Raw genomic sequence first — 72,089 nt, 5'->3', positions numbered from 1 at the left:
CATATCCCCCTTCTATAGCATATGTACCAACAATATGCACAGATCAAAGCAACAAGGTCTAGGTACACGAATCATATATGATATACCAATAGAAATACACAATCCAGGCATGGCATAAAAACCTAAGTATCAGATAATTTGGATACACATGCCAGAAACAAAAATTCAGAGCCTAATCCTAACCTCAGTAAAGCATGGTATGCCACTCTAGAAACTAAGATACTCATGGCAACAAATCACGAGATATAAGCACGGATACATCACAGGCGACAAACCTAACATGCTATGAATATTAGGCAGTGACATACCAAAGACAAACATGTTCATTGCTTGTAGTTATAAAATACTATGCATATCCAAATGACAATATCATAAAAGATAAGTCAAGAGGTACTCGCCTCCGATATAGAAGAATCGTATCCAGTCCAAATCCGACATCGAGATACTCGTCTCGCGTCAAAGTCCTCAATCTCAGCCAACAAGATTGTTAGTGGAAATAGGTCCTGCCGAACCAAGGTAAGCTACTGGAATCCACCACTCTGCTTTGATCAAAGCCGCTGTGCACCAACTGGAATCCCATAGTACACCGAACCTCACCTCACCACCATGCTTATCGATCCATAGCACTCAACCTCACTGGAATCAGATCAAGATGAGGTTACAGATCAACCAAGCCTTCCAAATTCAATCAATGACCTAATACCTGAAATCAACCTCACTTCAATCGGTTGTCTCCAGCAGAAGTCACCTAATCCAATCCATGAAGCAGAGTATCGAAGATACCACTAAATCCCAATCAGACAGCATTTGCCAAGATCTAGCATCGGCAACGGACCTAGGGCACGGTTTAGAGAGAATCGGTGAAGAATGATCAAGAATCGTTACACAAAACCCTCAACAATCAACCAACAAGATCCCTTACCTTCACATCACACCTAGGGCACAGTCTGTCGTCGTGTAGAAGGAAACAAAAGACATCGGTGATGTAATCGGAAGAGAGGAAAAGCTCAAGAAACCTTCCTCTGTCATCGACGCATGCTCCCGGCTTCCGAATCCCGACGATCTAGGGCACGGATCCGTAAGGTAAAGGGTGAAGGTTAGGGTTCGAATCTCCTATCAACTCCACCGAGAGAATGCCTCCACAAAGGCGATGACCCGGAAGGAACCGCGACCTCCAAGCTAGCACAATCGATGGAGAAATAGGGTGCTCAACCGCCGGCAATAACTTCCCCTGGTGGCGTCGTCGGCATCAGAGAAGAGAAAGGAAATGGGCAGAGGAAAGAGGCGCGTGAGCAGAAGGGATCGGGGAGAAAACAAATCGGAATCGGCGTTTGGGGAAAGGAATTATAAAAGGTATTTTATAAATAAATCTTTTTCTCACTTAAATGGGTAGCCTAAACAGGCTTTCCTGGGCCCCTTTTTATCCTCGTAAAGTCGCTCATACGAGCTCCGAAAAATTACCGAAAAATTTCTAAAAATTCCAGAAAATTCCCTTATCATTATTCGCCATTTTTCCGATATTTTACATTCTCCCCCACTAATAAAAATTTGGTCCCCAAATTTCGTTATCTACCATCAGCAAATACCAACAACAGGTAACGAGTATAAATGTTGAACGGTAAATAAAATCACATATCTCAAATGAAAAATGGGGTATCGAGCTCGGATAGTATCCTCGAGCTCCCAAATAACCTCCTCGTCCAAATGATACTGTCATCCGACTTTAACCAGTCGGATAGTCTTGTTCCGCAACTAATGCTCTTTCCGGTCAAAAATTCGTACCGGAACCTCCTCATATGCTCCCTAAACTAATATATCTGTCAGCACAATGCATTGGTCGGGTACGTATCTTCTCAGCATAGATACGTGGAATACATAGTACACGCCTACCAAAGACGGTGGCAGTGCTAGCCAGTAAGCTACCGCTCCAATCCTCTCCAAGATCTGGAAAGATCCAATGTATCGCGGAGCTGGCTTACCTCTGAGGTCAATCTCTTCACCCCTTTCGTGGGTGAAACTCGCAGAAATACATGGTCGCAAATGGAGAACTCTAAAAGTCTCCGACTCCGATCAGCATAACTCTTCTGGCAGTCCTGTGCCTCTGACACTCTCCGTCTAATAGTACGGACCAACTCTGTCTCAAGCTGAGCTCTATGAGGTCCCAATAACTAGGCCTCCCCAACCTCCTCCCAGAGGGTGGGTGTCCGACAAAGCCTACCATACAACGCTTCAAACGGTACCATCTGGATAGTCAAATGCAAACCGTTGTTATAGGCAAACACTCTACCAATGGCAAATGGTCCTCCCTGTTAGGATCTTGGATGGCTAGAGGGGGGTGAATAGCCTCTTCAAAAGCTAAAACTTAAAGATAAAACTCACACGAGTGGTTAGCGCAGCGGAAAACAAGTTAAGAACAGAATAAGAATAAGAGAAGAAACAAAGCAAACCACAGTGACTCAAGTGTTTACGAGGTTCGGGGATAACTTGCCCCTACTCCTCGGTGTCCGTAAGGTGGACAAGCCGATCTTCGGTAGATCAACCCCGGTGAACACCCGGCTATGAACTTTCTCCTTCTCGGTGGAGTGACCTCTCAACAAAATCTCAACAGGTATGTAGAATATAGCACAAGACTTACTGAGCTTGGTGACTTAGGAGAATGAAAATTAAGCTTACAGTCACGCGAAGGTCAGTGAAACAGAGAGCAAGTCGAGACAGCCGCTTCTCAGCCCCGAGCGTCAAAGCTTTTGCACTGATCGACAGAGAGTGTTTCTTTTTCTTCCCCAAAAGAACTTCTCCTTAACCCTCTCTTCAACCAGCCTTTTATGTCTCTGCCATCTCTGCCTTTCGCCCGCAACGGATCCCTGCCAAACTGCAGCAAATCTTTGCATCCAGCCATAGCATCGCCAATCACGCTTCTTTCTCATCTGATCATCTGAGCTCACACCAATGGAATTCTGGTCTTCACTGGTGTCTCTGAGCTCCACCCAATCACCATGAGTTGAGCTGATCGATGCCAGATCACCGCCAGATCGCAGCCACGACTTTGCTGCTTTAACAGGTTTACAGTGGAACATAGCAAAAGTCTCTCTGGTATCCTCTACTAATGAAGCTCAATTTGAAATCAACCAATTGCAAATTACCAGTAACCTGCACCTCAAAATCTTGCAGCAGATGGTTAGAAATATTTAGGCAAAAGCAACTTTGAATCAGAAAGAATCAGAGAAAGTGCATGCAAAACAGACTATAGTATGGATCGGTCTGCAGACCGATCCATACGTTCAAATCTCTTTTTCGATCGTTACTGATCGGTCTGCGGACCGATCAGGAACTAACCTGATCGGTCCTCAGACCGATCAGGTGTCGCGCGCACAAGCCTGATCGGTCTCCGGACCGATCAGTCATCAATCTGACCGGTCCCGAGACCGGTCAGTATCGATACAGTAGCATACTGAGTATTCGCAGTATGCTACTGAGTTCTCACTGATCGGTCGGCGGACCGATCAGTAACAACACAGTATGCTACTGAGTGTTTACTGATCGGTCCGTAGACCGATCAGGACACACTTAGTGTCATGGATCGGTCTGCCGACCGATCACCCGTGCCACTTGTGCCACTGGATCGGTCATCAGACCGATCCAAGGCTGTGATTTAAGAGGCAAGCTTCCAAGCTTGCTTCCCTTAATCCTGACAGTCCAGAGACCGAGCTACCGAGCTCTTCTCCGACTATACATGCCAAGTTTCCATACTTGGACTTCCCAATACCAGATGTCCGTGCACCCTTGATCCGTCTGGATTTTCCCTGTCGCTTCACTCACCAAGACTTTCCAATTGCTCGGCTTCACTCACGAGACTTTCAATTGCCCGGCTTCACTCACCGTGACTTTTCCTGCCCAGCTTCACTCACCGTGACTTCTCATCACCTAGCTCCAGGACTTCTCCGTGCCAAGCTCCTTGCTCGGACTTTTCCCAATCAGATTAATCAGGTCAACCAAGTCAACCCTGATTTGTCTGAGTTAATTCAATATCTGATTGAAACTTAAATCAGTGTCAACATCAAAACAACATCCAGGTCAGACTGTATCAACACTCCCAACTGTCTCCAAAGTCCAATACACAAGACTTCAGCAAGTCCTCTAGAGTCTGAATGGTCCGCTCTAACTGTCCATCGGTCTGCGGATGGAAAGTTGTATTGAAACAGAACTGAATGTCCAAGGCCTGCTGCAGACTCTGCTAGAATCGAGACGTAAACCGAGGGTCTCTATCCGAAATGATAGTCAAAGGGACACCATATAACATGATGATCTCCCGGTAATACAGATCTGCCAATCGATCCAGGGAATCCGACTTCCGAATCGCCAAGAAGTGCGCCGATTTGGTTAATCAATCAACGATTACCCCAAATCGTGTCATAGCCTCATCGTCTCCTCGGCAAACTCACCACAAAATCCATGGTAATATGTTCCATTCCCACTCAGGAACAAGAATCCGCTGAAACAATCCGTCAAGTGTTTAGTACTCAACCTTCACCTGCTAACAAACAAGACATCTAGTTACAAATTCCGTGATGTCTTCCTTCATACCGTTCCACCAACAGGAACGTCACAAATCTTGATACATACGGGTCCCGCCTGGATGGATCGTAAATCGAGAGCGATTAGCCTCCTGAAGTAGCTCCTGTAAGACCGGATGAGACTGAGGTACGCATAATCTGCCTCGGAAGTATACAACACCCTCCTCGTCTCGTGTGAACTCGGTCTGCTGCCCGGAAGCTGTCTGGCTACTAATGAACTGCAAGTGCTGATCACCAGCCTATACCTCTCGGATCCTCGTCCTGATCAACGACTGAACAACCATGGTAACAAGAATACCTTTCTCTGTCCATTCTTACTCCTCAAGGCCTAACCCGGAGAAACCTTGAATCAAGTCTGTGACCACAACTCGGTGGCAAGCTAAAGTCCCTCCGGACTTCCTGCTAAGTGCAACGGCAACAACATCAACTCTCCTCGGGTAATAGCTAATGGTACAACCATAATCCTTCAGGAACTCCATCCATCTCCTCTGTCGGAGAATAAGTTCCTGCTGAGTGAACAGACATTTGAGATTCTTATGGTCAGTGAGAATCTCAATTGTAACACCACACCGATAATGCTGCCAAATCTTCAAGTCAAACATACTGGCGTTCAGTCACAAGTCATGTACTGGGTAGTTCTCCTCATACTCCCTCAACTACCGAGAAGTAGGAGACTACCCTGCCGTGCTGCATCAAAACAGCGCTCAACCCTGTAGAGATGCGTCGGTATAGAGCACGAATCCGTTCTCTCCAGAAGGTAAAACCAAAAATCGAAGCCGACACTAGTCTCCGCTTCAGCTCCTGGAAGCTGGTCTTGAAATCCTCAGTCCAAGTAAACTTCACGCCCTTTCTGGTCAGACGTGTCAGTGGCATAGCAATCCGTGAGAAACCCTCAACGTATCTCCGGAAATATCGAGCCAAACAAAGAAAGTTACGAGCCTCTTATATCGACTCCGTCTACTCCCAACGGTAACAACCTCGACCTCCTGTGGAATCACGGTATACTCCTACTGATGACCATGTGTCCCAATCATCATCACATAAGACAACCAAAAATACACACTACTGATCTTCACATATAGACGTTTCCGACAAAACATCTCTAGAACTATGCAAAGATGGTGTACGTGACCCACCACGGATCAGAAATATATCACCACATCGTCAACAAAGACAATGGAAACCAATCCAAACATCCTAGGGATACCCAAATCATCGAGTCCATGATAATATCTAGGACACCGCAAGCACTAATGGTAAAACCAAGACACATAATGTCCGTATCACAGACATTTCTAACCATAAGATCCTCAACAATAAACAGATCTAATCACCAACGATATATAATCACCAAAGAATAGATCCTCTAGTGCGAGAGCAATGCTCCATCACACGAAACACCACATATGTGGGAGCAACGCTCTACCACAAGAAATCCTCCATATGTGGGATAATTCGAAATATGTATCTATAATAAACATGGGAGCAATGCTCCACTACAAGCAATCCGCAATATGTGGGAGCAACGCTCCACTACAAAACAATCCCTAAATATGTGGGAATTCAGAATATGTGGAAGCTACGCTCTACCACAAACGATCCATAACATGTGGGAGCTACGCTCTACCACAACAATACATAAGTGCCCAAAGCACCTAACTATCTAACTAGAGATTGCACGAGATCTCTCTACCACAGATCTATGCGAATAGCCTAGGGTATAACCACCCAGTAAGCAAATCAAATCCATAGTCAACTCTATCATCCTCCTAGTGGGTCGGCTACCCACTAATGGAAGAATTAGTTGACAGGGTAAAGCAACCAATATCATAATGTAGACATTTAACATTCTACATTTAACATAGGTAGAATCATCATGATGCTACCAACCATACATCTGACACACGTGCACACACAACATATGTATGATCGACATAATCCTCCAATTATTGTACACCAACATACACACAACTCAGGTATATTGAGTATGATACCTCCAATAATACACACTGAACACGTGTGCATAATCAACGTAGTATAATCAACAATACACCTCCAATAATACTCACCTAACACATACCAAATGAGTATAATCACTTTTATACTTCCAATAAAGTCTAATTGACACAAGTGTATCCACAAATCAAATATAATCAACAAGATACCTCGAATATTACATCGAACACATCTGCATCTACCATAACACCGGTTTAATCAACATGATACCTTCCATAATACAATCAGCATAATCTCAATGATGCAATCAGCCAGTCCACCACAGAACTCCTACAACACGTAATAATCATATCTACACACCACATAAATATGCATAATCAACATATTTTAAATCCAATCTACCACACAAACCCTACGCCACCTTCTAAGTTATCCTACAAGGTGCATACAGTCTAAATTTAAAGTACCCACGGAATAAGATAAATCAATCCTCTAAAGACTGACCAAACCAACAACGATATACTGCTAATTCAGTCTTTTCCCACGTCAGTAAAAGTCATGTACTCCAATGTGCTCATAATATCCAACTAGGCACAAATATCCCAAAAATCAACATCGCTACAAAAATATAGAGTATGACAGTCCTCTACTAATCGGACCAACAAAACTAAATCGGTCATTACTTACTAATCAAGAATACCTTAATCCTTCACAAGCAACTAAGGTATATCAATCAACGACTAACCAAATCAACAAGTGTAAATTAGACTTCTACTGACCAATCTAGCAAGAGTAAACTAATCTTTACTGATGAAATTAACTAAAATAACATGATATACTACTGGCTAGGTCAACATAAAGATATAGATACTATCCACTACCCAGCTAATAATAGTAGAGGCTGGTATGTGCCTCAATCTGCTAACCAACTAGTAATAACATAAGCTAAAAAAACTACTGGTGTATGATATGATAAATCACCAGAAACTGTAACCCTTAATCTCTATCAAGGTCAATCATCATTAGGATTTTACCTAATACATAAAATATCTACTATCTCAACTAGACAGGTACTAGTAAAGAGTGCTAATACATGTCATAATAATACATGTCATAAACTATAATAGTCAACGATGCATACACTAACTAAATAATAGGATAACAGTATACCAACATACCTCCAATACCTTGGAGATGTCCAGCTGCTGGCAAGTCCCAAAGCCCAAAAAGTCACATCGAGAAGACCAAAACAGAAAGTCTGAAACACCGGGAAAATAAGACTCGTAAGCCGATCTCTGATACCAAATAAATTGATATCAGATAAATCTCAAAAATCCAAAACACATAGCAAGTATCGTATACCTGCTCTGATACCACTAAATTGTCACGCCCCAGAGGAGTCCCTGTCCGAAAAAATTTCGGCAGCACCTCCCCTGTATGGGTGACAATCTGAAGCATTTCTACAGGCATAATATACATCAGCCACAGGCGGCTGGAATATACACACAACCACGCAGTTATATATATATTTAACAGCCTACACAGCTGTACTAAAACAAAAAACACAGCGGAAAAAGACAACACATACAACCCAAAACGAAAACTACTAGCCGGCTAGGCTTACACAATAAACAAAGCAACATTTCCAGAAATAAAACCGGAACACAGAACCAAAAACTCACATATCATATACCATGATAAAACAGCAAAAAGACAGCGACATGTCTTCTGATGTGACGCGGGAACCAGCAAACAGGATGTTCCAAGCGACACCATAAATAACCTGGTACCTGAAAAAGATAGTGTCCACGGGGGTGAGTTCAACAACTCAGCGAATACCAATAGACATGCCTAGTAAAATATATCTAACAGCAATAAACATGGAATACAACTTCCGAATAATATATAGGAAATATACAAAACTGAAAAGTAACCAAGGAAGCTGTACTCACCAGGAACTCCTATCCTGAACTAAAGGGTCATCAAACCGATACGCAGTATGTCTCCTGTATGCATGTCAAACAAATGCATCCACCAAAATGCAGCATATAAGTACAGCAAACACAAGCAAATAAATGCAATCAATGCATGTGATGATCGTGCACTCTAACATCACTGCTCCTGAACAGTGACCGAGTGGACGGAATGCTGTCGGAGTACTCCTGTCCTCTGACCCCAAATCATAAATGGGGGAGCTCAATGCTCTCATCTCCCGGTACACGATGACGGGAAGGAAATCTCTGACGGCTACCACGCTGAGTCACCTGACTAACGGAGCCAAACAGAGTCCACCATCTGCCGGCTACCACGCTGCTACACTAAATGCCAGCGGAGCCAAACAGAGCGGAACTGACTGCCGGCTACCACGCTGAGTCACCTGACCAACGGAGCCAAACAGCAGAACCGCCACACACCTGCCTGATAAACCACTAATCTATGAGTGGTGGTGTGTACAGTACATGTAACTGGCGATGGGCTCAACCATAGTGGAGCCGACAATCGCACAGCATGCAATCATGATGCATGACACTAAGCATAGCAAAACTGATCAACATAACCATATCCATATATATAAAATGAGTACTGTAAAATCGATGATCACATACCAAGATCTAGAGTACACAAGTCAGATAGAATGTCAAAAACCTATGTCCTGAACATAATAAGTATGGAATATCCTGATCAGCATAGAAAAAAAATCCATATATACATAATATGGGTACCACAGTATCAGTAGGTCAAATCCACGGATTTAGGGTATACAGGTCCTCTATGGTATAACAACCTAGATCCTAAACATATCCCCCTTCTATAGCATATGTACCAACAATATGCACAGATCAAAGCAACAAGGTCTAGGTACACGAATCATATATGATATACCAATAGAAATACACAATCCAGGCATAGCATAAAAACCTAAGTATCAGATAATTTGGATACACATGCCAGAAACAAAAATTCAGAGCCTAATCCTATCTCAGTAAAGCATGGTATGTCACTCTAGAAACTAAGATACTCATGGCAATAAGATACTCATGGCAACAAATCACGAGATATAAGCACGGATACATCACAGGCGACAAACCTAACATGCTATGGATATCAAACAGTGACATACCAAAGACAAACATGTTCATTGCTTGTAGTTATAAAATACTATGCATATCCAAATGACAATATCATAAAAGATAAGTCAAGAGGTACTCGCCTCCGATATAGAAGAATCGTATCCAGTCCAAATCCGACATCGAGATACTCGTCTCGCGTCAAAGTCCTCAATCTCAGCCAACAAGATTGTTAGTGGAAATAGGTCCTGCCGAACCAAGGTAAGCTACTGGAATCCACCACTCTGCTTTGATCAAAGCCGCTGTGCACCAACTGGAATCCCATAGTACACCGAACCTCACCTCACCACCATGCTTATCGATCCATAGCACTCAACCTCACTGGAATCAGATCAAGATGAGGTTACAGATCAACCAAGCCTTCCAAATTCAATCAATGACCTAATACCTGAAATCAACCCTTACCTTCAATCGGTTGTCTCCAGCAGAAGTCACCTAATCCAATCCATGAAGCAGAGTATCGAAGATACCACTAAATCCCAATCAGACAACATTTGCCAAGATCTAGCACCGGCAACGGACCTAGGGCACGGTTTAGAGAGAATCAGTGAAGAATGATCAAGAATCGTTACACAAAACCCTCAACAATCAACCAACAAGATCCCTTACCTTCACATCACACCTAGGGCACAGCCTGTCGTCGTGTGGAAGGAAGCAAAAGACATCGGTGATGTAATCGGAAGAGAGGAAAAGCTCAAGAAACCTTCCTCTGTCATCGACGCACGCTCCCGACTTCCGAATTCCGACGATCTAGGGCACGGATCCGTAAGGTAAAGGGTGAAGGTTAGGGTTCGAATCTCCTATCAACTCCACCGAGAGAATGCCTCCACAAAGGCGATGACCCGGAAGGAACCGCGACCTCCAAGCTAGCACAATCGATGGAGAAATAGGGTGCTCAACCGCCGGCAATAACTTCCCCTGGTGGCGTCGTCGGCATCAGAGAAGAGAAAGGAAATGGGCAGAGGAAAGAGGCGCGTGAGCAGAAGGGATCGGGGAGAAAACAAATCGGAATCGGTGTTTGGGGAAAGGAATTATAAAAGGTATTTATAAATAAATCTTTTTCTCACTTAAATGGGTAGCCTAAACAGGCTTTCCTGGGTCCCTTTTTATCCCCGTAAAGTCGCTCATACGAGCTCCGAAAAATTATCGAAAAATTTCTAAAAATTCCAGAAAATTCCCTTATCATTATTCGCCATTTTTCCGGTATTTTACATTCTCCCCCACTAATAAAAATTTGGTCCCCAAATTTCGTTATCTACCATCATCAAATACCAACAACAGGTAACGAGTATAAATGCTGAACGGTAAATAAAATCACATATCTCAAATGAAAAATGGGGTATCGAGCTCGGATAGTATCCTCGAGCTCCCAAATAACCTCCTCGTCCAAATGATACTGTCATCCGACTTTAACCAGTCGGATAGTCTTGTTCCGCAACTAATGCTCTTTCCGGTCAAAAATTCGTACCGAAACCTCCTCATAAGTGACGTCAGGCTGAACGGGAACTAATATATCTGTCAGCACAATGCATAGGTCGGGTACGTATCTTCTCAGCATAGATACGTGGAAGACATAGTACACGCCTACCAAAGACGGTGGCAGTGCTAGCCAGTAAGCTACCGCTCCAATCCTCTCCAAGATCTGGAAAGATCCAATGTATCGCGGAGCTGGCTTACCTCTGAGGTCAATCTCTTCACCCCTTTCGTGGGTGAAACTCGCAGAAATACATGGTCGCAAATGGAGAACTCTAAAAGTCTCCGACTCCGATCAGCATAACTCTTCTGGCAGTCCTGTGCCTCTGACACTCTCCGTCTAATAATAGGAACTAACTCTGTCTCAAGCTGAGCTCTATGAGATCCCAATAACTGCGCCTCCCCAACCTCCTCCCAGAGGGTGGGTGTCCGACAAAGCCTACCATACAACGCTTCAAACGGTGTCATCTGGATAGTCAAATGCAAACCGTTGTTATAGGCAAACACTCTACCAATGGCAAATGGTCCTCCCTGTTAGGATCTTGGATGGCTAGAGGGGGGTGAATAGCCTCTTCAAAAGCTAAAACTTAAAGATAAAACTCACACGAGTGGTTAGCGCAGCGGAAAACAAGTTAAGAACAGAATAAGAATAAGAGAAGAAACAAAGCAAACCACAGTGACTCAAGTGTTTACGAGGTTCGGGGATAACTTGCCCCTACTCCTCGGTGTCCGTAAGGTGGACAAGCCGATCTTCGGTAGATCAACCCCGGTGAACACCCGGCTATGAACTTTCTCCTTCTCGGTGGAGTGACCTCTCAACAAAATCTCAACAGGTATGTAGAATATAGCACAAGACTTACTGAGCTTGGTGACTTAGGAGAATGAAAATTAAGCTTACAGTCACGCGAAGGTCAGTGAAACAGAGAGCAAGTCGAGACAGCCGCTTCTCAGCCCCGAGCGTCAAAGCTTTTGCACTGATCGACAGAGAGTGTTTCTTTTTCTTCCCCAAAAGAACTTCTCCTTAACCCTCTCTTCAACCAGCCTTTTATGTCTCTGCCATCTCTGCCTTTCGCCCGCAACGGATCCCTGCCAAACTGCAGCAAATCTCTGCATCCAGCCATAGCATCGCCAATCACGCTTCTTTCTCATCTGATCATCTGAGCTCACACCAATGGAATTCTGGTCTTCACTGGTGTCTCTGAGCTCCACCCAATCACCATGAGTTGAGCTGATCGATGCCAGATCACCGCCAGATCGCAGCCACGACTTTGCTGCTTTAACAGGTTTACAGTGGAACATAGCAAAAGTCTCTCTGGTATCCTCTACTAATGAAGCTCAATTTGAAATCAACCAATTGCAAATTACCAGTAACCTGCACCTCAAAATCTTGCAGCAGATGGTTAGAAATATTTAGGCAAAAGCAACTTTGAATCAGAAAGAATCAGAGAAAGTGCATGCAAAACAGACTATAGTATGGATCGGTCCGCACCGATCCATACGCTCAAATCTCTTTTCGATCGTATCGATCGGTGCGGACCGATCAGAACTAACCCGATCGGTCCTCGACCGATCAGATGTCGCAAGATAAGCCCGATCGGTCTCCGGACCGATCGGGATCAATCGACCGTCCCAGACCGTCAAGATCTGATAGCATCGGTATTCGCAGATGCTATCGAGTTCTCACCGATCGGTCGGCGGACCGATCAGGATGCTATCTGATGTTCCGATCGGTCCGTAGACCGATCGGGCTTCTCTTCTCTGCTCGTTTGCCACCGATCACCTTCTACTGTAGGCATCGGATCGGCCATCGACCGATCCAAGGTGATTTAAGAGGCAAGCTTCCAAGCTTGCTTCCTTAATCCTGACGGAGACCGAGCTACCGAGCTCTTCTCCGACTATACATGCCAAGTTTCCATACTTGACTTTCCAGGTGTCCGATCACCTCGATCCATCTGGATTTTCCCTTGTCTGGCTTCACTCACCAAGACTTTCCAATTGCCTGGCTTCACTCACCAGGACTTTCCAATTGCCTGGCTTCACTCACCAGGACTTTTCCAATTGCCTGGCTTCACTCACCAGGACTTCTCCAATTGCCTGGCTTCACTCACCAGGACTTCTCCCGTGCCAAGCTCCTTGCTCGGACTTTTCCCAATCAGATTAATCAGGTCAACCAAGTCAACCCTGATTTGTCTGAGTTAATTCAATATCTGATTGAAACTTAAATCAGTGTCAACATCAAAACAACATCCAGGTCAGACTGTATCAACACTCCCAACTGTCTCCAAAGTCCAATACACAAGACTTCAGCAAGTCCTCTAGAGTCTGAATGGTCCGCTCTAACTGTCCGTTGGTCTGCGGATGGAAAGTTGTATTGAAACATAACTGAATGTCCAAGGCCTGCTGTAGACTCTGCTAGAATCGAGACGTAAACCGAGGGTCTCTATCCGAAATGATAGTCAAAGGGACACCATATAATATGATGATCTCCCGGTAATACAGATCTGCCAATCGATCCAGAGAATCCGACTTCCGAATCGCCAAGAAGTGCGCCGATTTGGTTAATCAATCAACTATTACCCCAAATCGTGTCATAGCCTCATCGTCTCCTCGGCAAACTCACCACAAAATCCATGGTAATATGTTCCATTCCCACTCAGGAACAAGAATCCGCTGAAACAATCCGGCAGGTATTTAGTGCTCAACCTTCACCTGCTAACAAACAAGACATCTAGCTACAAATTCTACGATGTCTTCCTTCATACCGTTCCACCAACAGGAACGTCGCAAATATTGATACATACGGGTCCCGCCTTGATGGATCGCAAATCGAGAGCGATTAGCCTCCTGAAGTAGCTCCTGTAAGACCGGATGAGACTGAGGTACGCATAATCCGCCTCGGAAGTATACAACACCCTCCTCGTCTCGTGTGAACTCGGTCTGCTGCCCGGAAGCTGTCTGGCTACTAATGAACTGCAAGTGCTGATCACCAGCCTATACCTCTCGGATCCTCGTCCTGATCGACGACTGAACAACCATGGTAACAAGAATACCTTTCTCTGTCCATTCTTACTCCTCAAGGCCTAACCCGGAGAAACCTTGAATCAAGTCTGTGACCACAACTCGGTGGCAAGCTAAAGTCCCTCCGGACTTCCTGCTAAGGGCAACGACAACAACATCATCTCTTCTCGGGTAATAGCTAATGGTACAACCATAATCCTTCAGGAACTCCATCCATCTCCTCTGTCGGAGATTAAGTTCCTGCTGAGTGAACAGACATTTGAGATTCTTAAGGTCAGTGAGAATCTCAATTGTAACACCGCACCGATAATGCTGCCAAATCTTCAAGTCAAACATACTGGCGTTCAGTCACAAGTCATGTACTGGGTAGTTCTCCTCATACTCCCTCAACTACCGAGAAGTAGGAGACTACCCTGCCGTGCTGCATCAAAACAGCACTCAACCCTGTAGAGATGCGTCGGTATAGAGCACGAATCCATACTCTCCAGAAGGTAAAACCAAAGCCGACACTAGTCTCCGCTTCAGCTCCTGGAAGCTGGTCTTGAAATCCTCAGTCCAAGTAAACTTCACGCCCTTTCTGGTCAGACGTGTCAGTGGCATAGCAATCCGTGAGAAACCCTCAACGTATCTCCGGAAATATCGAGCCAAACAAAGAAAGTTACGAGCCTCTTATATCGACTCCGTCTACTCCCAACGGTAACAACCTCGACCTCCTGTGGAATCACGGTATACTCCTACTGATGACCATGTGTCCCAATCATCATCACATAAGACAACCAAAAATACACACTACTGATCTTCACATATAGACGTTTCCGACAAAACATCTCTAGAACTATGCAAAGATGGTGTACGTGACCCACCACGGATCAGAAATATATCACCACATCGTCAACAAAGACAATGGAAACCAATCCAAACATCCTAGGGATACCCAAATCATCGAGTCCATGATAATATCTAGGGCACCGCAAGCACTAATGGTAAAACCAAGACACATAATGTCCGTATCACAGACATTTCTAACCATAAGATCCTCAACAATAAACAGATCTAATCACCAACGATATATAATCACCAAAGAATAGATCCTCTAGTGCGAGAGCAATGCTCCATCACACGAAACACCACATATGTGGGAGCAACGCTCTACCACAAGAAATCCTCCATATGTGGGATAATTCGAAATATGTATCTATAATAAACATGGGAGCAATGCTCCACTACAAGCAATCCGCAATATGTGGGAGCAACGCTCCACTACAAAACAATCCCTAAATATGTGGGAATTCAGAATATGTGGAAGCTACGCTCTACCACAAACGATCCATAACATGTGGGAGCTACGCTCTACCACAACAATACATAAGTGCCCAAAGCACCTAACTATCTAACTAGAGATTGCACGAGATCTCTCTACCACAGATCTATGCGAATAGCCTAGGGTATAACCACCCAGTAAGCAAATCAAATCCATAGTCAACTCTATCATCCTCCTAGTGGGTCGGCTACCCACTAATGGAAGAATTAGTTGACAGGGTAAAGCAACCAATATCATAATGTAGACATTTAACATTCTACATTTAACATAGGTAGAATCATCATGATGCTACCAACCATACATCTGACACACGTGCACACACAACATATGTATGATCGACATAATCCTCCAATTATTGTACACCAACATACACACAACTCAGGTATATTGAGTATGATACCTCCAATAATACACACTGAACACGTGTGCATAATCAACGTAGTATAATCAACAATACACCTCCAATAATACTCACCTAACACATACCAAATGAGTATAATCACTTTTATACTTCCAATAAAGTCTAATTGACACAAGTGTATCCACAAATCAAATATAATCAACAAGATACCTCGAATATTACATCGAACACATCTGCATCTACCATAACACCGGTTTAATCAACATGATACCTTCCATAATACAATCAGCATAATCTCAATGATGCAATCAGCCAGTCCACCACAGAACTCCTACAACACGTAATAATCATATCTACACACCACATAAATATGCATAATCAACATATTTTAAATCCAATCTACCACACAAACCCTACGCCACCTTCTAAGTTATCCTACAAGGTGCATACAGTCTAAATTTAAAGTACCCACGGAATAAGATAAATCAATCCTCTAAAGACTGACCAAACCAACAACGATATACTGCTAATTCAGTCTTTTCCCACGTCAGTAAAAGTCATGTACTCCAATGTGCTCATAATATCCAACTAGGCACAAATATCCCAAAAATCAACATCGCTACAAAAAAAATATAGAGTATGACAGTCCTCTACTAATCGGACCAACAAAACTAAATCGGTCATTACTTACTAATCAAGAATACCTTAATCCTTCACAAGCAACTAAGGTATATCAATCAACGACTAACCAAATCAACAAGTGTAAATTAGACTTCTACTGACCAATCTAGCAAGAGTAAACTAATCTTTACTGATGAAATTAACTAAAATAACATGATATACTACTGGCTAGGTCAACATAAAGATATAGATACTATCCACTACCCAGCTAATAATAGTAGAGGCTGGTATGTGCCTCAATCTGCTAACCAACTAGTAATAACATAAGCTAAAAAAACTACTGGTGTATGATATGATAAATCACCAGAAACTGTAACCCTTAATCTCTATCAAGGTCAATCATCATTAGGATTTTACCTAATACATAAAATATCTACTATCTCAACTAGACAGGTACTAGTAAAGAGTGCTAATACATGTCATAATAATACATGTCATAAACTATAATAGTCAACGATGCATACACTAACTAAATAATAGGATAACAGTATACCAACATACCTCCAATACCTTGGAGATGTCCAACTCTGGCAAGTCCCAAAGCCCGAAAAGTCACATCGAGAAGACCAAAACAGAAAATCCGAAACACCGGGAAAATAAGACTCGTAAGCCGATCTCTGATACCAAATAAATTGATATCAGATAAATCTCAAAAATCCAAAACACATGGCAAGTATCGTATACCTGCTCTGATACCACTAAATTGTTACGCCCCAGAGGAGTCCCTGTCCGAAGAAATTTCGGCAGCACCTCCCCTGTACGGGTAACAATTTGAAGCATTTCTACAGGCATAATATACATCAGCCACAAGCGGCTGGAATATACACACAGCCACGCAGTTATATATATATTTAACAGCCTACACGGCTGTACTAAAACCAAAAACACAGCGGAAAAAGACAACACATACAACCCAAAACAAAAACTGCTAGCCGGCTAGGCTTACACAATAAACAAAGCAACATTTCCAGAAACAAAACCAGAACACAGAACCAAAAACTCACATATCATATACCATGATAAAACAGCAAAAAGACAGCGACATATCTTCTGATGTGACGCGGGGACCAGCAAACAGGATGCTCCAAGCGACACCATAAATAACCTGGTACTTGAAAAAGATAGTGTCCACGGGGATGAGTTCAACAACTCAGTGAATACCAATAGACATGCCTAGTAAGATATATCTAACAGCAATAAACATGGAATACAGCTTCCGAATAATATATAGGAAATATACAAAACTGAAAAGTAACCAAGGAAGCTGTACTCACCAGGAACTCCTATCCTGAACTAAAGGGTCATCAAACCGATACGCAGTATGTCTCCTGTATGCATGTCAAACAAATGCATCCACCAAAATGCAACATATAAGTGCAGCAAACACAAGCAAATAAATGCAATCAATGCATGTGATGACCGTGCACTCTAACATCACTGCTCCTGAACAGTGACCGAGTGGACGGAATGCTGTCGGAGTACTCCTGTCCTCTGACCCCAAATCATAAATGGGGGAGCTCAATGCTCTCATCTCCCGGTACACGATGACGGGAAGGAAATCTCTGCCGGCTACCACGCTGAGTCACCTGACCAACGGAGCCAAACAGAGTCCACCATCTGCCGGCTACCACGCTGCTACACTAAATGCCAGCGGAGCCAAACAGAGCGGAACTGACTGCCGGCTACCACGCTGAGTCACCTGACCAACGGAGCCAAACAGCAGAACCGCCACACACCTGCCTGATAAACCACTAATCTATGAGTGGTGGTGTGTACAGTACATGTAACTGGCGATGGGCTCAACCATAGTGGAGCCGACAATCGCACAGCATGCAATCATGATGCATGACACTAAGCATAGCAAAACTGATCAACATAACCATATCCATATATATAAAATGAGTACTGTAAAATCGATGATCACATACCAAGATCTAGAGTACACAGGTCAAATAGAATGTCAAAAACCTATGTCCTGAACATAATAAGTATGGAATATCCTGATCAGCATAGAAAAAAAATCCATATATACATAATATGGGTACCACAGTATCAGTAGGTCAAATCCACGGATTTAGGGTATACAGGTCCTCTATGGTATAACAACCTAGATCCTAAACATATCCCCCTTCTATAGCATATGTACCAACAATATGCACAGATCAAAGCAACAAGGTCTAGGTACACGAATCATATATGATATACCAATAGAAATACACAATCCAGGCATGGCATAAAAACCTAAGTATCAGATAATTTGGATACACATGCCAGAAACAAAAATTCAGAGCCTAATCCTATCTCAGTAAAGCATGGTATGTCACTCTAGAAACTAAGATACTCATGGCAATAAGATACTCATGGCAACAAATCACGAGATATAAGCACGGATACATCACAGGCGACAAACCTAACATGCTATGGATATCAAACAGTGACATACCAAAGACAAACATGTTCATTGCTTGTAGTTATAAAATACTATGCATATCCAAATGACAATATCATAAAAGATAAGTCAAGAGGTACTCGCCTCCGATATAGAAGAATCGTATCCAGTCCAAATCCGACATCGAGATACTCGTCTCGCGTCAAAGTCCTCAATCTCAGCCAACAAGATTGTTAGTGGAAATAGGTCCTGCCGAACCAAGGTAAGCTACTGGAATCCACCACTCTGCTTTGATCAAAGCCGCTGTGCACCAACTGGAATCCCATAGTACACCGAACCTCACCTCACCACCATGCTTATCGATCCATAGCACTCAACCTCACTGGAATCAGATCAAGATGAGGTTACAGATCAACCAAGCCTTCCAAATTCAATCAATGACCTAATACCTGAAATCAACCCTTACCTTCAATCGGTTGTCTCCAGCAGAAGTCACCTAATCCAATCCATGAAGCAGAGTATCGAAGATACCACTAAATCCCAATCAGACAACATTTGCCAAGATCTAGCACCGGCAACGGACCTAGGGCACGGTTTGGAGAGAATCAGTGAAGAATGATCAAGAATCGTTACACAAAACCCTCAACAATCAACCAACAAGATCCCTTACCTTCACATCACACCTAGGGCACAGCCTGTCGTCGTGTGGAAGGAAGCAAAAGACATCGGTGATGTAATCGGAAGAGAGGAAAAGCTCAAGAAACCTTCCTCTGTCATCGACGCACGCTCCCGACTTCCGAATTCCGACGATCTAGGGCACGGATCCGTAAGGTAAAGGGTGAAGGTTAGGGTTTGAATCTCCTATCAACTCCACCGAGAGAATGCCTCCACAAAGGCGATGACCCGGAAGGAACCGCGACCTCCAAGCTAGCACAATCGATGGAGAAATAGGGTGCTCAACCGCCGGCAATAACTTCCCCTGGTGGCGTCGTCGGCATCAGAGAAGAGAAAGGAAATGGGCAGAGGAAAGAGGCGCGTGAGCAGAAGGGATCGGGGAGAAAACAAATCGGAATCGGCGTTTGGGGAAAGGAATTATAAAAGGTATTTATAAATAAATCTTGTTGGTGCAGGAAGCATCCGACGATCGAACCTTAGTTTTGATAATGGCAAAGGATTCAAAGTTAAGTTAGTGTGTGATCTAACATGTTTGAATGAGTGTTTCAGGAAAGTCCTAGCTGCGGTTAGGCAGGTGAAAAACCCTAAGGGGTGGTAACCTTAGGTCCTAGGGGGCAGTAACCCTAGGTGGAGGAAAACCCTAAGGGGCGGTAACCTTAGGTCTTAGGGGGCGGTAACCCTAGGTGGAGGAAAACCCTAAGGAGCGGTAACCTTAGTTCCTAGGGGGCGGTAACCCTAGGTCGAGAAAAACCCTAGGGGGCGGTAACCCTAGGTCCTAGGGGGTGATAACCCTAGGCGAAAAGTCCAGTCGGTCTGGAAGACCGGACTGGCATCAGGTAATCTCTCCTGAGGAGAGTAGGTGAGGACGCGTTCCCCGTAGAGGGAACAGTAGGCGTCGGGTCGACCTAGGGTTTCGAAGTCAGACTCGGACAGTCCGAAGACTGTCGTTTATTCTTTACTATGTTTTATCAGATTCTAACGCTGTCTTGCAGGGTATTTTGCTCGGACTAACCTTTGTTTGCAGGTGAGGAACCTGCTGGAAAAAGATGGTCCGGGCGCCCGGGACAAAGTTTTATCCCCTGCACGACTTCGCCACGTGGAGCGTCCTGGTTGGTTGGCCACGTCATACTCCAGGCGCCTGGAAGGGATCCAGGCGCCCGGAATGTCATATAAAAAGAGGGTCGGGGGTGCAGCCAAAGAGAACAAGATATTCTAAGCTTTCTTCTGTGAAGTGCTGCCATCTAGACGACCTTGAAGTGCTACGACTCGACGCCGACGACCCGAAGCTCAGACTCTTCGATCTTTCGTTGTCGGTATTAGTTTTAGCTTTACATAATTGCAATCTCTACTGTATTCCAGTTGTAATATTTTACGAGCTTATAGTTGTTGCCCACGGAAAGCGATCAAGGATCGCGGGCCTTCGAGTAGGAGTCGTCCCAGGCTCCGAACGAAGTAAACTCCCTGTGTCGTTTTGTGCTTGCTTTACTTTTTCCGCGGCGTTACTTAATCTTACGATTCCGATATTTCGAAAAAAGAAATAGCTACGAGCGCTATTCACCCCCCCCCCCTCAAGCGCTTTCGATCCATCAAATCTTTTTCTCACTTAAATGGGTAGCCTAAACAGGCTTTCCTGGACCCTTTTTATCCCCGTAAAGTCGCTCATACGAGCTCCGAAAAATTTCTAAAAATTCTAAAAAATTCCCTTATCATTATTCGTCATTTTTCCGGTATTTTACACAAGTACAGGGTACAAAAAGAAAAAATAAAAGTAAGATGCTACTACTGCAATGAAGAAGGGCGTGTCAAAGATAACTGTCCAAAATTGAAGAGCAAAGACAAGGACAAGGAAAGGAACAAGAAGCCAGCCCAGCTCGAGTATAATCTAAAGGCGACGTGGGACGACACATCATCTGAATCGGAGATAGAAGCCCTTGCCGAACTTGTGCTAATAGCAAGTCACCAAGAATATGAAGACAGCTCGTCTGAAATGAGCATCGAGGCATCGATGAAGAGAGATCGACATCGGAAGAAAACAACACTTCAGGGGGAGCTTCAGATTGCGAGATCGATAAGGTAAGTCAAGTACGAACTCTTCCTCCTGACAAGTTATTTCGATTTGTAAAAATATTATTGAAAAACTGTTGTAAGTTAGAAAAAGAAAAGAAAGAGCTAAAATCAATCTTAGCTATATATTGTCGATTAGAATATTTCAATAAAATAAAAATAAAAAATTGAAAAAGAAAATAGAAAATTTGAAAAATCATGCATGCTCAACTTTTATTCCGTTTAATTTTAGAAATTATTCATGAATTAACTGATATCTCAAATACCATAAGGGCTAAATTAGGAAAATATCCCAGAAATACATTCCCAAATTTTTTTTAATTAACCTTGTAGCAAGGAATCTATTTTGAGTTCCAAAATCATACTTAGATTAATTATTTTTTGACTTTCAGACAGAAAGTTAAATATTTAATTTCTTTAAAATGTTTTATCTATAAAGTGGTTGTTGCTCCAATATCTAAGAAGGTCTAATACCTCGCCACAGCCTGGAAGTCAACTATTGAAATAAGTATTTAATTGACTAACTGGTAAGCAATTAGTTGTTATAAAAATACTTTTTCAAATTTTTTTTAAAGAAATTATTTAGAAGTTAATTTTTCAGAGAAAAATAACTTTATCTATAAAAATATTAAATTTTTCTGAATATTAATTTTTTTTTATGATAATTTCAACTTTATATTATCTGACTTATATATGTTAATTTTTTTTTTAATTTACATTGATAAATCTAAATTTAAACTTTAATTTTTCCCTTAGACTTTTGTGTTAGATCTTCTAAGTAACGTCTTTAAAGGTACCCTATTTTTTATGTGATCAAAAAGAACAGTAGTAAAGATTAAGTCTAGGGGAGGGGTAGTACACTTTTTTAATTTTTGTACTTGTAATTTTTTTTTTACTTTCAAAATTTGAATTGTTATTTTATAACTGTTAAATTTGTGATTTACCCTAACTTAACTTGAGGTTTGCTCATATCAAAAAGGGAGAGATTGTAAGTACCTCATGGTAGTTTTGATGTGATCAACCAAGTAAAGTTAGGTCATGTTGATATTTAACCCTTGTGTCTAAGTGTGCAGGAACTTAGGAGCACAGGAAGTCGAGCGAAAGACGCAGCTAGCGAGAAGGACGGTACGGAAAAGAGTGGGTGGGCTTGGTGCTTCTGAGGTATGAGGTGCTGCGAAAGGGTACACGAGAGAACGAGAAGGAGCCGCACAACATTTCTGAGGGATGAGAAGCTAGAGTGGAAGTTTGCTTAAAGGCCAGAAGTTGAGTTCGGGTGAGTCATATTCCGGATGGCTCAGATCACCCAAGTGGAGATGGAGCCGGAGCCAGAGCGGAAGACCAGGACCCAAGCAAGTGGAGCTGGAGCTGAAGACCCGGGCCCAAGCAAGCGGGAGCCAGAGCCGAAGAACTCGGACCAAATAGTTAACATGATGTTAACTTGGGTCCGGGCGCCCGGAGCAAGCTTTTATCCAGAACGCAGTGAAGGGGATAAAAGTTTAGCCCCTCCCAGGTGCCTGAAACCCTTCTAGGCACCCCGACTAAGGTTATAAATACAACCCTGGTCCCAGAAGCTAAAACAAAATATTTATAATTCATTTCTTTTCAATCTTGTTTTGTAACTGAGTGCTTTAATTGCTGTAAAAAGGCTTCTCCGCCTAAAGGAGAGTTTAGTGCGCTTTCATCTTCCTTGGATTAACAACCTCCATAGTTGTAACCAAGCAAATTCATTGTGCCTCTTTTTTTTTAGTCTCTTATTTTTCTTTATGCAAGTGTTAAGTATAATTAAGCTGTAAAAGTTTAAGAAAGGTTCATTTTTATTGGTAGAGTTATTCACCCCCCTCTAGCCGGTCACCAAGGGTTCAACAACTAATAGGGGTTAACCACTTCTATTTCATCAACCTTGTCCAAGCACCAAAGCCTTAGTTATATAGGTAATGGGTTGAAAAGCTCCGTCTACCAGTCGACTGGTAAAAGTACCAGTCAACTGCCCTCTGTGGAAATTCAACCATTACAATCCAACGACTCGATACCAGTTGACTCGTGACTTTACCAATCAACTGCTCCACATTGGCCGAGCGAACAGAGGCATTCTGTTTGCTCCCAATCGACTGCCCAATCGACTGGTAAAGTCACCAGTAAATTGGTAAAGCCTAGAACCTAGGGTTTCCCTCCCCAAGTACAATCTCTTAGTACTCAGACCCTCACGACTCACTTGACTCTTCTTTACAGCCTTAACCTCTTGCATTCAAGCCTACTTCTTTTGGCTCTCATCCCTCTAATGCATTCAAGCCTGCAACTTGTCCCAATGTCATCCTTTGTGTATGTCTCGAAGTGCGCTTCCCTCAGCTTATCCTTGCTACCTTGTCTACAGTCCCTCGGATACTCCATCCTTCATCGGATCTGAAGCCATCAAACTAAGTCATATGTGTATCCTGTAAACCTGCACAACTTAAACACACATATCAAATACAAGGGTAAACCTAACTTAAACCCTTTACCCAAATATTAAAACCTAGGGCATCTAGATTGCTTCAACAATCTCCTCTTTTTTCATGTTTGACAATCCATTTAAGTTAGGGAAACAATATAACAATACATATGCAAATAAATATGGAAATCAACTCATGCATAAATAATGAAACCTAAATCCCTAGGCTCCCCCTTAACCTAAGCTCCTTCTTGAGCTAGGATTTTTTGCAAAGGTAAACTTCTCTCTCTTTGCCAATAAATGAGCAATCTCTCCTCTTTCACATAAACTCCCCCTTGAGCTAGGATTTCTTGTAAAGATGTGTTGGTTTCTCATTAAACCCAACACTTCCCCCCTTTGCCACATATCAAAAAGAGCTCCAACAATATTCCAATTATTGGACCTTTAGCCTTTAATGATTATAAACATCATGTATTAATCCGCCATACGATTACATACATGTTCACCACTCTTTTGATCATTTTTAAATGCTGGAAAAATATTTTTAGACTGTATCAGTCGACTGTCATTAATCCCAGTCGATTGTCCTATCAAAATGAGCTCACAGAGATATTCTGTGCTTGTGAATAGTGTTACCAGTCAACTGGTAACTATATCAGTCGACTGGCACCATATTTCAGCCCCAAAAAACATTTCTGACACATTTTCATAAATACACCAAAAATTTCACAGACCTCTAAAAAATTCTCATATTTTTTTGGAGAAGTTTGTTTTACCAATATCTACTTGGAAAATATATATATATAAGTATGTTTATCACATATCTCAAGATTGACACAAAATCCAAAATCTTAATTTAAAGTCCTAATTCTGGCTTCCTCTTGATGTATCTACCCATACTAATCATAATGCAACCCTAGCATTAGTTTATATGACATCTATATATTAAAAACTAATTTTCATATAATATGAACCCAATTCATATTTTCATGCATGAAACTCAACCAAATTATACCAATTTCTTAGATTTGAGACTCAAGTTTGTCGCCAAACCATTTGACACATTTGATGACCCATCTTGAGTCTAAAGCATGGTCCGCTTAAGATCCATTTACCATATGTTCCAAAGAATCTTTGAGCTCTCCTTATAGCTCTTAACCTTAGTCACCTCCGTAGGTGACTCATCCACTAAGGCTAGGCCACTTTGGTGCACCTCGGGTGACACTTGGCCTGTAAACTTGACTTTCTTAATCTTAAACATCTTATCTTTGGTTAATTTCTTCTTGATTAAGATCCTTAATCTTAGACACCTCATCCTTGGCATAATTATATTCAACCCTAGCATATTTATTTTCATTGGCTTTGGATGACACTTTATTGCCCTTGGTCACTCCTCCCTTACCAATGACATGTGACACCCTACCACTTGACCTCCTTTTGGTCTTGGAGAGACCCAATTTGACTTTTTTGGGTCTTTGACCACCCAAGCATATATCAAGTCTTCTAGATCTAATAATGAACCTATCTAGGACTTTCTCCATTTCCTCAAGTCTTGCCTTCATGATTTGATTTTCTAATTATAGTGTTCTAACCCTAGAATCAACATGTCCACCTTGGACATTCCTAGACCTACCCTTCCTAGGCATATGTCTCTCTTTATTGGGATTAATGCCTAGGTTTTCAACCACCTTCCCCTCCTTAGGCAAGGTAGGTTGTTTCTTTTTAGGTCTAACCTTAGTATATGATTTCCTAGGGTTATCTACCGTATTAACCTTATTCCTATCATTATACCTAAATCTATAATTATGCATGGGTACATAATTTTCATTATTCCTAACACGGTTGAAGGAATTTAAAATTTGATTAAACTTTAACTTAAGGATTACCTTCCCTTTTACCTTTGGAGCTCCCCCTTGACTTAGGCTCCTCCTCTTCTCCTATTTCTTCAAATGCGCTAATTTCTTGAGCTTAGGGCTGTAAATAAGCCGAGCCGAGCCGAGCTTTGGGGTATTCAAGTTTGTTTGATAAGGTAACCGAGCCAAGCTGAGCCGAGCTTAAAATGAACCAAGCTTTTGAAACAAGTGTTCAAGTTTGGCTTGGTTTATTTTTTATGAACTTGAGCTTGTTTGAAGCTTGGCTTGAGCTTGGTTCATTTAGATGTTATCAAGCTCTTAATTCAAGCATGACTTGAGCTTGGTTTGAGCTTGGTTCATTTAGATATTATCGAGCTCTCAATTTAAGCATGTTTGATTATTTGAAACTTTTAGTTGTTTGATTGGTTATTGAGTTTGATAATTTAAATTTATTTATTTTATTATTTATTTAGCATATTTAAAAGAGTTTTATTAATAAATATGGTTTGTGAACATTGTTCACAAACGTTGTTCACGAACGTTGTCCACGAACGTTGTTCACGAACGTTGTTCACGAACGTTAACGAGCTGAACACATATGTGTTCAATCTTATTTGTTTAGCTTAACAAGCTGTTCAAGCTTGTTTGTTTAATCAATTTTATGTATATTGGACGAACATAAACAAACTCTTACCAAGTCGAATATCAAACTTGTTCACGAACGTTTGGTTCATTTACAGCCCTACTTGAGCTCTCCTCTCCTTGGGCATTTCATATGGTAGTGACTTCGCTTATCACATGTGAAGCATACTATGTGCTTCTTCTCTTTGGCACCATCCCTACAATCCACATTAATCTTCAAAAGAACTTTACTGAGTTTAGGGTTTACCTCTTTTACTTTCTTGAGCGAGGGACACCTACTCTTGTAGTGTCTCATCTCACCACATTCAAAGCGTTTGATGTGTGATTTTCTACTCTTTTTGGTAGTCAAGGTTGAGGGTTGAGCTTCCAGGATCTCCTCTATCTTGGATTACTCTTCTTCTTCTTTTCTCAAAGACGTGGACGGATCCACTTCTTCCTCCTCCGAAGATGTCATCGATTCCACTTCTTCCTCCTCATTAGATGTTGAGCTTGTTTTATCCTCAGATTGGTCCTTCTCCTCCTCTTGGACCAATGAGTTATTCTCCTTGGGCTCCTCCACTTCTTGTGCTTGTGCAGAATTTTCATGTAGAGCAACCACCTTGCTCCATAGATCATGAGCACACTTGTATTCACCTACACACGATATAATATTAGAAGGTAATAAATTTAATACAATTCTAGTTACCTCCTTATTCGTCTCCTATTACTTCCTTTGCTCCTTGGTCCAATAGTGAGGTAAGAGATGCTTCCCTTCTTGTCCGTCAGAGCTTCGAATGAAACTTTCAATGCGGTCCAATGGTCCCAATCAATTTGGAACCAAGTCTCCAACCGCTTCCTCCAATACTCAAAATCATCTCGATCATATGGAGGTGAGATTCGGATATCCCATCCTAATGATCCTTCTGACTCCATCTTCCTCTAGCGCTTTGCTCCCTCGATGATTAGTCCGTAGAAGAGTGACTCACTTTGATACCAATTATTGAGACCTTGATGGCCGACTAAATGGGGGTGAATAACCGATCACCCACTTCGATCGCTTCCTACACTTGTTATTATACAGCGAAATACAAAACAAACTAACAAATATAAAGCTAAACCTTAAGCATTAAACAAGAAGAAAACCAAGCAAACCTTAACACATATGGTTACGTGGTTCGGAGATAACTTGCTCTTACTCCATGGCGCGTCCGTAAGGTGGACGAACCCTCAATCCATCGATGGATCAATCCCCGAAAAATCTTCAACTAGTATGATCTCCTTGTGGGTGGAGAAACCTCGCCACACCTTGATCATGTACACACGGATCATACACAGGAGCTTGGAAAACTATTAATAGGGGTTAACCACCTTTATTTTGTCAACCTTGCCCAAGCACCAAAGCCTTAGTTATATAGGCAACGAGTTGAAAAGCCGTGCCTACCCATCGACTGGTAAAGGTACCAGTCGACTGCTCTCTATAGAAATTCGACCATTGCAACACAACGACTCGATACTAGTCGACTCATGACTTTACCAATCGACTACTCCACATTGGCCGAGCGAACAGAGGTATTCTATTCGCTCCCAGTCGATTGCACAGTCGATTGGTAAAGTTACCAGTCAACTGGTAAACCCTAGAACCTAAGGTTTCCCTCCCCGAGTACAATCTCTCAACACTCGGACCCTCACGACTCACTTAACTTTTCCTTATAGCCTTGACCTCTTGCCTTCAAGCTTAGCTACTTCCTTTGGCTCTCGTCCATTGGATGCATTCAAGTCCGCGACTTGTCTCAATGACATCCTTCGCGTATGCCTCGAAGTACGCTTCCCTTGGCTTGTCCTTACTGACTTGTCCACAGTCCCTCAGATGCTTCATCCTTCACCAGATCCGAAGCTATCAAGCTAAATCATATGTTTATCTTGTAAACCTGCACAACTTAAATATATATATCAAATACAAGGTAAACCTAACTTAAACTTTTTGCCCAAACATCAAAAACTATGGCACCCAGATTGCTCCAATAAATTGTTGTCATAGATTAGTTATGGAGACAATATATTGGATGAACGATGATTTACTTTGTTTCCCGAGCCCAAACATTACTTGATGATTGGACTAAAGCTGAAAAAAGAATATAAGAAATTTAACTTTCAAATTATGAAGTAGACGATTTTGATATCGAAGGAATGAGCATTATGGGAACGAGAAATGAAAATGAGTAACAATATCACTTCATAAGGTAAAAAGGTAAAAATGTAAAGAACTACGTAAGCTTTAATTTTCATATACTGTAAGAGGATACATAAACAACTTAAATAAATACAATCCCTTCTTTTCATATATATTTTTATAAATTTATAAATTATTTTTTTAAAAAAGTATAATAATCTTGAACGGTGACAAACCATAAACTGAATCATGAATTAACAGTTCTGAACTATGAATTGTCATCATCTTAGATAATTAAGGCTAAGGGTCGACTTGATATGAACCGTCCAACCGTCAGTTCTGAACTGTCAAATCATTGAACCGTCGAATCGTCAATTTTGAATCTTGATCGAGTTTAATCTACCTCTATCTCGTCCCATTTCCCGAGCTTTTAATAATTATTAGTCATTACACACACATTACGTGTGTAATATAATGCATGAATATGCGTAAATTCTATTAAATAAATATTGATTATCAATTAATTAAACAACATTATTCAATATTAGTATGATTTATTCTATAAAATTTTTTATTCGAAAATAAAGTAGAAGTTATGTTATTAATCATATCTCAAGTTATTGAGATATAAATGGGTTGATTCGGCTGTATCGATATGCAGAAGAGCCGAAACAGATAGATTGATGTGTTGTGATATAAAAAAAAAGAAGAAGAAAACAATAGTAAAAAATTGAAGAGGGAGAGGGGAGGAAAGAATAATAAAGAATCAATGAGGATTGAGGTTGTGAGAAAAAATAATATAAATAGTAGAAATTAGATTATGCATTTGTAATTTGAGAATGATAAAAAATTGAAATTATTAATATTTTAAAATTATTTTTTTTATGTGAAAAGAAAAATAATATTAATATAATATAATTTTATATTATACTAAATCAATTGAGAGTGATTATTAGAAGGTATAGATTCGTAATTAAATAACAAAATATTTTTGTCAGTTTTTTTCCAAAGCGAAAAAATTATTTTCCTTAAATAACACTTCGGACGTGAAATGAGCACGACGGTCGCCGATCTCTCGAGCCAGTCTCTCCCAGCCCATTCCATCGCCCGGCACCGCTGCTTTCCTATCCCCATTATCGAAAGAAGCAAAAAGTTATGAACGATCCACTTTTCCACCCGAGCCACTATTGCTTCTCCAAAGTAGGTCCTACTTTTCTAATCTCAAACGCAGAGACCGGGCTACACGCGTGAGCGTACATCTTTTCCAATTGCCTTCTAGTGATTATGCGATCGCAGCTTCTTCGCGAACGAATCAACCCAACATTGGGAGCTATTACTTTTTATCATTCGCATGCGATCGCATTTGAATCCGTTGTGAAGATCCCATGCGGGAGGACGAAGCTTTTTGATTTTTCCCCCAACCTCCTTCGGTTTTCATCGCAATCGTCAAACTTCATCGGTCACCGTCGCGACCACAGCAGGCCGCTCCGACTCCTTTCTCCCTCTCCCGCACTATCTTCCGCTTCTTTTAGGGTTAGAATTCCGATCTCTAGTGCGATCGTCCTCCTCTCTACCTCCGCCGTTCCGTATTCCACTTTCCCCTTTTGTTTCGTTCTTCTGCTCGCTGATTGGCGTTCCATTCGTCTGATTTAGCCCCCTTGATCTTGTTAGATGGCAGGTGGCTGGAGTTAGGGTTTGGATTCGCGGCGGATTTGGTTGCGGGGAGGGGGGCGCGGAGCAGGATGTCGATGCACGAGAGGAAGACGATCGATTTGGAGCAGGGATGGGAGTTCATGCAGAAGGGTATCACCAAGCTGAAGAACATCTTGGAGGGGCTCCCGGAGCCGCAGTTTAGCTCGGAGGACTACATGATGCTCTACACGTATGTCGCTCGTAATTCACCTTGCTTTAACTTTTGTTCGCCAGATAAGTGTTTTGATGGTTATGGAGTTGTTATCCCTTTGTTGAAATAGGACTATATACAACATGTGCACTCAGAAACCTCCGCACGATTACTCGCAGCAGCTATACGACAAGTACAGGGAGTCTTTTGAGGAGTACATCACTTCCATGGTGAGCACGATTTAGTTTCCTTGCTTAGATCCAATTTTGTAAGAGAACTTTTTCTTTGATCGACGCCGGCGTGTTTTTTTTTTTTACTGTGGTACTTTATGCGATCTAGTATGAATTCTCCAAACAATTAAATTATGGACGTCTCATCTGTAATTAGCTTCAAGCGTGCAACTATCTGCTTGTTAAGCTATGATTTACCGTACCAATTTGGGTTGTGCCAAGGTCTATTTTCGTTCACACTTTTTGAAATTTAATTCCTATGTAGCATTTGTTTCTTCTTACAAAACTTTTCCCATTTGCAATTCAGCATTGAGTTTGACAAGATTGATGCTAACTCAAGCTATGACGAATCCACTGATTTTCAGCCCCTATACCTGTAAATGACAGTTTCCTCTTAATAAGATTTAGGGGCAATATTAGCTGCAATGTTATATCATGGGATTATGGGAGTTATTATGGTCTATGTTGAGCTAGTCAACTGCATTAGTCATCGACTTGGAAACCTATTTTCCAAAAATAGAGCAATAAGCAAAAGCTCCTTTCCTAAAAAAATATTGCTTGTCTATGGAACCTTTGTGGTACTAGGCTGCCAAAGTAAATTACCTTTCTCTTTTTAGATGACAGTTCATATCACGGGGAGATCTTAAAAATCCATTTTTTATTAAGAAATTCAATTCCATGTTACTTCCTTTTGTTTTCTTTTGACCCATACAATTTCGTCTGATCAATTTATGTGGTAGTGATTGGTTTCTTTATTGATTTTCTAGATGGTTCTCTACTCCTGTTTCTTTCATGTTTACATTCCAGGAAATTTCATAAGTGCCCAAGAAGGAGAGTAATAAATCTTTCTAGACATCATAGAAATTTCATAAGTGTATGAGAAGGAGAATAAATTTTTCTATATGTACTTGTTGTCAATGTCTATTGATAAGAAAGTTATAACAATTTACAATTAGGCCTCCCAGTCATTGAGCTCCTTGTGTGAATATTGCATCTTGATTATTTTCAGCATGTAAGGGTTGAAAACCCAAGATGATCACTTTAATGTTTGTCCAATTCCATTATGGGCTGGCCTTGTTAGAGGGCTAGTAGATAATGACAGGTTGCAGTATATTACATTAGAGAGAACATCTGTAAGGTTCGAGCTATTTGGCTTGGCTTGTTAATTCTATTACAATAACCCTTGACCTTAATGAGTAGATTGTCAGTAAACCTATTCACATTTGTAAGTGATAGGATGTCGAAACTAATGCCTCCTGTGTCTCTAAAGTTTTCCCTGTGAGGTAGAATAAAATGCCTCAAAATCTAATTATTAAAGAAGCCAACTACTTAATGAGTCATCTCTTTTCTGATATTATAAAATCAGTATATTCATACTTTAGCACATAGTCTTTACAATCCAAGAGTTGGTTTTGGTCCTTCTCTTCTATCAAGAGACATCAAAAGTATGTGAATTTTGGCCAATGGTTATGCTCATGGTTTGCTGATTTGCACATGTCCTTGAAGGATACACCTAAGAGAAGGAAATGCAGTTGTGTAAAAAGATTCTGACAATAAGACACAACTTATAATTAGATGTAATTGGCATGAAAGAAGGTTTAGAGTTTAAATTTAATGTACAGTAACTAAATTACTTTGTGCATTTGATTCTTTGATCTCTGACATTTTAGTTTGATATCTTTCATTTGCTTATAACTTTCAATAATATGAATTTGTAACAGTAACTATCTTTCATAATTTTGCTGAAGTTTCTTTCTTCTTCTGCTCAGGTATTGCCATCTTTGAGAGAGAAACATGACGAATTTATGCTGAGGGAATTAGTTAAAAGATGGTTAAATCATAAAGTCATGGTCAGATGGCTTTCTCGTTTTTTTCATTATCTTGATCGCTATTTCATTGCACGGAGGTCACTTCCTCCGCTGAATGAAGTTGGCCTTACTTGTTTCCGTGAGCTGGTAAGTTGCAACTTTCTTGTCTTGTGTTCTTTACTGAATCATTTTTGTACAATATATTATTTGAGTCCCATTGGTTAGATATTCTTTATATTTGTTCTTCTTGAGGTTTGCAGGTTTATCATGAGGTCAAAGGGAAGGTTAAAGATGCTGTTATTTCTCTGGTAACTTGATGATTTTTCTTTGAACAATTACTCTACTTTATATATCCAGTTCAATTTGATTTTGATTGGTCTGCTAAGTAGATTGATCGAGAATGCGAGGGGGAGCAAATTGATCGCGCTTTGTTGAAGAATGTCTTGGACATTTTTGTGGAGATTGGGTTGGGTAATATGGAATGTTATGAAAATGACTTTGAAGCAGATCTACTCGAGGATACTGCAGCCTATTATTCTAGGAAAGCTTCAAATTGGATTCTAGAAGATTCATGCCCAGATTACATGTTAAAGGTATTGCTTTCCTGAATTGCTAGAGTAAGATCGATTACCTTAGCAAATTTTCATCTCAAATCTGGCTTTGTTAGGCTGAAGAGTGCTTAAAGCGTGAGAAAGATAGGGTAGCTCATTACTTGCATTCTACTAGTGAACAGAAGATGCTAGAGGTACGCTCTACCCTAATTTACATGACAATTAGTGATTTATAACTTGAATTTACTTGTGTTACAGTACTAAAGTATACTTGTAATTTTGACAATGTATGGATATAATTTACAAATAACTTGCTTTGTTTTGCCAATTTCGATGACCAAATTTTGTTTGAGTCAACAAATTTTAACCTTTTAACTTTTCTTAATCCTAGAAAGTGCAACACGAGTTGCTGTTTGCATATGCCAGCCAACTTCTGGAAAAGGAACATTCTGGGTGCCATGCCTTACTTCGAGACGACAAGGTACCTACATCTCTTTGTTGTTAGCGTCTCTGTATTAAGTAATCATGCGAAGGTTAATAAGTGACCGTGAATTTCCTTTGTATTATAGGTGGAGGACCTCTCACGTATGTATAGGCTCTTTTGCAGAATATCTCGTGGTCTTGATCCTGTTTCTCAAATATTTAAGCAGGTTTCTTTTTTATTTTTTAATATATATTTACAGTGTTAATGAAATTTCACCTGAATTCTGTGAGTTCAAAATCATTACTGTCATGTAGCATGTGACTGCTGAGGGTACAGCCTTGGTCAAACAAGCAGAAGATGCTGCAAGTACCAAGAAGGTAGGCTATTATTGTCTTCTTTTGATACTTTACTTCCATTTAGATATTTTTAAATTTGGGCTAATCTAAGTACTAAGGTTGTTTCTAAGAGTATTAGCTTAATAGGGTAGTATGTAGCGAGGTTAAGTCCCACATAGGTATTTTAGGTTAAGGGTTACCTCGAGTCCTATATATACCCATGTGTTATCTTAGAGTAATGCAAGTACAGTTAATTTTCTTTTCCAAAACGACATCAACCTCCCTCTGCTCTTCGATCCCTCATTACTTCTTCATTCAAGCCAGTTCATGGATTGTCTATGCCCTCACTGCTAGAATTTTATGGCTGTCCTTGGTTACATCTCGTCATGGTCCAATTATGGAATGAGGGGCTCACTTATCTTTAGCAAGGAAGGCATCCCAGATGGTTAAACCATACTCAACAAGCAGTATAGCTTCACTAATCACCATTGGAAGCGTTGGTGACTCCTGCCAAGAGCTGCTAACCTTTGTTGGTTACCAGGTGCAGAACTTCTAGTATGTGCCCACAGACACTGACACTAGTGATTCAACCAAATTCACCTTCACTGTGTGCATGGTGCATGGAAATCACCTTCCTAGGTCATGAACAAAACAACGCCACCTTATGCAACTGCTTAACAACCCAGATCTACATCTCTTCTTCTGTAAGCTTGAAGGTGATACTGAATTCTTCTGCCTTCTTTCACTTCTCCAGTTCTTTTTTGCCTTCTGTTGGATTGTTTGTATCATTGTTGGCCCTTATAGAGCTGCTATCTACTCATACTCTTGCTCATCCATATTTGCTTGTCGTCAATCTGTTGGTGGTATTTGTGATCCGACAATGGCAGCAAGCAATGGTTTTCTGCCCTTCTTCTGCATCCACCGATGGCATCTTTTCCTCCATCTTTACTTCCTCTCTGCTTTTCCATGTCTATTGTTTCCCAGATTTCTTTCTTTTTCTTTCTTCGCTGTTCCATCTTCAGAACTTTTTGTTCCTCCAGATTCCAGTTGTATTCAAATTTGTTTTCCGAATAAACAAATCTTCTTCACAAATTCAGCTCCAAATTTCTTAAATCATGGATTCCTCTTGGTTTTTAGTTCTTCATCTGGATTCGTTGAGGTTGCCTGTCTCTAGATTTTCTTTAAAGTACAAATCTTCTTGATATTTCTTCTATTCTAATCTATGTGTTCCTTCTCTTATAGCAATTCAGTTCTGCTGTTGCCATTTGCTTTCTTTAAATTACTCTTTGTGCTTCTATACTCTGTCTGTTCTCCTTTGACCTCCTCAACATTGTTTTTGTTTCTTTTTACTCCTCTATTTACCCTACTATTTATCTATAGTGAAGACCTATACAGAAAAAGCTTGTTCAAATTTTGTTACGTCTAGCAATGGATCGGGTTGAGCTATACATCTTGAGTGAAGAACTGAATGGAGAGTATCTTGTTCTCATTTTTCAATGTCTTGCAATGAATCGAGTTGTGTTGTCTATCTTTCATCTAGGACTTTTGAGTGCTTTCCTTTCTCTCAGATTATTGCATGTTGTTGTATGCATTGCTCTGGGGAGAAGCCTACTTGGGAAATTAGTTCCTTAGATATCTTCACCCTATCTCTTTTTATTCTCTTTACCAATGTGCTGATTTGAGGTCAAAGACATTGTTAATTTTCGGCTGATCTGGGATCAAAGAGATTCTTGGCTACATGCTTCATTAACTCCTTAAGCTCTATTTTGATTAAGTGCAAATATTATATTTTTGTTTTATTATGGTTTGCTTATGAGAGTTTCACTAGGTTATATAACAAGTTGGACATAAGATAGTATCTTCTCTCCAACTTGAGAGGAGTGTTAAGAGGATTAGGCTAATAAGGGGATTATGTAGTTGGTTTAGTCCGACGTTAAGATTTTAAGTTTAGGTTAGATATTGTCTTATATATGCTTATGTAATGGTTGTCTCACCATTATGGAATACAAGACATTTTTCTTTCCCCAAATTCGACGGTTTCAAAACAAAGTAACTCCGTATGGAAAATTAGTAATTTGGAATACCAAGCTAAAGGAGTTGGATGAAAATTAGTCATTTACAAAATAATGCTGTCACAACGGTGCCAAAGTGAAACATTAAGGATCTTTACTATTAACTATAGGAGTGCTGAGGATTCTGAACATCTACTATTTTTTAAAAAAATATTTTCTACCTTTAGTTAAGTTCTCCTTGAATTTTGTCTTAGTTTGGTTCAAATTTTCTTCTTGGATCCAACTTGATCCAATCCAAAAATATCTGCCAGAATCACTCTCGATGTGATGATCGACTGAGCCATATCTGGCAATCCTTAAAACAGATTTATCAATTTTTTATCTCAAGGGCCAAAATCTGACCTCCATGTCAACATATGCTTAGTTCATTCTATTTTTTGTCCAACTTGAGTTGGGTCTATTGACAAAAGAACGTAATCAACATAATCCCTGTCATTGTTTCCAGTGAACTCTTTTGCCTCTCTACATTATTTCACATTACAGGTTGTAGTAGCTTAAATTGGTCTTTTGCACATGGGTGAACTAAAAATTTGAACAGTCTCTGCTTTGGTTATCCATAATCACACTATTACTAATTACAAAGCTTGAATTTTGTTATGTTTTAGTGTTTTTAAGTAATCACAGCCATTTAAGTTTCTCATTCTTGCAGTTACTAAAGTATTGTGCACTGTACAAGTTAAGAAAGTCAGAATTATGTTGAAAGTTTAACCTTCATTTTTCATTTATTGGAAGCATTATTGTAGACTAATGTTTATTATGCAGGCAGAGAAAAGGGATGTTGTTGGTTTGCAAGAACAGGTAACCTGAGACCTTTCAATGTGCACTTTGTTGCAAGCTGATTGTTTGGATTGTAAGAAATTGGATAGTTATTGCGTGTGAATAAAAAAAAATAATTTTGAATTTCAGGTTTTTGTTAGAAAAATTATTGAACTCCATGACAAATACTTGGCCTATGTGAATGACTGCTTTCAGAATCACTCTCTATTCCATAAGGTTTGATTTCTCATGCAGCTGTGAGGAACTTGTATCTCTTGTGGGCTTAAGTTCTATTAACCCTTTCAGGCACTGAAAGAAGCTTTTGAGGTTTTCTGCAACAAGGGTGTTGCTGGCAGCTCAAGTGCTGAGTTGCTAGCTACTTTCTGCGATAATATCCTTAAGAAGGGGGGAACCGAAAAACTCAGTGATGAAGCCATTGAAGAGACACTAGAGAAAGTAATTACCTTGTTTAAGTATTAGTATCTTTGTATGGTTCTCCACCCATTTTTCATCTCTGTATGTTGTCATATATTGCCCCTTGGGGTTTTCCAGCTTTTCTGCCAACTTTTGGTTGCAATTGATAAGAAAGCTTGCATTTGCAGGTTGTAAAGCTACTTGCATATATCAGTGACAAAGATCTGTTTGCTGAGTTCTATCGGTATATAGATTATGTTAGTTTCTGCCTTTTTCATTACCATGATTCCTGATTGTGAATCACCTTCAGGAAGAAGCTTGCTAGGAGATTACTTTTTGACAAAAGTGCTAATGATGACCACGAGAGGAGTATTTTGACAAAGCTAAAGCAGCAATGTGGCGGACAGTTCACCTCAAAAATGGAGGGCATGGTCTGAATAGTATGTTTCTTCTTGATTGCTATAAATTACTGGCTTAATACCTCCTTTTTTAATTTCCTCAGGTGACTGATCTAACTCTTGCCAGAGAAAATCAATCTAGTTTTGAAGAATATCTCAACACAAATTCTCAAGCAAATCCGGGGATAGATCTAACAGTTACTGTTTTGACAACTGGATTTTGGCCAAGTTACAAATCATTTGATCTCAACCTCCCTGTAGAGATGGTCTGTCATTTTTTTTTCTTCTTGTCCTTGTTAATATTTAGCTTCCTACCCTAGCAATTGACCTATTAATATGGACTTCATCTCTCACATGCTAGTAAAAGAGCTAGTGCTTATGTTATGTAGTTACTTCTGATATGTTCCATCTCTGAGCAAACATACTTGTTACAGCCAGCTTGAATTAGCTATGGCTACACACATATTTCTCAATCATTTCTACATTTTACCAAATATTGAACGTTTTTCTCATTTCTATGTTGTTCCTGAAATCTTCTGTAACTTTCCATTTTATTAATCCAGTTGTTTTTGTTGAAAATTTTATTAGTTGTAACATACAAGCACCTTATGTAATCTTTATAATATAATTGATATCAAGGTAGAGGGGGCTACTTAGGATTAATGTCTCATAATATTCCCTATTAATATGAGCCCTAACTATATCCAGCCAAACCCAGTTGTCATATCCAGATGAGTAGGCACCTCATGATCTTGCCTTTTCCTGCACTTTCCTATTCCATAGGCTCTCCCCATCTCTCTTGCATTGAGAACCTTGTGCTGTGTCTCTTCACCAGATGTAGCTATTGACTTCTCCAGTTCTGCTTCTTCAAGCCACCACAACATCTGCTTGTCCATCGAACTCATTTGATAGTTTATTTTGACAAGATCAGCAGGTGAAATTCCTATAACTGACAACTGAAAACTATAGAAAGCTGCAGACTCCCTCCATGCCCATAAACAGAGCAGTTATGGAGAGCTTGATTTCATTGTCAGCATGCATCTTCCCCCGTTAGAAGTCTTTTCTCTTGTGCTGCAATCTCTTCAATCTACAACAAGAGAAGCCGATGGTACATCATATGTGGCAAGCAGCTAACTAAAGAAGCTTACCTCAACCATTTCATCCCAGCTCCTTCTAGTGTTAATCTCCCTAGCAGTGTGGGTTCTCATCAAGAAGAGACGCCTTAATTGTGGCAACCTGGATTGATTTTCTACTTCTAGCAAAGCTGATTCCTTCGGTTTTCTAATCTCTCTAATGCTTCCTTGGTTTTTCTAATCTCTCTAATGCTTCCTTGGTTTAGTGTCATCTGAAACTTTTGGTCTAATTTTTTTTAACATTTACAAGCTTGAAACTTTCAGAAACACCACTCTTGTCTGCCTTGTGCAACTGACGGACAATTGTTTGTATTTATCTCCAGCAATTGCACTTGTCAATCTCCCATTAGTATGGTTTAGACTAAGCAAATTTTGCATGATGCTATTTTTGTTAGTAAGCTCTACATCATCCCAATATGTGATATCATTGGTTCATAGAGGTACTTTATTGCTTCTATGATGCTTACCTCTATGTCAAAGATTTGGATTCTAGATTCAGGTGCTTCTGAGCATTTGTGTGCTAATATTTCTTTTTCTTTAACCCTATATTAGCATCTCATCCTATCAAAGCAATTCTTGTTTCATGAGTCATCATTAATAGGTGGTTGGCCATGTGATTACTACTCTATCTTTGCCACTTTCTTCTCTTCTCTATATTCCTAAAATTTCTTTTCTGTAGACAAACTTACTAAGTGATTAATTGTGTTATAACCTCTGTTGCTTATTCTGTTTCTAATTAGGATTCACAGAAATGAAAACTTGATTAGTATAGAGGCATTGAATCTCAAGGACTGTTTTCATTGGCAATGCTACTCATGTATCTTTACTTGCAGTTGACTCCTCTTCTCTTTAGGTACATTGTTGATTAGGACATCCAGCTTGCAAAGAATACAGAAGATACTCTACTGTTTGTTATTTTACTTAATGAAAGAATAGTGTGGAGTCCTCTCTATTTTCTCTTCTTTTTGTACTGAGATGAAAGAAATGTTTTTGTCCCCTTAAGGGTGTTAAGAATTGATAATGCCAAAGAGTATTCATGCATATTTCACTTTTTTCTTTCAAGTCAAAGTGTTCTCCATCAGTCATCTTACTCTCATAGACCCCTGGAAGAACTTTATCACTTGATATGAGAGTCCCTCTAGTTTTTGGATAATGCTATTTTTATGACACGTTATCTTAAAGCCCACCTAGTCGGATAATGCTTGGTTGTTGTTGTTGTATCTTAAAGCCCACATGCACTCTTCTATTCTTCGTTATCAATTATCCTTTTTCTATTATTTCCTTTTGATTCTTCTTAAGTCTCCCAACACGTGTGGATGCACTTGTTTTGTCCATGTTTTATCCTCTTGTAAAGGATAATTGTTAACAAAGTTTGTTAAATATGTCTTTCCTTTATTATTCTTGTCTAAAGAATGTATATCGTTATTCACTTGAGTTACATAGGGCTTTCACTTAAGTCAATTTTACTTTCTTTGAGTTTTTTTTTCTCCACCTCAACTACCATGCTTTAGTCTCTAGTTGTGGTACTTCCTATTCCTATTCTGTTGTCTAGCCCATGATCTTCCACTGCAGAATGGATGACACTAGAGACTCAAGTTTCCATCCACTACAAACCTAGAATGACTAACACTAGAAACTCAGCTGCTACTGACCTACAACAAATGACCATGAATTGAGCATGTTGTAGTTGCTCCTCAAGACTCCTCTACTGTACTAGAACTCTTCATTTGATGCTTTCCGATGCTATAAACGAATGGTACAAGTACACCACATGAAATCTATTTTTCATGCTTCCTTGCCCCCTTGATATTCTATTTAATTTCTTTTGATTTTCTTGAGATTCACCAACCTATCTCCTAGCCCTAGGCTCTATTTGATTCAAGGTGGAGGCAAGGTAGAGACAGATTGTGATAGTTGAGATGGAGCCACATTCTAATGGAACATGGGAATTATTTACTCTTCCATTGGCAATTCTATTTTTAGTTGCAAGTGGATGTGTACTACTAAAGCATCCTTTCTGGCTCAATTGATAAAGTTAAAGTTTGATTAGGTGATGAAGAAAATATACAAATACATGGTGATGATTATATGGACATATTCTCCCTTGGGGCTAAAATTACTTTAATCCATCTTCCTTATATTGACAGATATATCCCAATGGTTGTTACCTTGGATAACATGAATTTTTCATGGTCATACGGATGATAAGGTATAGCTGTAGCAACATCTTGGGTTTGATTTTTTAGGTGAATATATTTTATGCAAGGTGATGTGGATGATGAGGTATAGCCATAGCAACCTCTTGGGTTGCTTTTGTAAGGGAATATATTTCTATACGGGCAGAATAAGTCTCTATATGAATTGAAGCATCACCATAAAGCATGGTTTGGTTAATTTAGTTATGCTTTTATCTAATTTAATATGGCTAGGGGTGCGTTAGATTATTCAATGTTTCACATTATATCTTAGTTTGGGAAACATATTCTAATTTTCACATAGATGACATGAACATTGATATTGTAGAATCACATGTCTGAAAAGCTTCTCCTTTAAAACTTCCAAACCAAGGATTTGGGAGATCCTAAAGTATTGTTTAGAGATTGCCTGTCTAGGGAGTCACATATTTCTCATTGCAAAAATATGTACTTGATGTGCTTGAAGAATTAGTATTTTTAGAGTTAGACCTATTGACATTCCCATGGATTCAAATATCAAATTAAGATGGATACAAGGAGAATTAGTGTCTGATCTAGGAAAGCAATGCAGATTGGTTGGTAAATTGAATTATCTTATTGTTACTTGACATCTTATTTGCTACACGCGTGATTAGTCTATTTTTTTTAATCTACATGAAGGGCTATTGGGAGGAAGCTCTAATTTTTTTTTTCAGTATCTCAGTAATGCCCCAAATAAAGGTGTTGTATAACATGATTGAGTGTGAGACCATCTTTACATTATAGGGTGTATTGTACTGGATTGGTCTCCCAACAACATTTTACATCATGCTATTGTTTCCTTTTAGGAGATAATTTAATATCTTGGAAAGGAACAAGTAGACTGAAGTGACCAAATCAATTGTATAGATTGAAAATAGCTGTGTCTTGCCATCTGTGAGTTTATTCAAGTTAGATAATCAATGACGGAATCAGTTAGTTCTTCTATTGGACCAGTGAAGCTATATTATGATAAGTAAGTTATCATGCACATTGCTTCTGCTCCAGTTCACAAGTACAAAAGAGATTTCAATTTTGTTAGAGTAGAGGTGCAATCTTTATAAATTCAATTCATAACAAGTTAGTGTTATGTAGTATCTTTGAGCCCACTTGAGGGGGAGTGTTGAGGGCTTTATTGAAATGTTGTCACATACAAAGGACCTTTTTTTGTAAGTATTCTTAATATAGATGTAGAGGGCAAACTTGAGTTAATTATCCATAATATTCTCCCATTAACAATTCAATCACAGACTCAAAAGAATGTACTGTAAATTATGTGGCATTGCCTTTAATATAATACTGATACAGCAGTAAATCTGAAGGCTGATTTTTTTTTAAAAAAAATAATAACCATCTTACCCATTGTATTACCCTTGTTGGATAAAGGGAAAAAAACACTCATCATCAAAATAGAGAAACCCTGGATCCTGACTGCATGCCTTGTACTCTTTCCCTAGGCTGTGACTTTTTTCATATGTGCCAATAGCTTGATAATGCCTTTTGAACCAAGAAAATCTTGGGAGGGAGAATGATAGAATACGTGGATCAAACATGCTGCTTGAATGCTTGTTGTAACAATTGGAAGGGTCTCTCTCTCTCTCTCTCTCTCTCTCTCTACTTTTACAATAACACAGTCTTATTAATTGTAATAAAAGGTGATTACATTCACCTCAAGCGCCCCTCACAGCCCTCCCCAGGTTATGTGAAGGGAGATAAATCACGGGGTCAGCCTATAGCAGACCGCCAAGTGGCTAGAGGGTGGGAGGAGTTTTTCCCTAGGGCATGCACCCGCTGGGAATTGATCTCCGCCCAGCAAATCTACCATCCTCTAGCCAACTGGGCACCCGGTCTTATTAAGATTCATAGTAAAAATGATAATAAAATAAAATTTTATTTCAGATCCTTGAATCAGTTTATTTTATTGGGTTGTTTGTGTTAAATCTGTCTATTTTATTTGCATTATTCAATCCCACCAAGCAACTTGTCTTCGCCAAGTTAGTAAACTAGAAATCTGTCTATTTTATTTGTGTGGGAATAATGCCATATCAGTATATTTGTAAATAGTCTCATTTGATGGGCATCTTTGTGACTGATAAAGAGATTCGATTCATCCAGCAACTTCCTATGGAGAGGATGACTCAAATATGTCCCTAAACCCTAAATTCCCCTATGTAAACCTTAAAAATATAGCCTCATAGTTCTCATATATATAGAACATAGTATTTCTCTTTTGTGTATCATTTAATGTGAGTATATGGCTAAGATGCAGTTCTTAATAATAAGTACTAATTTCTTCCTAGTATTCGTCTCTATAAGACGGTTCAATCAACTGATTAACCCCTTGTTTATCTTCATTATTTTCAGTCTTCCACATTTCCAGGCTTTATTGCTAAAATGAGATGTGGACATTCTATGATAGTTATGCTTGTGGTGATAATGAAAACACTATGTTATTCTATCATTGAAGGGTAGGGTGAGACCTTTTTCTCTTTTTGTCTCCTAGTATCTTAAGCAATGATGTCAGGACTAGTATCTATTATAGTAGAAGTGGTGTGGTTGCTTTCCTCAATTGGTGATTCTATAGTGTTGTGGGTTCTCAATCTGTGAAATTATGCACCTGAACATAGAAAATTGAAATATTGTTCAATAATGCAACCTTGTGTCAGACGACCTCTTTTATCAAATTGAGTGAACTAGAACTTCACCTCTTTGAATGTTAGATCTCGTGGACTAAATTTTTTTGAAACAAAATAAAAACAAATTATAAATTAACCAAAAAAAGTAAACAACTTTTTTTAGAAGTTGCTTTATGTCGTGTTTATGCGAATAAGTCTGTCGTTGAAGTTGTCATGCCTCATATATTGATTAATTCAGTGTAGATTTGCACTCAGGAGGCCATGATCAGACTATCCTCTTTCTTGAATTTATGCATTTTCTGTTTATATGGGATCTAGTGCACTGGATCCCTTATCTTTAACTCCTTGAATTATTGCAATTCACTTATACCAGATCCCTTGTAATCGATACATTGTGTGCACGGGTGGTGAGGTGTTTATTGTTTGTGTCAAGGGGAACAGTGCATATAATGTCTATATGGTTAGTAACAATGGAAGAAGAGGATCATTTAAGTAAGCAAGGTGGACAAGTGGATTCTGAAGTGGGAACAAAGTTGGGTTTGGATACCACTTGTTGTAACATTTGGTAAGTTTGTGTGCTACAATCGATTATCTCACTGTTTGCATTGCTTGTTGCTCTCTCTAGTAAGAAGAGAAAATATGAGACCAAATTTTATTGCTCGAAACTAATTAGACCTATCAGTATTGGGAATGAGTCATGGCACTGTCCCATGCGACCTAAAGTACAAGTTACAGAGAACACAAGACTGATTTGAGACAATTATGTTTTATGATAAACAGGTCGACTTGTTTATTAAATAAATTAAAATTTAAAAATATTTGTAATTTTTACATTATCTGAATTAGTTTCTAGAATGTTTAACTATTCTTATATTAAATTACTTTTCACAAAATTTTACTAAACTATATAATTTTTCATGACTTTATATTACATGGATGATGCTACCTTCCTATGATGTGATTAACATATTATAAATAGTAAGATTTGAGTGTTTTTGTATAGGCTTTTACTATAACTAGATTTGAGCAAAATAAAGTAATTGTAATGGAGATAGTTTAAATTAAGAATATGTTAATATTTACCATTGACCCATGGACTGGTTTCTTTTAAATTAGTCTAATTAATTTGCATCATCAAGGAAATTAGTCCTTGAGTTTCTTTTTCTTGTCAATCAATTTCAACTTTCTTAGAGTAAGATCAGCCTCTTCCCTTCTTAGCATAATAAAGCTTGGCAAGGAAAACAACACTGGCCTGCAGAACAGGGAAAAGTAGTGGTTATAACAAGAACGTAGGGATTGTCTTTATTCAGGACATTGTGGATTTTGTTGTGTTCAGTGCATAACTCATTGTGGTTTTCAATAATTACATGTTTGGTGCTGCTCACAGGTTAAGTGTGTAGAAGTTTTCAGAGAGTTTTATCAGACCAAAACCAAACACAGAAAGCTTACATGGATCTATTCTTTGGGCACATGTAACATCAATGGCAAGTTTGAGCCCAAGACAATGGAACTTATTGTGACAACTTATCAGGTCTGTAATAATTCACTTTTCATTTATTCAGAATAAAATGGAAATTAACTGGGAGCATCTTCTGAGTGTACCATACAGGCAGCCGCCCTGCTGTTGTTTAATGCTTCGGACAGATTGAGTTATCAAGAGATAATGGCGCAGCTTAACTTGGGTGATGATGATGTCATCAGATTGCTTCACTCCCTTTCTTGTGCCAAGTATAAGATTCTCAATAAAGAGCCAAATACAAAATCTATTTCTTCAAATGATGTTTTTGAGTTCAATTCCAAATTCACTGACAAAATGAGAAGGATCAAGGTCTGGCTATAAAATAATAGTTTAGAATATTACTTTACTATGGTTGTATTTTTACAACTTGCCTCCTGGCTATTCTTAACTGCAGATACCTTTACCCCCAGTGGATGAGAAGAAAAAAGTAATAGAAGATGTTGACAAAGATCGACGGTATGCTATTGATGCCTCTATTGTTCGAATTATGAAAAGTCGGAAAGTATTGGGCCATCAGCAGTTGGTGATGGAATGTGTTGAACAGCTTGGTCGCATGTTCAAGGTAATTGTCTTCCTTAGTTTGGTTGATGTTAGTATAAAAACATTACGAGAACTAGAGAGGTCTGGTAGGCCTTCCATGATTAGAAATATTTTGGCAAAAGCCTAAGCAAGCACCCTACTGTTTAGAAACACTCAAACAAGGGCTCCCTTTTGAAACTCTATTAAGGCCCAATAGAATAAAATATCTAAAATACATCTGTAGCAATGTCTTAAATAAAACGTTATTATATAACAATATTCGGATGTTTTGATCAAAACACTCTTCATCTACAAAAGATTAAAACAATTGTCATGAGAGCAAAATTGAAATTGCTTTTCTCTGGGATCAGAGTATTTATAAAAATAAATTTCCTTTGTGTTCTTAAAAAATAGGGTCCTTATTTGAACTCCTCCCAAAATGTTTATTTATTCTGTTTACCTTCCATTAACAGTGCTATGCTAAAATTGGATAACTTGTATCTGCGTATCTTGGTTTTTTAGGTTCATAACTGTAACATCAGCCAATTTAGTATTGTTTGGTTGCTTTGTCAACTGTCCTTTTTGTTTGCTTAGCCTCTAAATGTCATGGCATAACTTAATTGTGCTGTTTCCAGACATTGCTTTAAAACTAATTTATTATTGAAGCAATTCTACCCATACTGATAATTTTGTTAAATTTAGTTTATTCTGACATATCTCATTGACCTTTCTTTTCAATTATTTGCTCACACAGCCTGACTTCAAAGCAATTAAGAAAAGAATAGAAGATCTAATCACGAGAGATTATTTGGAGAGAGACAAGGATAACCCAAATATTTTCAGATACTTGGCTTGACCTTTGGAGAAACACAATTATCTGGCCTCATTATTTCAGGCATCCGAACATGAATTTCCAAATTCGAGACTGCAAATTTCAGGCCTTAGTTATACTCAAAAGGGTACCTGGCTGAAAAAAGGAGAAAATTCAAGAACCTGAGACAGCTTCCTTGTATATCCATGCTGAAACAAGCTTTACTAGCATTAATATCTGCAGCAACGAGAATTGTGTAATGTGAAATTTCTAGTGCTAAGTTGGTTATTGTATTTTCTTATTGTAATCAAAGGATGTTTGACCTTGTCTTTGAATTCTTGTTTTCTGTCTCTTTATAACTTGTGGTATTGTTTTGTTAGAGCCTTTCCCGAAAGGCATTTGGCTAACCTTACGAGAAAAACACGCCCCAAGCTATATTCAATCAGCATCGACTATGGCTTGCACAAAATAGCACATTAAAAATGTAGCTGAACTGAAAAATGTACTGGTCCATAAATAATTGTTACTTTGGCTTGTTGGTGTATTTTGTATGGTTTGCATATGAATTAGTGTCAAGTATGCAACTCTAGCAATGCAGTTTGTCATGCTAGTGTTGTTGAATTTATTAGGCGTGGCAGTGGGTACCGTATCTATTTTTGCACTATTCGAGTTCAAACTCGATCAAGTATCTGCTTCGGATGAGAAATGGATGCATGAATTCGTTGAGTATTCAATTAAAAAAAGGTAAATTTATATGAATACTCAAATTTGATTTAGATGGATTGGATACTCATGTAAATTCAATTATGGAATATCAGTTGCCATCCCTACTGTTTATACTGCAGGAATCGAGAGTAATCTTTTGGTAGTCCAGATGACTAAGTGCTAAAGATCTTGTTTTCTGTATGGTGATGGGTTTGAGTTTTATCTCTCTCAAATTAGAATGCTCATATGTTTATCCTAAAGTTAGCTTTAGCATAATGAGTCAGTTGAACTCAATGCATTAGTTTCTTCTCGCAATAACTTGCCAGATACTGAAACTTCACAGGATTTCTTTAAAATCAAGTTGCTAATATCTACTCCCAGGTTCGTAGCACAACATAGAAAAATTCTTTCATTTCTTAGGAATTGATAACCAGGCTTGTTCCAAGGTTAGTACAAGACACTCTGAGATTGTGCAACTGTAGTATTTAGATCTTTTATATGATAGTAGTACTATAGGATGCAGTCGTCTTTGACCCAACAAGTGCGACTAGACTTAAGTATCGAATAAATTCTGAATTTTTTTACAGATAGACTGTGATTGTGAAGTCTGAGAGTTGCTGTGCGGGTATATGTAGAAGCTACAAGAGATTGATACTTGGGCACACGGTAGAGATGAGATATCTCACTTTTTTGCATTAATAATAAGAGAAAATTGAGGAGGATTAAGATAATTCTAGATACTTATTTGTTCAGTTTTTATTATATTTTTGTTCTCATACTTGCATTTATTTTTATGGACGTAGGCTTATGCTCTACCAAATTAGTATTGTTTTGTTCACACAATCAAGAATGGTGACATGAAAATATATGATGATGGTGAAATCGATGATGCACGAGGAGAATGGATGAAAATAGAGAATTAATGATGATAGTGAAATAAAATAACAAAAGATGAAGATAACAGTAAATATGCAAATGATGAGGTGGAGGAAATAATATGATTTGATGAAAGAGAAAAAAACATAATAAAGAGTGGTGAATAGCATAAACAATGGATGAAAGTATATTGGAGATGAAGATGATGACGGTGAAAGAAAAATATGGTGATAGTGAGAAATAAAAAAGGGGCTGAATTTTATATATTAGATATATTTTTAAATTAATATAATTTTTAATTTTGTTTTTCTTTAGATAAAAAAGTGAATTTTTCTCATGATGAGAATTTTTTTATCTGATAAGTATTATATAACTAAGTTGTTAAATATTAGAGAAGTACCTTCAATTAACAAAATTCATGTATATTATCTAGGGATGAAACTTTTGATGAACATTGAATGATTTTTTATTTACAGGTTTGGTAGGAGGTTTGATTTCTCTTTATAATGATTAAGGATACCAAATCTGTTTTCTCCAGGCTGTGGTGTAGTGGTAAGCACCTTGGGGTTCCTTATGTGCCCATGATTTAAAATTCAGAAAGCACAAGAAATTTATCTTTCACATTTGAACTATTGAAACCGCATGATTTATCTTGAAGGGCGATGAAAAATTTACATGAAGTTAGAACGATCATCTCCAGAATTAGTTAGTTTTATCATCTCCAAAATTAGTTAGATTGTAAAACTTGAATACCTAGATTATATAAAAAAAAAACTAAATCTGTTAATGCATTAAGACTTGCAAGGTACTCCATGTTCTACAAAATAATAAAAAAAAAGACAAGACAAAAAAGAGGTTGAGAGATGTGAAGAGAAAAAAAGCATCACCATGGCAATGTTTGATGGGTGTACAATAAATTTATAACTAAAAAATAATTACACTCATGTCAGTTATCTTTTATAGTTTATCTCTAGATTATGCGAAGAAAGATAAATCATAGGATCAACTTATAGTCGACAAATGACTAAAGGTGGGAGAATAAATTTATGATATAGAACATTATGAAAATACCATAGACATGGGGAGTAATGATATTAATTAAATCCATCTTAGGAATGTTTTTAATTAAAAATTTATGAATATATATACACACATATAACATCTTATATTTCTTTAAACATATAAAAAACTAATCTTTTACTGATTAAAAATATCTTACATTTAATTTTTAGAAAGAGTGATGATTATTATTAGTTACAATAACTTTCAGGTATAGTCGAATTTGTTATCACATGATAAGTTTACAAAAAATTAAAAAATTATCCTCCCAGGTAATAGTTAGCTTCGATTTCTTGATTTATTCTCTCCTAATGGCATGGGGGCAGTTGTGGGGGACGAAGAGTCACTAGGATAATTTCACTTTTATTTTTTTACAAAATTAATGGAATCGGATATATATATCCCTTCGAATCATTAGACTTTATTTATTACTATATGCTTATTTAGATTTAATTAAATTTTATCTTATTATTTATTATTAATTAACTTTTTTTATGCTCCTCTTTCTTATTTCATCCACATATTTGTTAAACTTTCACATTACCTATAATTTTGACTCTCTATAATATTTTCATTTATTATCCTGTTCATCTTCACTATCGTCACCTCCTATTTTAATAATTATATAATTATATTTGATATTAATAAACTTAAATACCATACCGATAAATTTTTCTACCTTAAAAAATTTATGATGTATTATTTTCATTTTTTTGAACATAATTAAGTTTTTTTTTAAAAATATATTAGCTGATATAAATTCTTATACTATGGCAAACTAGGATTATATTAAGAAAGGAGGTTGAGATTGTCATATTAGGATTTTGTTAAGTCTTTTAATGGCGTACGCCGTACAGTGTAATTGAGAGGTAAAATGCGATTTTTTAAAATCAGGAGGGCATTTTCGAGATAAGAAAATTTTGACAGGTACCATGAAAATGTTACTACTAAAAAATTACATAAAAAATTCAATTTAAGAAAATTCTGGAAGTAAATAGGAAAAGAACGAGTTGCTCTAGCCCTCTTCTCTCTCTATCTGAAGCAAGGAGCAGAAGGCACTTCGAACCAGTCAAGAGCACCCTTCACTAGTTCCGTTCTTCGATGCCCTGTGCCTACGACTAGGGGAAAGCGCCGAGCTACACGGTCGCGGCGGCGGAGACAATGTACGGCGGCGCCAGCGACGGAGAAGGTATCGGCGTCGGCCACGATGCTGGTGCGCCGAAGAAGATCCCGTCCGCGTCCTCCATGCCATGGGTTCGAAACCTTCGCCGGTACGTCGGATCCGGCGCTGGCCTCGGCTCTGAAGCCCTCATGGGTTAGTTTTTCTCCGTTCCTATTTCTATTTTTGCTGTCCGCTACAAGAAAAAAAGTCTTTTTATAGAAAAGCGAGATATGGGAGTACCTGATCGTATCAATTACTTCAAATAAGAGATTTTTTTTTTGGTAAATATTACATTTTTCACGCAAATTAGGTGATTGATACTCGATCAGGTGAATTTGTATTTTTGGGTTTAGCCCTAGGATTTTGAACTTAAAATGGATTATCCCATTCTAACGACTCGACATGCGAATCAAGATAATAGCAATAATTGAGTTAATGCTGCCAAATTACGATGACTAGTGGAGTTTAAGGTCTTTTGGAATCTGGATAGTTGCTGACGAACACAAAGGGCTCCGGGTGTAAACTTAGAAGACTATAGTCATAGGGCGATTTATTTTTCATTTGCAGGGAGAACTTATTTTCCTTTTTTAATTTAAATCGAGCCTCCCTTCTGCTCAATTATGATTCCTTTGTTTCCTCAGATGAATCAAGCAGAGGAAGGAAAAATGAGCTATAGGGGAAGAAAAACAGGAAAAATCAAAGAAGAAGAAATGGGGGAGTGGGAGTGGAAGCGGTAGAAAAAGATGAAAAAGCTGAACTGGACGACGAGGAGTCATAACTCTGTTGTTGTGTCTCTACAAGGAAGACCATGTGGTGAGAAGAGGGTGATGGGGCTTGCTTGTATTGTCAGGAGAGGGCAATGCTTGCATCACATGGAGAGGGATCGGGTGGCATTTAATTTCTATACTTTGGTTATATAACGTATAAGTTAGAGCATATTAATTGGAGGTTTAAATTATTAGCAATATTTACTAAATATATATTGTAATAAGTAACAACATATAAGCTAGAATATGTCAATAATTTTTCAAGATTTGTTGTGTTGCTATATCCGTGCCTCAAATTTGGATCAGTTTCTCACAATTTCACATATCTCCGCTTAAAATCATGTAAATGAAACCTAAATCCATGCCAGTGTTGGATATTCACGGATGAGTTTGAGTAACATAAGCAAAAAGAGTACACAGATATCAGTTTCATTAAATTAAAAGGCTCTTTAATTAGTGTAATTTTGCCTCTAAAGTGTTGAATTTCTTCATATCTTTTCTATTTACACTTCACTTATGGAAATTTTGGCTACTTACTTTCTTGTGCTGATAATATAATGTTTAAAATATAAATAATCATTCTAATTTTTTATGCAAGATATTTTTGTATGAATTTGCTTTTCTTGTACATGAATAAAGAAATTTCCTGAACAACCATTTTAATTTTCAGAGCTGGAAACAAAGAGGATATTGCTGGAGATTTTCAAAGAGCGACAAAAGAAAAATGCTGAATCAGGCTCAATTCCTAGCTTCTATAAAAAGGCACATCAGTTCATATCTTCCAGATTGCTTTCTTGTCTTTTATTCTTGTCTTTTATTTGATAAAAATGCAGAAGTAGATAGCATGTTGGGTCTTGTTCCCTTAATTCATTACTTCCATCAAATGTTTCAACCACCCATTGACAGTAGCCTCATACCTAGTTGCATTTATTTCACTGTACAAACTATTTTTCCTTTTATTTATATAAGCTTTTGAGATTTTGTTGAGATAATATATTCCATTTGTAAAGCAGAAGCCTGAAGAGGGATCAATCAGTCATAGGGTTCAGCGATTGGCAAAATGTAGATTCTTGAAGGTGCTTGGTCATTATCTTCTAGCTATTATAAGTCCAGTTTCAGATTCTAATTAGTCATAAGGATGAGAATTTATTGGTGGTTCCTGATGCCTCCAATTTGTTTATGTACTCAACTTCTGTTTTTGTTTGCTTTCATTGTACAGAAGCAATCAGAACTTTTACTTAATGCTGATGACCTGGATGCCATGTGGGTTTGCTTAAGGGAAAATTGTGTTATTGACGATGCGACTGGAGCTGAAAAGGTGAACATATCTTCTTGATTTCTCTTTTATGGTACCCACCCTGCGGAATCTGTCATTAATATGCATACACAGCTATATAATCCTTTTAGTTACTAATTATTGGCATGATAATGCCTATATTTTATTCTAGATTTGGTACCAAATAACTGTTCTCTTGTCCTGTCCTTTTGAGACGATATTAGCCACACCCAGAACTGTTCCTGCCTGAGACCTCCACGGGTGAACCACCGGTGAGCTATCACCTGTGTTGACAAAGTCGTTGTACACCGAAGAAAGGGAGGTCAATCACCAGGAGAGTCTTTAAAGTCTGCAAGAAAGAGAGGGAGAATAAGAGGATTAGAATGGAGGCCAGGGTTGCCTCGGCTCGTCCACTCCGACGCTCAAGTCAATCTCTGGTGTGGGAGAAGGAGAAGATGAACAGTACATGAAAAGTGTGTATATGTGTGCGTGTATGCGTACCTTTGCCCGCGAGAGTGGACTCCTTTTATAGCTCTGCTGAAGAAGAAATAATACCTTTTTCCTTATTAATTCGATGTTGTGTCACAGTTGGGAAACATCACATCGCTATATTTCCGTCGTATCAGACAATCACTCTGACACTCCACCCGCCATCCCAAGTGCTATGCCAATCCAGGTGTTCACACAAGCCCATAAGACATAAAATAGTTGGGCAACAGAGCCTGACACACAAAGTAAAGAAGGATCAAGTCGAGTCGGTGGGGATGAGCTGAATGACACGAGTCTGTTAGATCGGTGAAGCTGAGTAGGGCGTCGGGTAGATCGACTGGCGGAGTCGGGCGAGTTGATATGACTGAGCGGAGCAGTGTCTTGGGGGAGTTGAGCCCCACCAGTTGGGTGGACCAATTAAAGGAGTCAGGCGAGCTGATTCGACTTTGCGGAGTAGTGTATTGGGGGAGCTGAGCCCCAGGAGTTGGGTGGATCGACTCGAGGAGTTGGGCGAGTTGATTTAACTGAGCCGAGTAGTGTGTTGGGGTAGTTGTGCCCAGGAGTTGGATGAACCGACCGATGGTCATTCCTAATGTCGATCTATCATCTTCGATGCAAATGGATAGGCCAAGCGGAGACGCGGAGGGTGTAGGGTCGGCGGAATCGAATGGAGATGAGCAAGCTCGGTGGGGCAGAGTGTCTTGGTTTATTTGAACCAATTGGCCACCCCTAGCCCGACCGGAAGTGATCGAGTTGACCCATTTGGACTTTGACCTCCATCTCAACGGGACTCTTGACCTTTTTGGCATACGTGGAGGCCTCTAATACTCCCCGTATCAAGAACCATACTAGTTCATATCACAACCTCCTCAATCATTAACAGTTGAAAAGTTTTGGACAAGATTCGTATATATAGTTGCTACAATTTGAATGTTATTCTATATTTGCAACAGATGTATGATATTAGTTATCTCAGTTATTCATCTGAATACATGTGTTATCCATGTTTATGCTGTAGATGATTTATATGCATATATTTTTATGGATAGTCAATGTCTTGATTACTGCCCCCTACAGATGAACTATGAAGATTTCTGTCACATTGCCTCTCTTTGCACGGAGCAAATTGGTGCTAAGTGCAGAAGATTCTTTAGCCCTTCAAACTTCATGAAGTTTGAAAAGGATGAAGCTGGCAGAATTGCCATCCTGCCTTTCTATCTATATGTGATGCGAACGGTAACTTTCATTTCCTTAGTATCACACAAATTTTTTCTTTATCTAAAAAATATGAATGTAGAAAATTTGAACATTTTTTCTAGTAGTCTTGATTTTCTGCCAATACATATTACTATTCCATTGCATAAAGAAATTATTATTTGAACTCACTACCATTATTGTACACTATATTTCCTATTTACCTGTTCTATCTTCATGTGTTTAAAAAGTTATTGTTCTTCCACTTGTGCATTCATTGGGTTCTTTTTTCTAAGAACTCTTTACACTTTTAGATTGAAATCTGTCTGACTAATAGATGATTGTGTTCTATTTTGTAGATGCGTGTTTTAATGCATGTTCCACTTATTACATTGAGGTTTATTTGTGTAAACTGAACACTGGTAATTGTAATGCTACTGAATTTTAGCATCTGTATGAATGCTCATCAGTTTTTTTAAGGTTCGTCAGAGAAGCTTTGAAGTTCGATTCAACTACATCAACTCATATTGATATATGCTGCAGCTGGGTGACTTGGATAAATAGATATGTTACAAACAAGAATGAGGCTACGAGAAATGTGGATAAGCCGATGAACATTGTGCAATGTAATATATCTTGATATTTTACACCAAATGTAGACTACCAACTTATCGCTTGTCTATCAAGACTAAGTAATGTTGTGCATTAGGTTATAGATAATGGCAATTCGAATTAATGGCATGTGGGATTATGTATCTCTACAAGCCTATTCTTTGTTACCTGAACTCGCATTCACTCCCTCCCATGACCTGTGTCTACATGGCACAATCCGGATATGGGTATGTAAATGAGTATGATGAGCCAAACTCGAGGAAGAGGTAGAAAATGGAAGGAATAAGAAGATGGGATGAGAATAAAAAAATTTAAATCCTTGAAGCAGCTTGCAATGTACATACAAAGGGATAGCCTTAATTGGTAAATTGTTTTGGACTTGCAAAGAGATCAAGTCACATACCACATCAAAGGTGATGTTGCATGAGATGCTTGTGTAGTGGGTACCATTTTCCAGTGAGGATGGTGTCAAATTGGGAGGGAGAGGAAGGGGATCAAAGAAGGCGATGTTGAGTAGATTAGAGTTAATTAGGTTTATGTCACTCATATATAATACAAGATATAACTTATATAATATAATTTATTATATAAAGGGCAGAATAAGAAATGAGAGCATTAAAAAGAAAGTCGGAGTTGTATCTATTAAGAGAAAACTCCGAGAGACACATTTAAGATGGTACAGGCATGTACTCAGACGACCAATAAATATTCCAGTTTGGTGATGTGAAATTATGACAAACACGCATATCAAAACGAGGAAGACCAAAAAAAGACTTGGTTAGCAACAATAAAATAAGATAAAATTTATTTAAGTATAAATGATGATATAGTAGGAGATAGAGCTCAATAGCGTAAAAGGATCTATATAGCCGACCCCATCTAGTGGGATAAGGCTTGGTTGTTGTTGTTGTTGTAGTATATAAAGGGCAGCCCGATGCACAAAGTTTCCACCAATACATAAAAGGATCAGACCACATTAGGTCTTTTGGTATGTAACCTTTCCCTACATTGTAAGAGCATATTTCCATAAGATTGTTACTCGAACTCGTGACCAACATGTCACATACATCAACTTTACTATTGCGCCAAGGTTCTTAATATTATTTATTATATAACTTATATAATATAAAATGCATGGTTTTAAATCGCATTCCAACCTAGTGTTTCGGTTCCGTGTTGGAATTTGAAAGTTTTGTGCCATATTGGAACATGCCAAGGTGCGGTGCTAGGGCATTGAGGAGTAGAAGAGGAAAAGGGAAAGAAAATTAGGAAGAGGAGGAAAGAGGATAAGAGAGGGAAGCTATTTATCTTTGAATTGTTATCCTTTTTCATTCACTTTAATAATTACGAGTTTCTGAATGAAAAGTTTCTGCCGGTTGCCTTTGCCACCCGTCTTCAATGCTCATAGAGTTAGGGAATCGTCACTAGTAAGCTATTGAAAAATGAGGGGAGATGTATCACATGTCTTGAGTGCTTTCCTATTAGTGTCCATAGGTGGAGTAAATTTTTTTGCTTATCCCGTTCAATATGGAACAATTTTTTAAAATGTGATAATATGCCATATACCTAATAACTTATAATGTGTATCTTTATAATATAACTAAATTTGGACTCTCTTAAATGAAACCCTGTATCCTAACTTAGAGAAAATGATGTGTCTCACACTTGATCCATACTCATGTCGAATACTCGTAGCTAAATATGAGTAACATAGAGCTTATTAACCCTTTTGATCCTAATGTGTGCGATGGAGTCTAGCTATTGTTATGAGAATTCCATCGACATTGTGTGTTGGTTGTCAATTTGTGCGACAAGGCACTTTCAACTGATACAATTCGAAGCTAACTCATCTAACATGCAAAAACAAGTATGATTAAACAAATGAATATATTAATAATTAATTGGAAATTGTAAATAAAAGAGCTTCCAAATAATTGAAGCAAAAAAAACCACGTGCGACAAACTCTTACATGAATAAATCTCGGAACTTAGGGCTTATCTTAGTTCACAATCCAACATTTGCCTTGGGTAAATCTAGAGGCAAGATAATAAAGTGTTTTAGGTAAAGAAATAATTGAGGAAGTTTTAATTTAGTTTTTTTAATTTTTTGTTTAACAGAAGTTATAACATAATTGTTAATACTTTGTCTACTTTTATTGATAACTCAAATCTCTATTTGACAACTGAGGAAAAATGTGCATCACAAATTCACAATCCTAATACAGTTTATGACCCTACTAACAAGTGATTATGTGCAAGTAATTCTTTGGGTACAATTTGTAAATACAAAGTGTATTCATATTATTGTCAACCAGTCATTTATGGTTTGTTAATTTCCAATCTAGTTATAATTTCACCTCAACTTTCTCATGGGATATCTGAAGTTCATGCACCATCTCTTTTCATTCTTTTTGCATCAGGTTTCACTTACCCAGGCAAGAATTGATATGAGTGAGCTTGATGAGGATTCTGATGGTTTTCTTCAACCTCATGTATGAAATAAACTTAATCTTGAGTATTCAAAATGGCAACTGATCTAAAGATCTTGGTTTTATACCCCCATTTTAACTATCACGGTAACTGATTACAGGAAATGGAGTCTTATATAAAAGGCCTTATTCCTAATTTGGCACAACTTCGTGATATGCTTGAAGCCTTTATTCAGATGTATTGTCGCATAGCTGCACGGAAATTCTTCTTCTTTTGTGATCCTCATAGGCGAGGTTTTCTTATCAAACTTTTGTTCTAATTGGAATATGTTGCAGGAGGATTTTCCATGTTTCTACTAAAGAAAATTGAAATGCTAATGTGGATTTTCTTGAATAATCATAGGAAAAGCATGCATAAAAAAGGTGCTGCTTAGCAATTGTCTCCAGGAGCTCATGGAACTTCACCAGGTAGTTTGTCTGCTGCAGGGTTCTGCCTTTTTTAGTTTGACCATGATTTTTAAGTCATCCATGACGAAATTATATAATCTTGTCTTTCTAGAGATCTGCACTGTAATTGATGCAAGTCCATGTATATTACCATCTTTTGTTTGCTCGGAGAATATTGTTTTTCTGCTTCTTAGTTTTCTTGTTTTCAAACAATTTGCAATAGCCTGCACAGATTTTCCTATTGTGAAAAGTAGGCATGCAACACTTGGTACTCTTTCTCAAGGCATGGTGGATATTTAGTTGATATGATATATGATTTTTTTTTTTAGGGTTCATTTAATATCCAATCAAAAATAGGTGGTGCTAGCCTAACTTTGGTGTCATCTTTGACAGTTTTTCTTTTAGTTTGCTTTGATCAATTTTACTTTCATTTCCCAACATTACCATTTAATGAATTTTTACCGGTTTCTTTGGTCCTTAAGCTTACAGGTTACATACAATATATTAATCTGGCCTGTGTTCTTGACAGATTTACCACAGATGACATAAACTTTGATTTATTTTTCTTTGGAATCTTATTCTTGGTTTGTAGTACAACATCTTGACACTAAGAGAACTTATTTCTTTATTCTACTTTGGGAGATTTCATGAAATTAGTTGTAGTCCAATGGTTTGAAAATACAGGCAAGGGTTCAACTGATGAAAGTAAATCTTTCCTTTAAGTATGAGTCGCAGTGGTACCATGATGAGCTTTCATATGCTTCATCCATGCCTAGGGATCAAGATGTAGTTTTAGCTTAAATTCTGGTAGAAATGTAACTGCAGACATCAATGCTCAGATGATTTGTTTACTCGCGTCTTGTGCATTAATGGGGCTTTTATTTGATTTGTAAATGATTCATTTGGAGATATTAAACCAGTTTTTAACAAATGATGATGGCAATTGTTTTCTCAAATATGCTACACTAAGATCTATCAATTACACATCTTGGAGCTGTGAAAGTCAATGCTGGATTCTACTTCTAGTTGTATGAAATAGACTTCGCTTTATTTTTTGTTGTTAGGAAAGTGAAGAGGAAGTTCCTGACACAGAGCAGGCAGAAAATTGGTTTTCATTAACTTCTGCTCAGAGGATATGTGGTACGTTGTGCATTTCTGATTCTTGTGTTGCTACTGTTTTTTATTGCAGTGTAAGTAGCAGATACTGTTAATTCTCATCTTCTACGTTGGATATTCTTTTGCTGATTGGAGAAGACCTATCAAGTTTGGTTGACAATTCATGTGCTTTTAAGCTTCAGTTGTTTTCTTTGTTTGATGTTTGCTCTCAGCTTATTTTATCATGTCACAAGGACCCAATCTTCACATATAATTATGTACGCTTGAGTTAACTAATAATTGTTCAAAGTTAGAGACTCAGTACGACCAGAAGTCAGTGAAGATAAGTGAATGTGGTTTATCATACGTCCAATGGTATGGTGAATATGAAGTTCAGTTCTTTAGTAATTAGATATGTTGGTCTAATTTCTATATGGCTTACTTCTAATACACAAATTATTTCTTTTTTACTGTTGATACATCTCTCTAATACTCCTTTGTCTCTCATTCTGTTTAAAAAACATGGATAGCTTCCATGGTTATATTTCTATAACTATCAGTTACCTGTTAGAGTACAAAGTGCCTATCATTCTATTAAAGGGTGATTCTACTACTATTGCCGATTGTCAGATGACAGTTCAGCAGCATAATGTGGAAAGGAGGTTCAGATTAACTCAAATGAGATATTAATGTTTACTATGGTTCATGTTTGATTGTTTTAAATTATGGTGAAATAAAAAAGAAATATGTATTGGATTGTAAATCAATCAACATTACACTTCACCATCCCATTCTTCCTATCTGTAGAAACTTGCACCAAGAGGTGGAGTACTTCTTTAGAAGCCCAATAAAGATGTAAAACAATGAAGAATACGCCAAAACAGCAGTTTTTGCAAGAACACACCATGATATAGAATCTTAAAATATCTATCATGGACTTCAGTTTTACACTAAAATGAAATACCTTTTCTAATAATTCAGATTATCCAGAATCAGATATTATGGATGTGCATGACTATTCAGGGCTTACCTTGGGCGATATTATTGCTTCTATATGATGAAAAATGATCTATTCATGAAAAAACCACTTTGCTTGGAAGGGTAAATGCTGTGAAATTATGAATTGATACACGTGGAAAGGATAGTTATTCATCCCCCAACTTGAACATATTACATAATATGATATATATATATATATATATATATATATATATTAACATTGTAAGGATCTAATCTTTGTCTGACTAATGCAGTGCCTTTTCATTTTTCCCTTGTAGAAAATTGTTTGTTCATCATGAGTCAATATCACCAAAACTTTTATTGATAGCTTTTTCATTACTACAGTCACCAATGCTAGCTGTTTAAGTTGATGCTGGCATGTTGCAAGTGATATGTCACTATGGATATTACTTGCAATTTTCAGTTTCTCCATCATGAGTCCATATCACCAAAACTTATATTGATAGCTTTATCATTTATTACTGTGGCCAATGCAATCTGTTTAAGCTGATTTTGGCATTTTGCGAGTGATATGGAATTCACAAGTGTTTTTGATGGATATTACTTGCAATTATTGGTTTTTAACTTGATAATAAAGGCATTTAAGGTGCAAATGATTTTAAATCTGTTACATTACTGTGTTTCTATTCCACAGATATGTATATTGCCCTGGATAAAGACAAGAATGGAACTCTGAGTAAGCAAGAGCTCAAAGAATATGCTGATGCAACACTAACTGAAATCTTTATTGAGAGAGGTATTGTTCTAACCTTTGATTACTGAATTTCATTGTACCTATCATTTTAGTGATTATTTTGTAACTAGAATTTGTAAAGCAATACTGTTCTATGACCTTGTACTTCATTTATATCTTTGTTTTTGATCAACTATATCCCTATGTATGTGCTTGAAAAAGAGGATGAGGTTTTTTAGAAAATTTATGCTGTCTTTTTTTTAAGAAAATCAATTTCTCTTTAATTGCCTAGTCACCTAGTTTTTTTTTCCTTTCAGTAGAACCAAAGTAAGAAATAAAGGGCATAATCACTCATTGGTGCAATTTGCCTTTGTCAATTTGCTTCATCTGTCAATTTCTATGAAATATCATGCCATAGCTTATTTTCTTTATTTCATTAGTTGAAAAAGGACACTATGCAAGTAATTTTGGATAGAGACTTCTATCAGGAATTAGTAAGATAGGACTGAGATGTTCAAAAACTGCAACAACATCATCATCAACTCGTGATTGTCTCAACTATTCAGGGTTGGCTATTTGAATATTTTCTGACCCACCTAATGCAATTCTCAACATTTTTCTTCCAACATTGAAACTATAAGAAGCTTTTAATTTTTTGTCTAGTTTGCCTATGTGATGGGTGTTGATAGTCACACGTGGACTCAAATGTAGTCATTCAAACTAACCTAGGTATAAGCTTGTCAATAACAATAGCACTTGTAGAAGCATACAGCAAAATTTTGGAAGCCACCTATGACAATGACTGGTTTTGGAGTAGTACTTGTAGTTCCATTTTTAATTCAAATTATCAATTCTAAAAACATTCTAATTATCAGAAACCTTTTGATTCAGATTTCATTTGTCGCCTAATTAACATTGTGCTTTCTTAAGTTAGACTAGTTGGTTCTTTGAAAAATAACAGATACCAGGCAGCTGAGAACATCAATGTTCATGCAAAACACTATTATCTCCTTTACCACAATGCCAGAATAAAGATACTATATTGATTAACTGAAATGTTGTACAATTTGATGCACAGAAATTTACCCATGAAATAAAATGTCCCCTGACCTGTCTCTGCTTTGTTTTCTTAACAGTTTTTGATGAACATGTACGTCGAAGCAAAGCTGGAGGTGTTAATACTCGTGAGATGGACTTTGAAAGCTTTCTGGATTTTGTTTTAGCCCTGGAAAACAAGGACACACCTGAAGGATTAACATACTTATTCAAATGTCTTGATCTTCAAGGGCGGGGCTATCTTACCACTGCTGATATTCATATGCTCTTCAGGTTCTTTTCATTAATAGCTATTATGTTACATGTGCATCCTCTACAAGTACTACCGTTCTCGTGTACAAAACCATGCATTCTGCACAAATGAGTTATATCAAGCTATGTGGATGTGCTATATGCATCCCAAATGCAAGCTTTAAATCTGGCTCTTACACCACATAATGATTATTTTACCCTCAAAATGTGACATTTCACTAGAGTACTCGGCCAATGAGAGTTTCTTTTAAACTTGTATTGTTGCTAGCCCTCCTTTTGAATTATCAAATCTCAACACGAACAGTAGCAAAGCATCTTTTTTTTCTTGAGTTAATTAATTTACCTCAACTAGGATTTCTTACAAATTTTTATGCAACTAGCAGTTATTGCAATTTTTTGCAAAAATTTGAAATGCCTGACAAATTTATCTTGCCATTTAGTTTTTACTTAACCTAGGTGAAATTGATGACATGGAAGTTTTGCATGTTTATATTATGTAAGCATTTTAACCGTGTAAGATGCCAAATCCAAAATCTGAGAAGATGACTAGCATTTTATCCCACCAAAATCCATCTTACACAAAAAAGGTAATTTTGGGATTAGGTATGTAACTAGGTATTTCACTATGGTTATGTGAGATTACTACCTTGTAATCTACCTTGTTAACTTAATCTAGATATATAAAATACTAGGTAGGATATTTTCTAAGCTAGATAGTTGGGTAGAAGGTTCAAGTCAAGGTTTAAAGTTTTGTTCCGAGCTAGGTATCAACTCCAGCCAGAACAAAGCTATTTCCCGGCTAGCATTTGATTGTGGTGCTGGTCAACATGACATGAAGAAGCTGCTGCTGTTGAACTCTTGCAGCATCAGTAGTAGGAGAATGAGGAGGAAGAGGAACCGACCTGGAAATTCACTGAAGACATGGTGACCATCAAAATCACCTTTGAAATCACTGCAGAAAGTCACTGTCAAAGGTTCCAAGGATTGCTACTCAGCCCGTGTTAGTGTCTTGGCTCAAAGTTATGCTCACTGGTACGGGTGAGATGGTGTGAGATTTAATACCTTGATTCAAGGTTTATGAGTTAACCCATTATTTTTTTGGCGATGTCAATGCATTATAAATTTTGTTGTCCACAATATGAGTAAAGAATATATAATTGGAATACTACTTTTGGATGTTTCGCCTATCATGTGACTGCTAGCGTATAAACAAACCTTATAACACTATATCTATGTTCTTGCAAGTTACAATTATGTGGAAGAGAAAGAAAATAATAGTTGTCTCCAAAATTTACTTTATTTGCTTGGGTTATTGACAAATGAAGGTGGATCTGAGCATAAGTCAGTGTTCTAAATGGCAGTTGAGACGGCCGCCTAAATGGGAGGTGGGTATTAACTGCGCCGCCTTTGCCTCAGACAGTGACCGCCTTTAGGCGGTCAAAGATGAGGTAAGACTAGTGGGTGGGTGAGGCGGCTACTGTGTCGGCTTGCCGGGCCTTTGCCTTTGCCTTTGCCTTAGGCAACGCTTTAGGCACAAGCACGGCTCTAGTGTTGACGGGCCGCGACGAGTCCGAACGTATCGCCCGAGCCCCACTACGGGCCTAGACACATCGCCCGAGCCTAGAGACGGGCAGGAAGCGTTGCCCGAGCTCGGTGATGCATCAGGACAAGTCGCGCGGTCCCAATGACGCATCCTGCTGGTCGCGTGGTCTCGGCCATGCGTCAGACTCATTGTGTGTGCCGAAACAGTGGTAAGAGGGACGAAGTTAGGTTTTTAACTTAGGGTTTGATTAAATAACTTTAGATTAATGATTTAATCAACTCAGATAATTTAAATAGATTTAATTAAAGCCTAATAAAATTATTCCATTAATTTAACACACACATATATATATATGTAAAATATTTTTTAATTTTATATTTTTAAATATTTAGATTAAATTTTTTATTTTTAAGTTAATACATCCAAGGAGCAATGCAAGGAACATCTCTATTAGAGAACTTGATGAGAATTTAGATACATCGAAGGAGGAGAATGAAGAAGATGTTGATTTTGAGTTTGACAATGAGAGGATTATGGATGTAATTGATGGTACATGTGTAGATAATTTAGAAAATTAGTTATGTTTAGTCTAGTTCTTGATGACTTGTCATGTTGGATTGAAATTTTGAATTTTAAACTTAGGCTTTTGGTAAAAGTAATGATATTACTTTTTTAGTATTAATAGTGATGGATTCTTATTAATTATCTTGTTAGTTGCATTTATATATTAATTTGTATTTTATATAAATTGTATTGTATGAAACTTATTTATCCATAAACATCATGACAAATAATGACTATTTATAATATTATGTATAAAAAAAATTCAACTGCCTAGGCACCACCTAGACATCGCTTCCCGCCACCGCCTACTGGCATTTACAACACTGCACAAGTTCAATCAAACTTGTTTTGATAAGTGACAATACATGTTAAAGATTGGTAGTATGCATGCTTGAGAGATTAAAAGGGAGAGAGAGCATAAGAGAAATTAATGAAGTTACTATAGAGTTTATGAGGGTGTTTAGAATTTCTAACATCCAACAATATGAGTATAAGGGGAGGAAGCTGATAAGACCTCGAGGGGTATCTGGAGGTGTGAAGAGAGAACTGATGTGGCAAGAGTCATCTGATTGCCGTGGCTGAATGGCCACTCTGTACAAGATATTTGCAGGGCGCACATTCACCTTACCATGATGAATTGATTTGTTACTTATTCTCTCCTTGCTTTGGTCCTTAGCTACTAAGGTTGACATGGCTACCAACCGCATTGACCTAAAAATATCTACATTCATGCACAAAACCGTGGATGGTTTTCTTTTAGAGGATCTATTTTACGCAAGTGAAAAATCATTAGGCATATTAACAAATTGGTTTAATGGATAACAATGACTGTCAATTATCCATGAAGTTCTCCATGTTTTAAAACTTTGTCCAATAGAAGGGCGTATCTTAAAATCTATGTACTTGGAAACAAGCATCTGTCGCATTTCCATGCACTATTTGAGCCTATCCTGCTTGCTGCTCTTGAAACTTCTCCCTCACCATGTGTTGTTGGCAGAGATGTTCACCACAAGTGGATCGAGGGTGGGAACTACGAGTTGTGTATTGAAGATGTGAGAGATGAAATCTGGGACATGGTCAAACCGGCTGATCCTCTTAGGATCACCCTTGCTGACCTTCTCACCTGTAAGCAAGGTGGTACAGTTGCTAGCATGCTCATGGATGTACGCGGTTTTTGGGCCCATGACAACAGGGAAAACCTACTCCAGGAAGAAGAAGAACCAGAGGAAGAATAATTTTCATAACCGGACTAATCCAGTTTACCTGCTGGAATGTAAGTTTAAGTTGTAATACCATGACTACATGAATTGATTATCTTGCGACCTTTTTTTAAAATACTAATTTCGAAGTGGTCGTAATGCTGCTGGCAGTTTGTGTTGTTCTTGTTCCAAAAAAGATGGACTTGTGATAAAATTGTTAAGGCTTCCCCTGTTTCTCTTAGAACAAACAATTCATGTCGGCATTATGGAATTTCTTGTGCATCTCATGGCATGTTCACAATTATTATTATCTGATCAAATCAAAATTACATCCTGTTGATAAACAAAAGTGCACAAATTCCAGTGTCGAATCTTATTGGTCTTCACTTTACCATTATTCTCTTATCCTTGATTGAAGGCGGGCGTATTGAGAACTCAAATGAGCATCTAGTTGATCACCATATTGCTTTCAATCTTGATTGTGATGCTTCCAACTGGATTCGCATGTTTTACGATATATACAATATCTCGATTAGCACTGATGATCGACACGAACCCTAAAGTTGCTCTATGATTTATTTTCACATTCCGCAAAAGCACGGGTAACACGAAAGCCTCGGCAGATGTTTATGGTCAGAGCCATAGGGCACCTGCTTCCCTTAGCAAGGGCACAAGATTTCCTCCGAGGTGCAGCGACATGACTCTATCTGTCGAGCCAATAAACCTGCCACCGATAAAGACCGCCGGCACTGCTGGCCTCCTCCCCAACAGTTTTACAAGTGCCTTCTCCATCTCCGCCCCCCGCGGGTCCTGATCAAGCTCGTGGACGATGGCATTGACTCCGAGATCATTGAACAGGCTCTTCACACTGTAGGTCATGTAACATGAGCTCAAGCTGAAGATGACCACCGCACGCTGCGACGCCAACTTCATCACCTTGTCCATACAGCTATGACTCAGATCGTCGGCCGATGTTGCTCAGTCGTAGCTAGCTGTGGGACTAGCATTGTGTTTGAATTGCATATATATATAGTTGCGCGAAAGTTGCACTAGGAATATCAACTGTATAGGGAGATGGAGATATAGGAGTTGACATTGTAGTCAAAGGATTTATTTTCTGGTTCAGATGCACATACAGATGTGGCCAACACATGCAGGAATATTTTGAACTCCACTCTCAGCTTTGATGCCAAAAAAGTGGCTTGCATTTCGATAAGAAGGATCGAACTAATTCCCCAATTCGCTCTCTTTATGGTTTGGGATTGCTATGGGCGTACGGGGGATGTCTCAAGGCACAGGAAGATGCATATGCTGAAGAGAATAAAATGTGCTACTCGGTGGCGTATGGTCGGACAACAGACATGCTCACATGGAAGATCTCTATCATCTGGAGGACCATTTGTGATCGATAGTATGGTATAATTGTGTTCGCTGGGACCGGTGACGACGTCGCTAGAAGGGGGAGAGGAGATGAATAGCAAGCAATTCACTTCGATATTAACGAGTAGTGAAAAAAAAAAAAAAAAAAAAAAAAACAAAACACAAGAACAACAAATCGATTTGTATGTGGTTTGAAATCTCCGATTCTTATTTTATGGTCTAGCATCCTAGTTGTATCACCGCTATATTTTCTCGGATAATTTTCTAAGGTGAAAAATTTTCATGCACACTTATTCTTTTACAAGTAACACAAACACATACAAAGATAGTGATGAAAAACGAAATACAATATAAATAGCAATTTACATAGATGATCTTTACTTTGCTCGTTGTTTGATTATTTTGGATTGCTTTTTGAAGGTCTAAAACGTAATAACACCTTCCCTTCAAAACTCTTAAAAATCGATTTTGAAATTCTCCACGAAACCTTCCTTTATAGGTTTTTTATCGTGACTGAAAATTATCTAATAGTCGACTGTCTATCACCATCAATTGACTATTCTTCTTGAATTTGAACGTTACGCCTATATAACGGGTCTTCCAACCCAACATTAGCCACGACAGTTAACTGTTATACTATATTAGTTGATTGTTGAATCAATAGTCAAATTTCTAAATCAACTCAAAAACTTTTTATTCACTCAAATATTTTCATCAATCGATTGCTCACACCCAACAATCGACTAATATACGACAAATCCCCTAAAACCTCAAAATCGATTATTACTCTCATAGGAGTCGATTGATACCTTTGTTTCAATTTTATCAAGTTTCTCATATCAAGTTTTCAGTTCTTTATGACTCACTTAAACTTCGTCATTGCTAATTCCTTATTAGACTTCCAACTGTCAAATGTCTGATCAACTATAATATACTTGTACTTCTCCGCTAAGTATTCATTCAACCTTAACCTGCTTAACTTTTTGCTCTTGCATCAAACTTGATTAAACATTGAAATCCAACACAAACTAATTCGAACTTGGTCAATTAAGGTCGATTTCTCCAACAATTTTGATCTCTCTATTTGATCTCTTCGTGCTAGTGTGCCCGAGTGAAGGTTTTGTAATACATGTGGCATGTAATGCCCAACTCGATGTGCTTTGCGATTGTATAGTGATCCTATTTGAAAGTTAGAGAGATGGTGCGCTGGGCAGGTGGCTGCGAGGTTGACAGAACAAAGACTTTAGATTGGAGCAGGGGTTGCGAACAGGAATGAAAATTTTTCCTGCGCATATTCGAGAGAGTAGACAAATGTCAATGCCAAAAATTAGGGAAGGGATCCCTTGCGAAGGTCCTCCGACGCTCAAGTCAGTGTGATGCCCGAGCGAAAAATTGAATAGTAGATATGCGTGTGCCCAGTAAGAATATGTTCCAAAGCGTATTCAAGCGTACCTTTCCATTGGAGAGGACCCTCTTTTATATACCACCTTTAATAACTTCCACAATCATGAGGTGACAGAGAATGTCAGGTGTTAGAAGTTCGCGAGTAAGGGAATATGTATTCTGGGAGGCGTAAAGTCATCGTTCGAGGAATCTTCCGTTACTCGTGTATACCCTTTTGTAACTGACGCCATAAATGAGACGATTGAAGGAATATGATGTCATAAAGTGTCGGCTAATGGAAAATATAGCGTCACCTTCCAGGAAAGTTCTATTGAATGCCCATGTAATAACAAAAGAATATTCTTTGACAAGAGGTTATTATTTTCTGACAGACTGTTACGATTATCTGACAATGTGGTCCCTGAAGATATCCCAACCATATATTTAGCCAACTGGATATATATATAAGAGTAGAGTGTTAGGTATGGTAGGACGTTAGACTGTTAAGACTGCTCGGATATATGTTGTGTAATGCTGGAGATCTGATTATGAAGTAATACTAAGTATGGTAGGACGTTCGACCGTTAAGACCGCTCGGATATATATTATGTAATGCTGGAGATCTGATTATTAAAGGTGTATATACTACCTTTAATAACCTCCGCAATCATAAGGTGGCAGAGAATGTTGGGTGTCAGAAGTTCGTAAGGGAATATGTATTCTGGGAAGCGTAAAGTCACAGTTTGAGGAATCTTCCGTTACCCGTGTGCACCCTTTTTGTAACTAATGCCATAAATGAGTTGTTGAAGGAATATGCTGTCATAAAGTATCGGCCAATGGAAAATATAGAGTCACATTCGAGGAAGGTTCTATTGAATGCCCATGTAATAACAGAAGAATATTCTTTGACAAGCTGTTGTTATTCTTTGACAGACTGTTATGATTCTCTGATAATGTAATCCTCAAAAATATCCCAGCCAGATATTTAGCCAACTGGCTGTATATATAAGAGCAGAGTGCTGAGTATGGTAGGACGTTTGGCTGTTAAGACCACTCGGATAAATATTATGTAATGCTAGAGATCTGATTATGAAGTAATGGAAATCCAAGTCCCCTAACTTTAGGCAGTTCTTAAGACCGACCAACCTTATGCAGGGATACTTATTTCTGAAGAATGGTGAACTGAACCCCCGGGAGACCCGATCGGTACTTTTGACTGATCATCCTTGTACTGGGAGATTTGTACCTGAAGTGATAATTAAGTTCTGGAAATTCGGACAGGTTTCTTGTGAGATTTGCTATGTATGTTTACTTGATGAAGATAAAGATACTGAACTTTGAAACTCTAGTCAGTTGTTTATCCGGCCGCCCATATACAGGAGGATGGGAGAATGAACAATGAAGGCTCATATGTTTAACTGGTTGTATACTAGGCACCTAGAGTGGGATGCTAGGTCCTTGGGTCTTGTTCGAATATTATTCCCGACCGACCTAGTGGTCAGTTGGAACTCTTTTGAACCCGAATAGATGATGGTCGGTTAGGTATATACTAGGTGTCTTACTACAAGTAAGGAGCACTAGCTAGGTTCCTTTGGTCCGATCGGCTTGTTGGTCGGACGTCTTTGTACTGAGGGTCTTAATGTTGGGCGATGAACCAAGCCTTGTTGCGAGTGGCCTTCTGATTGCCACCTCCTCTTGACTTGGACAGCCACCTCACCTTGACTTTGACTATTACGTCAGACCTAGGTCCGTTTGTAGTAGCTCGTATTTCTAGCCTCCCCTTCAAGTTTAGTCGAAGTGGCTTGGTATCCAACTGACTGGACCCAAGTCTTATATTTTTTTGATCATCTCCTTTATTGGTCCAATAGGACGAATATATCTTTGACTTGATCTCTAAATCAGGCTCCCGCTCGATCACAGTATAGCCCTAGAAACGTCCGCTCTTTGCTCCAAATAGATATTTGCTAGGATTGAGTTTCAATCCATACTGCCTTAAAGTCTGGCAGGTTTCTTCTATATTGACGTACAAATCTGTCGCTCAGAGAGACTTAATAAGAATGTCATCCATATACACCTCCATGTTTCATCCAATTTGCTTCTAGAGTACTTTGTTCATGATCCGTTGTTAAGTTGCTCCTATATTCTTTAGTCCGAATGATGACATTATAACAATATGCTCCTTTAGCAATTATGAAGCTAACCTTTTCCTGGTTGTCCTTAAAGAGCGGGACTTGATGGTAGCCTGGTATGCATCCAACATGCATATAAGTTCACAATTGGAAATTGAGTCCACCACCTGGTCAATGAGCAACAAAGGAAAATAATCTTTAGGGCACGCCTTGTTGAGGTCTCTGAAGTCAATGCAAATTCTCCACTTATTCTCTAGCTTACACCAAGACCACGTTAGTCAACCAGCTCGGGAATTGTACTTTATGGATGTAGCCGACTTCCAGTAGCTTGTCCACCTCCACCTAGATGATTTTATTCTGATCGGCTCTAAAGTCTCTCTTCTTATGCTTGACTGGTCGAGCATCTGGATAGACATAGAGTGCGTGCTCCATGACTCTTGGTAAAACATCTTTGATTTCCTTCGGTGTCTAGGCAAAAATGTCATTATTGCACGTGAGACACGCGACCAACTTTGCTTTAAGCTCTAGAGCCAGGCTGACAGCTATCAGAGTGGTTGCTTCCTGCAGATCGGGCTGAATCTATACCTCCTCTTTCTCCTTATAAACAAGTGTAGGAGGCGCCTCACAGATAGTATTGACCTCCATCCGCTGGATCTTCTGAGCGGTGTTGACTTCAATTTTTATTATCTTAACATAACACTTACGTGCTATCAACTGGTTTCCTTTAACTTCTCTGACTTGGTCATCTATGGGAAATTTTATTTTTTGGTAAAAGGTAAAGACGATGCCCTGAATTCATTGAAGGTCGATCAATCCAAAATGACATTGTATGCGGAGGGCGGGCCCACGACTATAAAAGTCGATCGGCGCACCCTCATTAGGGGCTCCTCCCCTAAGAATATGACCAACTTTATTTAATCGAGCAACTAAACATCATTGCCCGTGAATCCATACAAGAGCGTTGCCATGGACTGAAACTAGCTTGGATTTATCTGCAGATGCTCAAATACTTGTTTGAAGATAATGTTGATAGAGCTACTTGTGTCAATGAAGGTATGATGGATGTTATTGTTGGTACCCTGAGGTTGTTTTGATGTGATCAAACAAGTTAGGTTAGGTCCTGTTATATTTAATCCTGTGTCTAAGTGTGCAGGAACTTAGGAGTATAGGATATCGAGCAAAAGACATAGCTACCGAGAAGGACGGGATGGGAGAGAGCCGATGGGCTCGGTGCGTCTGAGGGACGAGGTGCTGCGGAAGAGTATGCTGGTGGAAGAGAAGGAGACGCATGGTGTTTCCGAGGGATGAGAAGCCATGAGCGGAAGCTTGCTCGAGAAGGTCGAAAGTTGGGTTCGGGTGAGCCCTATTCTAGATGGCCGAGATCACCCAAGCAAGAGGAACTGGAGCGGAAGACCCGGACCGAGATGAGCGAAACTGGAGCGGAAGGCTCAGACTCTGGGTGCCCGAAACCCTTCCGGGCGCCAGAAATTGAAGTTTATTCGGATCGCATTTGACCGTGATCCATTGTAAAGGGGATAAAATTTTATCCCCCTCCAGGCACCTGTAACCCTTCCAGGTGCCCCAAGCAAGGATATATAAGCAGTCTTGCTCCCAAAGCTTTACAACAACAAGAAAGATCAATACAACACTTGTACGCATTCATTGTTCTGTTTTAGCTTTCTGTTTCTGTACTTTCATTGTTGTAAAGAGGCTTCTCCATATGAAGGAGAATTTAAGTGCGCTTTAACTTTCTTGGATTAACAACCTTTTCCGATTGTAACCAAGTAAATCTGTGAGCCTCATCCTTTTAGTTTATCTCTTATATTGTTTATGCAAGTGTTTAGTTTAATTAAGTTATAAGTCTGAGGAAGGTTTGTTTTGCTTGTTTTATGCAAGGTATATTCACCCCCCTCTAGTCGGCCGTCAAGGGTCCTAACAAGTGGTATTAGAGCAAGGATGCCTCAGAAGGACTAACCGCTGACTGAAGCAACGAGATGACCGGAGCTAACATTTACCCACCAACGTTTGAGGGGGAGTTCACGTTTTGGAAGCGACGAATGGAGATATTTCTTAAAATATATTTTAATATTTTAATAATAATAAAATATGATTATGAAGCATCAAAGAACATAAATGGAGAATAAATTGAAAAACACCTCTGGACCAAAAAGCAGTGCGACGACTTTACGCCAAACGGTAAGATTGAATATCATTTAATAAGCCTACTACCGGTGGAGGATCTCGACAAAATCGGCAACTATAAAAATGTAAAAGAACTTTGGGAAAAGTTCTTGAAGCTCTACGAAGAACCAATTGAAATCGAAACTAACTCCTCGATAGACACCGAGTCATCGTCAGAAGAATCCGAGACCGAGAAAATTACCGAGATAGCCCTTATATCCAAATTC

General features: G+C 38.7%; 3 protein-coding genes across 5 annotated transcripts; 2 read left to right on the top strand and 1 right to left on the bottom strand.

The window, feature by feature from the left end:
• Positions 1-30,081: 30,081 nt before the first annotated feature.
• On the top strand, positions 30,082-46,721 carry LOC122046812 (cullin-1-like). Of its 3 annotated transcripts, none has more exons than XM_042607706.1 (20): positions 30,082-30,242; positions 30,381-30,591; positions 30,683-30,782; positions 32,552-32,737; positions 32,851-32,898; positions 32,980-33,183; positions 33,258-33,335; positions 33,533-33,622; positions 33,711-33,791; positions 33,880-33,942; positions 36,735-36,770; positions 36,879-36,965; positions 37,035-37,184; positions 37,331-37,386; positions 37,453-37,573; positions 37,645-37,806; positions 44,910-45,053; positions 45,132-45,350; positions 45,436-45,603; positions 46,315-46,721. In XM_042607706.1, the coding sequence occupies exons 2-20, from the start codon at positions 30,452-30,454 to the stop codon at positions 46,414-46,416; spliced, it is 2,235 nt and encodes a 744-aa protein (XP_042463640.1). In that variant the 5' UTR covers positions 30,082-30,242; positions 30,381-30,451; the 3' UTR covers positions 46,417-46,721. The 3 variants fall into 3 exon arrangements, with proteins under 3 accessions (XP_042463640.1, XP_042463641.1, XP_042463642.1); XM_042607707.1 differs by having other exon boundaries at positions 30,140-30,295; XM_042607708.1 differs by having other exon boundaries at positions 30,145-30,290.
• A 3,284-nt stretch (positions 46,722-50,005) lies between these two features.
• Positions 50,006-65,099, top strand: LOC122046810 (probable serine/threonine-protein phosphatase 2A regulatory subunit B'' subunit TON2). The gene is made up of 12 exons (XM_042607704.1): positions 50,006-50,326; positions 51,611-51,702; positions 51,954-52,016; positions 52,160-52,258; positions 53,783-53,941; positions 56,932-57,003; positions 57,102-57,234; positions 57,344-57,408; positions 58,452-58,527; positions 60,137-60,238; positions 61,312-61,504; positions 64,588-65,099. The coding sequence occupies exons 1-12, from the start codon at positions 50,173-50,175 to the stop codon at positions 64,823-64,825; spliced, it is 1,446 nt and encodes a 481-aa protein (XP_042463638.1). The 5' UTR covers positions 50,006-50,172; the 3' UTR covers positions 64,826-65,099.
• Positions 65,100-65,336: 237 nt separating this feature from the next.
• LOC122046811 (putative glutaredoxin-C14) lies at positions 65,337-65,822 on the bottom strand. Its single transcript, XM_042607705.1, has one exon. It carries the CDS (start codon positions 65,732-65,734, stop codon positions 65,423-65,425), a length of 312 nt encoding a protein of 103 aa, XP_042463639.1. The 5' UTR covers positions 65,735-65,822; the 3' UTR covers positions 65,337-65,422.
• Positions 65,823-72,089: the final 6,267 nt, after the last annotated feature.

This window comes from Zingiber officinale, chromosome 2B (genome assembly GCF_018446385.1).
Source record: "Zingiber officinale cultivar Zhangliang chromosome 2B, Zo_v1.1, whole genome shotgun sequence".
Taxonomy (NCBI): Eukaryota; Viridiplantae; Streptophyta; class Magnoliopsida; order Zingiberales; family Zingiberaceae; genus Zingiber; species Zingiber officinale.
This window is presented reverse-complemented; position numbering and strand designations above follow the sequence as displayed.

Coding starts and splice junctions, on each gene's coding strand:
- LOC122046812 (XM_042607706.1), top strand. CDS start 30,452: ATGTCGATGCACGAGAGGAAGACGATCGATTTGGAGCAGGGATGGGAG. Junction 32,899..32,979: donor AAGATGCTGTTATTTCTCTG/GTAACTTGATGA, acceptor TCTGCTAAGTAG/ATTGATCGAGAATGCGAGGG. Junction 33,336..33,532: donor GTGAACAGAAGATGCTAGAG/GTACGCTCTACC, acceptor TCTTAATCCTAG/AAAGTGCAACACGAGTTGCT.
- LOC122046810 (XM_042607704.1), top strand. CDS start 50,173: ATGTACGGCGGCGCCAGCGACGGAGAAGGTATCGGCGTCGGCCACGAT. Junction 50,327..51,610: donor CGGCTCTGAAGCCCTCATGG/GTTAGTTTTTCT, acceptor TTTAATTTTCAG/AGCTGGAAACAAAGAGGATA. Junction 53,942..56,931: donor ATCTATATGTGATGCGAACG/GTAACTTTCATT, acceptor TTTTTGCATCAG/GTTTCACTTACCCAGGCAAG.
- LOC122046811 (XM_042607705.1), bottom strand. CDS start 65,734: ATGGACAAGGTGATGAAGTTGGCGTCGCAGCGTGCGGTGGTCATCTTC.